The sequence below is a fragment of the Aspergillus tanneri genome (genome assembly GCF_003426965.1).
Source record: "Aspergillus tanneri strain NIH1004 chromosome Unknown AapTan_10_pilon_pilon_pilon, whole genome shotgun sequence".
Taxonomy (NCBI): Eukaryota; Fungi; Ascomycota; class Eurotiomycetes; order Eurotiales; family Aspergillaceae; genus Aspergillus; species Aspergillus tanneri.
In genome coordinates, this window is record NW_022984637.1 from 78,827 (window position 1) to 148,162 (window position 69,336).

Below are 69,336 nucleotides of genomic sequence, written 5' to 3' on the forward strand. Positions count from 1 at the left end.
ATGGTGTTAATGATAACTATGTTTTCAAGATTATCAATATATCAAGAAAACTCTGAAAATGATGATCAAAATGTAAAATTCAAGATAATTATTAATATACTGATATAAATCAGGCATCAGGTTCTAAATAATAGAACCCCATCACCTGATTCTCCATTAAAAAGGCATAATCATTTTTCAAAGCCTTTTCTGCAGCTTTATATAAAGAAGAAAGAAAATTATAAGAAGATTACCAAACCCACAAAAAATTGGTAGAACTATTAGACCATCCTTTTAAAGACGGGTTTATTCAAGCTGCAAATATTGAATTTCAACAATTAAATAATATGAATACCTGGACTACCATATCAAAGAATGATATAAAGGGTTATCAAATTTTACCTTTAAATGGGTCTTTACATATAAGTTTGATGACCAAGGATATCTAGCTAAATTCAAAGCTAGAATATGTGTCAGAGGTGATCTTCAGATTATAAATAATCTGGATACTAGGGCAATTACCCTAGCTTCAAGAACCCTAAGAACTTTATTTGCCTTAATGGCAGCTTTTGACTTAATCTATGCAATTTGAATAGATAACGCCTTTTTAAATAGTGCTTAGATAGACTGTTTATGTCCAATTTCCACCTGGCTTTGGTCAAAAGAATAAAGCTCTAAAATTGAATCAGGCACTATATGATTAAGAAGATCGCCACTATTATGCAAAAAGAAATAGGTAAAAACTAAAGGAATTGGGTCTAAAACCAGTCCCTGAAGACCATGCCTATTTCAAAATAAATACCTTATTTAATGATCTTTGTTGATGATATAATTATATTATATCATGCAAAGAATCGAACAACTGTTCAAGAATTTAAAACTAAGTTCTTGAAGACATATAAAATAAAGATCTTGGGAAATAACTAAATTTCTCAATATAAGAATTATTAGGGACAGACCTAATAAAAAATTATGGATATGTAAGATACCTATATTAGAAAATTGCATTTAAATTTCACCTTACAGATCAGAAATCGCCTAAAACCCCTCTACCGTCCGAAAACCTATTTAAAAACACTAATAATAATGATTACAAAGCTTAGATCGATATATTAATGAATATAGCAAAAGGTTGGGTCTGCCTTATATGCTACTATAATTTCTAGACCTGACACCGCAAAATCAATACAAATACTATCCGAATTTCTGCTAAATCCTGAATTAAAACACATGAATGCGATAAATCATGCGATTTCTTTTTTTATATGGCTCAAGGTATCTAGCCATAGAATATTCAGGATATCAAAAATCAATGATTTAGATTTATCTAAATAATATTTCTATTAGCCAGTGATGCTGCATATGCAGATAACCCAGATCGAAAAAGCTCTGAAGGCTATGTATTCTATTATTTAATGGACCTATTAATTAGGCAGCAAAAAAGCAGAAAACAGTTACCACTTCTACCACCGAAGCTGAATTATTAGCTATTTCGAATACAACCAAGCAATTATATTGGTGGAACGACTATTAAATCACTTGAATTCAAACTAAATCAAAAATTTCAAATTCTATGTGATAACCATCAAACAATTGATCTCTTGACCAAAGAAAATTTAATATTTAAAACGAAATTGAAGCATATTGACGTCCAAAATTATTGGCTTCGGCAGGAGATTCAAAATAAAAACCTAGATATCCAATGGATATCAAGTCAAAAAATGCCCGCAGACGGTCTGACTAAATTACTATCAAGTCAGAATCATGAAAAATTTTCTAAAGCCCTAACATGCAAGATATTTCATCAAAAATTATTAAAAATAAAGGAATATTAATATACCTACTTTATCAGCTTTAATATACCCATATATATTAAAAGCTGAGGGGGGTGTGTCAGAAATAGAAGCCTAATATATCAGGCACCAATTACTACTGCAAAATATCAGCAAAACCATGGAAAAATTATGAGTTGTTGGAAATCAGGATGCCTAAGGCACCTTCGTATATCCTAGTTCCGTAGGGATCTGATATATCGCACGCAAGGGGCTAAAGGACACATAGACATAAGGAAGCGTTTATCTACGCTTCCTCTCCTAGATAAAATAAGATACTCACCATGCGATGATAGATCGCACTAATAGTTTTAATTTACTATCCAGTCACCGCTATCCTAGCACCTCACGACATAGCTTCTTCCCCCCGAGATTCTTAACAGGTTATAAGCCCGGCTGCGCGCTGGGTACTGCTGAGGTTATAAAGCTAGCGAACGGTTGGGCCTAAGCGAGTCCGCAGTAAACAAACTACAAAGAGTTATCATTAGCGTTATTAAAGGGCCCTGACTTCGGCGATAAACTGCGGAGCTTGGAGTTTTGATTAAAGGAGGTTATATTCCCTTATTACTAGCCAGCTTTTATAAAAACATGATATTCCCTCGAAGCGTTCACCAGCCAGCAAAGCCTATTACAGTACATAATTGTGCTACTAGGATAATAGAAAGGTGTTCGCACCCAGATGCTCTGTATTATCTAGTTACTAATAAAGATTGCGAAGTCAGACGTACACAGCGTCTTGATAGAATAAGAAAGTGCATAAAAAATATTCTAGTAGTCCTGCAAGAAAAACTAAATACTATACTTTTGTTCTTATTTTACTTTGTTACTCCTAATGTCTGATACATATAACTTCGCCGAACTACAAGAAGTTGTATTATTAATTATAGAATCAGACTCACCTAACTTGCCCGCCGGAAACCATGGTCTACGACCCCCTACCACACTAGTTCCAGAAACAACAACAATACCTGCATCGAACGCGACCTCGCAGGTTTAATCCGACCAAAATAAGAATAATACTAAAAGGCCTTCCACGACCAATACTTTACCCCTTCGAACGATATCTAATAGCGTGAACCTAAATAATATCCAAAAAATAGTTCCAAAACTATCGAAAGATAATATAGATTAATAGTTTAATATCTTTAAAGAAGCAGTAAATAGTAAAAAGCTCTAGTAAATTATTATAGGTCCTAAATAACCAGACTAACATATAAATAAAGCTATTACTGTTTTTATTTATTAACTTGTTTCTAATAGTAAACACAACCTTTTTAACTAATATAATATAGCAAAGAAGCAGTTCAAGGCTTTAAAAAAAAAATAGTAATTATTATAACCTGGTGTTACACGAGAAAAACTAGCTAAATTCTACAGCTACTGCAAACCAGAGGATATCTTTATTTAGAACGCCCACGACCAGCTTTGCAAAATAGTATAAAAACTACAAGCGAGGCTACCATATATACAAGAAGCTTTAAATAAGAAAATAATATTTAATTAACTTCTTGCATTGCTCCCGGACGAATATAAAGCAGTACGAGATATGCTTAATACCCAAGGAGTTTTTAAAAAAAATATTAATAATACCCTTAAAACACTGGAAAAAAAGGAGGATAAGTTAAAAGGTGTAAAAGTTAAGGATGTATACTTAACTTAAAACTGCTAAAAAGGTTAAAAGGGATCTTAACACTAATAATATAATTATAATTATAGCTATTTAAAACACCAAGGCGCACGCGATTAAAAATATAATAAAAAATCTTATTAGTAATATAGCACCTTTAGCAAAAGCTTTAACTACAAGCTAAGAAAGCAATCGCATTAAGCTGCTGCTAAAAGAAATAAAGAACCTTATTATATTATATGTAATAACAAATATCTATAGGATAAGTACCTAGATTACTCTAAACTTAAAAAGCTATGTATAAAACTTTAAAAGTACTACTAGAAAAAATAGAAAAAGGCATGTGTATATAATACAGACTTATAATTTAGCTTTAAAAAAAAAAAATTAAATTTAGTATCTAAATTATTTTAATTAGACCCAGATTCTAATTTTAACTTTAATAATAAAAAGGTGTATTTAACATAGCTTATAAAAGCTCCCAAATTCGCCTATAAAGCTTTATCGGACTTAACTATATTAACTAACAAGGAATTCGTTCCCTGTGTTAACAAGTATAAATAGATTGTAGATACCAGTGCAATATTATATATAACTAGTAATTAAAAGCTATTTACTAAGCTTTATATAATTACAACCAAACACAAGGTGCAAATAGATGCTGGATAACTACTAATCCAAGGCTACAGCACTGTATAGTTAAGCAACACCTATTATAATAAGATTATATTATAAAATATTCTATATATTCCCGGCTTAAGCATAAATCTAGTTTCTATCCGTGTCCTGTGCAAATAAGGACTACAAGGTATTATTACTAAAAAGGGCATATTATTCTACCGCAACTAAATATTAGTGTTGTAAGTAATAATTAAGAATAACCTATATATTATTAAATAGTTTTTATTAAACATCGCAGAATGCGCCTATACAACACAAAAAATTAGTAATTTACTAGAACTAGGACCCCACGCGTATTATAATAAAAAGGAGAAAAAGATATATAACTTATAGTATTAATAAATAGGCTATTTTTATAAAAGCAAGCTGCAAAACCTTTATAAAATCACAAATCTTAAGAAACTAATTCCTTGCCAAGCAGAGCCTAAAGTATGCGATGTCTGTGCAAGGACAAAAATAATTAAATACAAGGGCTAAGAGTAAAGTAAAAAAAAGTTTAAACTATTAGAATAAATATACTTAGATATCTGCAGCCCTTTACCAATAACAATTAATAGCAATTGCTAGTTTATTAAGATTATAAATAGTTATACCTGCAAGCACTAGGTACTATTAATTTCTAACAGAGCAGCAGCACCCACAGTACTAGATAAATAGAGAAAGCAAGCCGAATTAGAATCTAATTATAAGCTAAAGGCTGCGCTTATTAATAATGCAGGAGAACTTAAAAAAAAAAATACAAAGTATAAAAAAAAAAAAGTAATAAACTAAAAATTTAATTAATAGTTTTGTACACCTCGCACTAAAATAGTCCAGCTAAATATATAATACAAGCAACTGAAAAAACATGCAAGCTATATTTAAGCAGGCTTTATTACTAATAAAGTTCTAGAATAAAGCTGTAAAAGCATATATATATATTTATAATTAGGTGGTAATACTATAATTTATAATAAACAAAGACAAAGATACTATAACACCTAAAAAGCTATAAATAGGATCTTGCCCTAAGATTATATATATAAAAGTCTGGGGAGTAAATATTATTCGCATGCTAATTTTTAATTAGTCTCTAGTAATAATAAACTTACTAATTACGGACAAGTTAGAATTTTTATTAAATATAATAAAAAAACTATTAAATAGTACTATATTTACATGCTAAACTTTTATCACATTATTTAAGTATTAACAGTTATCTTTAATAAAGATATACCCGGCGGTATAATTAATTTAAAGCTGTAAATTAAGTCCACCTCCACTGTGTTACTAGATAGGAATCCTGTAGGTCAACTAAGAAAGCAGGATAAAATATCACCAACTTCGCGCGGGATAGCTCGCTAGAACCAGCTAATAACAAATAATACAAGATAGTAGCTAAGAGTTTTAACTATAATTACTTAGATAATTACTATTAAAAGTATTAAGTCTTAGTAGGAGCTAGTAATAAAAGCTAATTCCTGCAAGTGTGCAAAAAATACTAGAAATCTATATATTAATTAAAAAAAAAAAAAACATACTAACAATAAATTAGTGTAAAGTATAAATCTCTGCTAATTAAAAAGGTTAAAACTAAAAAGCAGAAGTAGTAAAATAAGGTTAATAAAATAATCCACTTTGCACTATTAGTTAAAACTATCACAAAAACCATGCCTAAGATTAATAACCCAATTCCGATCCCTTGTACGTACGAAGAAGCCATTAACAACCTAGTTTATAAACCCGAGTGGAAAAAGGCTATCTAATTAGAATTTTAGTTACTTATTATTAATAGCACCTTTTCATGAGACCCACGCGCCTAACAGCGCTAATATTATTACTGTGAAATAGATTTTCACAGTTAAGTATGCACTAAATAGGGGAGTTAAATAATTTAAAATATAACTAATTATAAAAGGTTTTAGTCAAGTTTAAGGAGTTAACTACAAAAAAACCTTTGTGCTAATAATTTATATTAACTCCCTGTAAATTATGCTAGCTATTATCACACTTAAAGACCTTAAAGTATATTAGGTTAATATTAACAATACTTTTACCAAAGTAATACTGCAAGAGCAAATATATATATATCTACTAGCTAGTACTAAGCTATCTAATAAACACATACTTGAGTTAAAGCAGAGCTTGTATGGTTTAAAACAAGCTACACGAGATTAGTACAACCTATATTTAAAAATACTAAAAAAATAGGATTTAAAACTATCCCAAGTAAACCATGCGTATTCTGCAACTATACTATAGGTATTTTTATTAGACTATATATAAATAACCTGCTTATTACTACAAAGAACATGCACGAAATTAATAAGTTTAAAGTAAAATTTATATAAAATACTTTAATATTAAGGATCTGGGGAAGATTTCGAAAATCCTTGGTATTTGTATAACCCGCGACTATTTAAACTATATAATCTACCTGGACTAGTTAGCATATATTAAGCAAATACTGCGACAGTATAATATAGATTATAAAGCAGTTGCACCAACCCGCGCCCTGATACCAAGTAGTAAGATATTATTAAAAGTATAATAAGATAATAAACTCGCACCTAAATAAGATTATTAGCAAAGAGTTGGCAGTATAATATTTATAATAGTCTATTTACAACCTAATATTGCGTATGTAATAAATGCGCTTGCTTAGTTTATAAATAAACTAACTAAAAAGCATGCTTAAGATATAAAAGCCCTTTTACACTACCTGTAATTAACAATCGACCTAAAGATTTACTATGGACCAGGTTCTAGGCATGTGAATTAGGTTATTGGCTATTTAAATACTAATTACACAGAAGATTATTTTAATTAAAAGTTAAGATCTAGCATGCTTTTTATGCTGGGAGGAGGACTAATCTTATAGCAAAGCTGTAAACAACCTGCGGTATTAATATTAATAACCGAAGCAGAGTATATCGCATTAGCCTTATATGCAAAGCAAGCCAAGTGGATTATATAATTTATAATAAATATAGGCTATTTAAAGTATATTAGTAAAAACCAGCATACTGTCCTAATATACAGAGATAATACCTCTGTAATTATGCTTATTAATTAACTATTATTAAATAAACACTTAAAATATATTAATGTCGCATACTACTTCGCGCGTGATTTAAAGGAGCGCAATATTATTACCACTAAGTATATCCAAACTCGCAAGATACTTGCAGACAGCATAACAAAGCTGCTACCACAAGAGCTGCTAGAACAACATCGCAGTAAGATAGGATTAGTTAACAGTAGGAGATAATTAAGAAAAGGTGAAGAAAAAGTGCACTGGATAGAGATATATAAACTATATTCCAAAGAACTAGTCTAAGTAGGAGTGTTGGAAATCAGGATGCCTAAGGCACCTTTATATATCCTAGTTCCGTAGGGATCTGATATATCGCACGCAAGGGGCTAAAGGACACGTAGACATAAGGAAGTGTTTATCTACGCTTCCTCTCCTAGATAGAACAAGATACTCACCATGCGATGATAGATCGCACTGATAGTTTTAATATACTATCCAGTCACCGCTATCCTAGCACCTCACGACATAGCTTCTTCCCCTATCTTCCCCGAGATTCTCAACAATAAACTAGTTAAACCTTTTATATAAATGCAATATCGCTCATCACACGGCCGGTTAGGTAGGGGACTGGACGAGGTAGTAGAACACTATGAGCTGTAGGGACAGTCGAATAGGGGGGGGGGGGTCCCCAGGGGCCGCCCTGATGGCGGCCCTGGGGAGGACTGAGGGAATTCTATTGAGTCTTCTGAAGGAATGTATTGCGTAAGCTATCCTTGATGAGTCCTCTGTCTCTCTCTGGTCTGCTACCTTAGGTAGCAGACCGCTATTTAACCTAATGTCTACCGAGGTCTTCCAGTGCACTGCCGTGGGATCCCATATCATACGATCTGGGATCGTATGATGTGGGATCGTGTCTTCGGAGTGCCTAGGGTCGTGCGCTAGGCTGGCCGTTGGGAGGGATTCGGGATCCCGAGGGAGGTCTGGTCCCGTCCCATATTCCCATAAGGATCCTGGGGTTGGTCCCGAATCCCGTCTCAAGAAAATGGGAAGGGATTCCCATCCCTAAATTATAAAATACTCTTCCCATTTCCCGTCCCATTTCCTAATTAGGTTTAGTATATTTTTAAAGTAGCAGTTTTTAGTAGTAACTACGCAGTATATACAGTAATTATTAATCATGTGATTTAGTATGGGAAGTTCCCATCTAATCCCAAGGGAATTTCCCAAATTCCCATTCCCTTCCCATTAGTAAGTGTGATCCCATTTCTTACCCCAATTCCCATCCAGAAAGAAGGGGGAATCCCAGTGGGAATCTCTTGGCATTCCCTTCCCATTCCCATTCCCATAAAATCTTAGAAAATCGTCCCGTTTTTATGGGACGGGAATCCCATCCCGATTTCCCATGGGAATTTCCCTTCCCAACGGTCAGCCTACTACGTGTTGGAGCCATATTCGTCAGGCACTATACATCTTAGTCATCCGGGATGACATAAATAAAGAGCTACTTATTATTTGTTATGCGTGGGGGTTGGTAACGAGCTGAATGGGGCGCTACGGTGCGAAAGGGAGTGTCTATATGGGAGAGAAGATAGGACCACGTATATTGCAGAACTAATCGCTGCCCTTCAAGAGTTCAGGCCCGCGGGGGCTTGTAGCTCGGCGTGGTCTAAAAACCTCGGCGTGGGCTAAAATTCTGCCCCGAGACTTACCGCTCTTTTAGACCACGCTGAGCTTATGCCAAGAATAAACTCATCATGGCCTAAATGATTAGTCAGTATTCTTAGGCCATGATAAGATTTTTAAAAGATTTTTAGACCACGCTAAGTATATACACTAGGGCTTAATTACTATAATTAGTAAGGTGTAGCCCTAAGGATATTTTGTACTATATAATACAGAGTATCCACTCTGCATATACTCTGTATAGGTTAACCAAACCACAACAATAGCTGGTACCGAAGTTCGGGAAAGAGTGGTAGAATAGATTAACAATATCCCAATCCAGGTATATGTATATGTGTTTATTATATACTAGGTATATACAAACCCTATACTAATATACCCAATTATCAGAACGAGGTGCAGGAATCTTATAAAGATAATTCTAGTAGTATAATTAGTACTAGGTCTACTCCGTTAGATCCAGGAGATAATATACAGGAACAAGAATCTTTTACACTAATAGTAATAGGCCTACAGCGGGTTAGTGTATATCTAATATATGTATAATATATACTAAGTTTATATTAGGAAGCAGCTACTTTAAATAGTGTTGTTGTTATTGCGCGAAATACTAGTTATAAGATTAAGGTTAAAAAGATTTAAGAATATTTTTTAATACCTAAATATCCAGCAACAGTAGCAGAAGGTATTTTTTATTTTATTTATAACTATAATCCATTTCCATCCTCAAGGAATCCAAATAATTTTTTTAAGGAAGAAATAAATAATATTTTTACATAGCTTATATTAAAGGTATGTAAAAGTATATATCTGTTTTATATTATACTAATACTTTAAATAGATTTAGTTTGCAAAAAAAACTATACAGGGGCTGCAAAGCTTGTTAAAATAGATTTTCTAAACAAGCTTGATAATAATAGATAACACAAGGCTTGGCATAGATCTTATATATGTGGTTCGGTAAAGGCCTGTAAGCAGGTCTATAATTATATACTAAGTATATCACGGGCATATAACCGGGTTAATCTTGATTTACTTAATAAACAGCGCTTATATTACACCGAACCCTTTTATCCTTAAGTAATTAATCAACTAATTAAAAAGAAACTGAAGATATCTTCTATGCTTTTATAAAATGTTGGTGGCAGGATAGAGGTCCTTGTAAATATTAAGGTATTAAGACATGTAGTGAAACACCACCAGTAATATTTTATTAAAATCAGGTATGCTTTAGGTATATATACTGTATATATTAAGTATATACTAATTAACCCAGAATTATTTTTCTTGGTTGCCCCAAGAATTTAAATATTAAACCTTGGTATTATACTTATCCAGTTTGACGATTTGCTTAGATTAATAAGACTTATCTTCAAGTTCTTATAGAACATGGAACAGGCCCAAAAAATAGAAGAATATGATTTTATTGCTTAGCTAATATCCTGAAAAAAGATAGTGTAGTAAGTATATTTCTAGTTTTATATATATATATATATACTAAGTATAGGATTAATCTAGCTTAAGTATATACTTACTATACCGGCAGGCTTTATATTCCAAAGTATAAGGTTAAATTTGACTTGTATATTTTAATATCCTGGCAACGGTTTCCTTTCTTAATTTTAATTTATTAATTAAATTATATTTATTTTCCACCACCTCCAACACAATTACCTAAAAATATTGCAGATAAGGTGGTCTAAATAATCTCCCAGTATAATATCCTTAACCTAACTGCAAGTAAGTATATTTACTTTTATATATATAGTATATACTAAGTATTTACTTTATTTAGGATAGTTTATAATCTCTCCACAGTTTACTAATATATATAATTAATTTAGTCCCTTAACACTACGTGTATTATATTAAAGTCTTAATATTTAAGATAGAGTTTAAGCTTTAATCTAAAAACAAAGATTTTTAACTTATCCTGAAGGAACTAATATTACTAGTATAATAATAGCTACTGCTTTTAGGTATATGCTTAGCTAATACTAGGGGTATTATATAAATATACCTTTAACTAATTAAAAAAGAATAACCAGCAATAGATATATAATATTTATTTTTTTAATTATATATTTTCTTATTATATGCTGTACATATACTCAGGCTAAGATATTTATTAATAATATTAAGTATATTAAGATAAACCTCTTATTTAAAATAGTTAATAGCAAGACAAATATCTTCTTAATTTCTGGGTGGAATTTATATATACGAAGTATATATCTAGTATATTTTTTAATATTACTTACTAATTTACAAGCTACTAGAAATTATACCTTTATATATACTTTTTTAATCTTGAAACACGCGATGCATATACTGTAATATTTTTAAAGCTATTTAAAATACTTGGAAATATGGCTTGCTTACCTATACAGTTTCCCTATATTTAACATGGTAAGAATAAGATCTGGACTATAACTATTAATATGTGTAAAAAGCAAGTACTAGGTATATAATAAATAAAATATATACCTAGTATTTATACCCTATTAAGTATATTAGGTCTTGGAGATTATTTGCATATGCTAGACATATCCCGAGAGTAGTCTAAGTACCTTCCCTATATAATTATATTCTGCCAAACTTATTTAAAGTGTAATTTTTGCTTAAAGTATAAGAACCACCCTGCAGAGCACCTACTTAACAGCCTTTTAGAAGCACTGTCTAAACCTAATTTGCTTAAGTATATGGACTACATATGCAATATATATTCTAAGACTAAATCCTGGCTAAAGGGAAAAAAACAGCCGTGGATCTTAAGTGCACTAACTTTAAAATAATTAAAAATACAGATTAAACACTGGACATATACTCGGAAACATACCGGAATTAGTAAAAGTAGTTATTTTTAAGATAATCAAGGTATTGGCCGGAAGCAGTCACTCTTGGCAGCTGTTTTAAAATAAAGTATATCCAAGGTAGATACAGAGTATAGTTAATAATATACTAACTATATACTTAGATTGCGAAGGTTTACATTTAAGGCCTTTACTTAGAATAAAATACAGATTAAGGAGGGTATTCTATTTTTATAAAAATCCAAACAAACATTTAAAGGCGCACTAAGATTATTCGAAAGCAAAGTATGTTAAACTAAAGGGCTGGAGCCTGTTTAATTTCTTTAGCTAATACTATATTATCCCTATTGCCCTTATTATCCCTACTGTCCCTATTGTCCCTATTGTCCCTATTATCCCTATTGTCCCTATTGTCCCTATTGCCCCTATTGTCCCTATTGCCCCTATTGTCCCTATTGCCCCTATTGTCCCTATTGCCCCTATTATCCCTATTACCCCTATAGTTTAATATAAACAGTGTATATGCTGTTTACATACTAGGCTAATACTATGCATAGATTAACAGCAAAAAAAGGCAGCGAACTGCTGGCAGAAGAAGCTATACTTACCATAGAATCCAGGGAATCTATATAATACACCTTTTTAAAATATAAACGGAGTGGCCATGCAGGACACTAATTCCCTATTAGTATCTAGCCTTAACATATACTTATCTTATACCGGGCATGTACCTGCAAGTTAACAAATATACCTATTTAGCACTGTATAGAGTGTTGGTGAAAATAGTGTTATTAAAACCCCTGTTAAATTACCTGCTGTGTATATACTAAACATAGACCCTTTAGAAAAGTATTTAAAGGAGCTTAAGGGACTTAAGCAACGAAGAGATATGGTTAAGCGAATTAAGGAGCTTAAGGAAAAGGTAAAGGGGGAAAAAAAAAAGGGAAACCCCTTTAAGTGCAGAGTATACACCTAGTAGATATATAATATATTAAAAAAGCTATTTTAATTCCCTAAATAATAGTTAGACTAGTATTTGCTTTGCTTATTCCTAGACTTTATAATTTATTTCTAAAAACCAACTGTGTATATACCCTATACAGTCTCCAGCACTAACTTAGCAGCATCCTTCTTGGCGCGTGCTGGCTGCTTCCGGCTACTAGTAGCTACATATTCTTAGCAGATACTTAGTATAAGGGGAATATACTATACTTACCCTTGTAACCCTTTTTTAGTAGAGCACGCTTGCGCTTGGGGGCAGATAATAGGGTAGGTAGCTTAGAGGGTAATAGGGGAGATTTGCGCTGTATATACTTAGTATATTATAAAAAGCTTAGGTTCCAGGGGTACATGCCTTGTAACCAGAGACCTTACCCAGCTTCTAGGAAATATTAGCATACACAGGGAATATATAAAGTAAATACCCGGATTATATATAGGATAATAGAACTCAGTCCCAAACTGCTAAGCAAAGTTATTATCTTCCTGGCTAGTGGTTCTTAGTTATATACTATGTATATAATATAAATATACTCTACTTATACTAGCTGCTTAAGGAAGTTATAGTAATCCTAAATAATACTATACATAAAACCCTTACTAGTATATATTAGCCCTACACCTAATATATATATATATATATGCGGAGGGGAGAATATACCCAGGCTTTTTTATATAACAGGCAGTTCTTTATCCTCTGCTAAGGATTTATTACTTTAAAGCGCTGTTAATTATTAGCATATGCTTAAGAGAAGCTATGTATTTATTAATTTTTTACCTGCAATGCACTTAGCCTGGGGAATATTAGTGCAAAAGGGATTAAGAGCTATAAATCCTTAGTATCTGCTAGACCTATACAAGGAATAGACAACTTACTGGCACCAGGATGGGTGTTCTGGATATAGTAGTAAAGCTATGGAATAGGTAGCATATACTAATAATATACTAAAAGCGCGACCTATAGTAATCTAAAAACAAACAGGCTGGCTACACATTTAGTTGCTATTAACTGTAATATTATATTTGCAAGGTTGTTAGCCCATGCTTAGTATATACCAGGCATGTTAATTACTTACACCATGCTATTAATACCTAACAGTCTTAAACCAGGAGTTAGGGCATTTATAAATAATTAGCATATACTGCACATCTGCGGGGGCCCTATACTCTTGTTATCCGCGGTGGTCACAGGTGTGCGGGGGTCCGGGTGTGGGCGCCAAGTGGGGTTTGGGTTTAGAATAGGACCTGTATATGTTAAGTATATATTATAAATATATTAAATAAATACTTACTATAGAAGTAACTATAGTCAGGGTGGGGGTTCACCGCCCCAGTAACCTCTGGATTATTAAAGTCTTTATATAAAAGCTGAATTCTTTGTATATTAATAGTATATGCTAAGAACAAGGCCCCTAAATAAGAACTAAAATTATCAGTGTATTCTAACATGCAAAAAAAGAGAAATTAGGTTATAAATTAGTAGTATATACACTGGGTATGTAGAAAAAAAAGGGTTATATAAATAATTATAATTATATACTCTGGGCATACAGAAAGGAAAGGGGAGAAGAAAAGGTTTTAAGTCTTCCGGTTAAGGTATATACACGGTATATGCCAAGAAGGGACATGTAATACTTACTTAAAAAGGGGAGTTTAAAAAGAGAAGAAGAGAGAAAAAATAAAGAGAAAAAAAATTAGGTCTTCTAGTTCTAAAATAAATGCAAACGCGGCCAACATTTTTATTACCTAATTTAGGTGTAGGATTATTCACAGTGTGTTGTAAAATCTGCCTTTATTATTTAATATAGTAAATATGTTGATTATATATATTAATAATACAATAAATAATCTCACGCAGTTTAATGTTTTAAGCATATACTTAGTATATGCACCGACCGGGAACTAACACTAGGCTAAAAAGGTCAGCGTGGTCAAGCTACGCTGAAGGGATTTTACATGGTCTAAAAAGTACGGAAAATTTAATTTTAGACCACGATGAGCCTATGCCAAGAAAAGGCTCACCGTGGTCTAAAAAGGCGGTGGCAGAGGTGGCAGAATTTTAGCCCACGCCGAGGTTTTTTTAGACCACGGCGAGCTGGCACCCGGGCCCGCGGGTGCGAATATAAACACTTCGCACCTGACTAAGCATCTTAGCTAAGGATCTAGCTATCGCGCTTCCGAGCGCTCCTAACATTATTATTATAGCTAGTGTAGTGGAGGAATTCGGGGGATTAGCACGTGACATTTGTATAGATAGCTATTATCTTAAGTCCTCATACAAAGAGGTAATAGACAATCAACAACCTTCTCACAGACCACGGGACGCAGTTGCGTAAAGGGTATGTTGTCTCTTCTCCTGTTAGGAACTTGTAGGCTCGGGGCCCACAATTTCTAGACTGTCTAAGATTGTCTTCTTAACCTACTCCTTTGGAGTTCTACCATTTCCCTCTCATTCATATTGGCGTCCCAGGAGAGGACTCTAACTACAGGTAAGGGAGAGGCTTACCCTGAGAAAAGGTTGCAAGGAGCAAGAAAAGGCAGTTTAAAATATGGGAAGTTTATTTAACCCTAATAATTAGGAAGGGACAGCACCCCCTGAGGAACCTTCCTAAGAAAGAACACCGACTAAAGGGTCTGGTGGGGAAGTTCTGCGAGAAATTGGTTGCTAAGAAGAGAGCTATTAAGTCCGACAGCTCCGAGCACGGAGCTAAGGTGAAATACGAAGAAGGAATATATATAATATAACAGGTAGTGATACAGGTTATAAATAAAAAAATAGAAACACAGAAAGATAGAAACAGCACGATAAGAAAAAAACAACTAGAAAAAGGGCAGAAGAACAAAAACAAGGACATTAAAAAAAACAAGAAAAACAAAAAAAAGCAGAACAACAACAGACTTAAGAACTTAATTGCGGAAAATAACTAGTTACTAAAGGCAGTTTTATATTTTCTATTTATTATTAGTATAATTTGCAGTAAAAAGAAAACTTAGAAAATAATATACCAAGTAAAACCAACTAAGATAACTCCTTAACAGAAGGAAATATTATTCTCTACTAAAAATAGCTTAGAGGGGGCAGGAGCCAATACTCCTAAGGAAGATAATATTAATTTTATTACCAAACAATTTAAAAAAAGGGACAGGCTAGCACTAAAAGCCAGTATACTAGTACCTGGTACTCTAGGAGCGCCCTACTTTACAGGTCAAGAAGTCACAAATTTCCTGCAAGTAATAAAAAACCTCTTCAAATAACACCTTATTAATAGTAACCAGGCTTGGCAAGGATTAATCATTACGGCTCGGATGGATAATCCTTATCCATCGTAATTTACGATGGATTATCCGATAATTTCGGATAAATTACAATAAATGCTTGGCACTACTATGTACAAAGAAAAAAGCCTTAAAGTAGAATTGCGAATTGCTGGGCCGACGCCCTTTTCGGCTACCCCCTCCTTTGGGTTTGGCGCCCGCGTCCATCGCGCCCGATCCTGTATAGCGCAATCTGTTTTGGGTTTAGTGTATCCGTATCTGGTTTGGATCCCAGAGCTAGCACCGAACGGGATCTGCCGTCCTCCACCGCCTGCCCGTCTACCTCCACCATCTATATAAACCCGCGGTGCGTCGCTCAACGACAGTTTCTCTTGTTTCCAACATTCCCATCGATTTCATTCCCCCTGGGACAGAAACCATTCCTCGGTCTGCTGACGTTGCCCCCTGCCAGCTGAAAACTCTGAAAACTCTGCACCCGCAACACAGCCCACTTCCCCACCCGCGAAATTGAATTGAAAGGACCTGTGTTTCGACGGACACGTGTTGCCTTGATTAATTTCCCTGTACGATTCGGGGCGCTGTTGTTTTCCACTGCAGCCTGTAAACGGCTGTCATTTTTCTCTTTTTGTTGTTTTTTGGGGGTTTGGCTGGACATCCGGTGCCTGGACGAGGCTCGATAATGTTGTGCCCTCAGGTCTCCATTCCTGCGCTTTTCGCCTTTCGCCCTTCGCCTTACCACTTCGCCTTGCCTCACACGGCGGAAATACAGCGCCAGAACAGGGGGAAGGCAAAGTGGGACTGATAGGGATCATCCTTTCTTCTGCTCGTTTGCCAATGCAATGCAACACAATATTCCAAGCATGGCGTTACTCCTTGAATCGACTCTCGGCTGAACGTAACTGTTTGCGGAATTGGTCACTGGGTCCACTTTCAAATTCATAACGAACCGCAAAAATGCCTCATGCAACACTGCGGCTGAGCTGAGGCCTCTTGACTCGATGGTTTGAGGGGCCTGCAAGTAGTGTGTGTTCACTGGCCGAGAAGTGATTTCTCTGGCTTATCTTTCCCTCATTCTGAATCATCAGCTGGGGCGTCTTGAAGTCTGTAGCGCTGTGTAGTCAAGGAAAAGTGGCTCAGTGGATGTGGTCACCCCAAACCCCCTTTTTACCGAAACAGTCCGGCCGCTCACTCGACACTCCTAAACTCGACCGAGCATGAGTGAGGACTGGAATCGACAGGGAAATGGGGTTCACGGACCTCCGGTTGTACGATGTCTACCCGGCTGCTGCGAAGCCTTTATTTTTGACCCGAAGATAATTTGGTAGCGCCTTAGTCGTATAAAGGGCGGCTGACCTCCAATTTCCTCCCTTCTCCCTTTTCTTTGGGTATGTTACAGGATGACCAGGCACTTCTTGCCCACGACTGCTGTACCCATCGAAGCTCAATCCTACTGTGCCTTACGGCTTTTTGAGGACTATGTGGGTGAATCTTGACCAAATTGAGTTTTACCATGGCCCTAGCAACCAACCGCCGTCTGCCCGTGAGAAGCAGCCACCTACTTATGATACACAATTCCAGTGCTCTCTTCCCACTATGCCCGACTTTGTCCAAGAACCGACAAATATACCAGAGTATCCGACACCTCTAGCACAGGAGTCATCCTCCACTGGTATGACCCATGCTTGGAATTCTTTTGACATCGAGATGAGCGATTTCTGTAACATCGCTGCGCCTCAGTCACAAATGACGACAGAAATGGAGCCCGTGGTGACTGCAGATCTATCTTCTATTCTTGACACTCCTTTGGGACTTGCAAGTTACCCCTTATCTTTTTCGGAGCCCGCTGTATTTGTAGACTCCGCAACGACAACACCATCAACTACACAACAGTTGGACCATATTCCCGTTCATGTGCAGAAAATTAGCTCATCAAGTAAGTTGGCACGACCGTTGTAGGATAATTAGTTATTGACATCTTTTTGTCTGACACGGTCCAGATGCTCTTCCCGATGTCAAGGATGCGGGAACTCCCCTCCTCTTATCCGCGTCCTGTGAAACTGCATCCGAACAAGCTAGCAATGCCTCTCGCAGGATGTCCACTTGCGACGATTCCCAGCAAGAACCAGCACTACCCCATACAGGGACACGTCACTTGAGCTTTGCCGACCCTGGCCGCCGTGACGAGGATACGGCATGTGAACTACATCATGCGCTTCATCCGGGTGAAAACCCAAGCTCTAGGGCAACTGATGTTCCAGAGCGCACTGAGGATGGTAGGAGAGTTAACTGCATCTGGTCAATCCGGTCAGCTGACCACTAGCCCAGGTTGCTCTAGTGGCCGAAGTGCGTCGGTTGTTGATGGCCCGGAATACTACCCATCGATTGCTGTAGTTGTACCAGCGCCTTCATGGAAGCAAGGAAGAGTCACTAGGGCAAGCACAAGGGCTGCCGCGGCAGCGTGCAAAAAACGGCTTCGTTCGGGTAACATTAGCGGTGGCAACCACCGGGGTGCGGATGTAATTCCTGGCGCAGAACGACCAAGGCGGAAGAAGAAAACAAGAGCTGCAGTCAGGTCCCTTTCTAGTCCTCTGGGCGATCCGATCTGTGGTTCATGCCATTGTTCCCCTAATATTTATGAGATCCGCGGGAATGCCATCCTCACGGTCGAATCTAATTCGGGATCGAAACCAGCATATTATTTCACCTTCGTGCCCGATGCCCGTCCGACGCCATCTACCCCCCCTCAGGCGGATAGTTCAGGAAAGCAGCGGCTATACTCATCAGATGAAAACGCACTGTTGGTGCGACTAAAGGAAAGAGAGGGAATGCCATGGTCAGAGATTGCTGAACACTTTCCTGACCGAAATGTGTCGTCCCTCCAAGTCCACTATTCTACCAAATTACGCCATAAGGCCAGCTCTCGGTCTCGAAAACGGCGAAGGAGGTGATGAGATAAAGGCTTGTGAAGACGGAGATCTTGGTTAACTAGTCACTCGGCAAAACCGCATCGAACCTCGCAATCTTAGCATGATAGCCGCGAGGCCCAACAGAAGTCTAGAAAGGACTTGCTATGGTCTACGGAGGTGGATCTGCTAAAGTTAAGAAGGAGCAAGAAACAGTTTTATTCTACGACTGTAGCTCACAGCATAGTAAGCTAGCTGTTCCCGCGTAAGGAATTAATTGCTCCCTTGTATGTACGACACAGCAGGCATCGGATAATTCGGTCGCTTGCAGTGACCAATCAATACGTGTAGCGCAATATTAGATGCCCTGACTCTGTCGTTCACACCTCAAACGACTTGAATTGGCGAACTCTTCTTTCTTGCACTGCTTATCCTAAACAACCTCACGAACATTCGACGGGACAACCGCCAAGCATTTCTTCTCGCTCCTTTGAACCAGAGATGAAGTATGTCATTGGATTGGGAAGTAGGCTACAGGTTGTGTGGAGCACGGTTTCGGAAGAATCCATTAGTAGATTGACGTAGCTCGTTGGCCGACGAGCGACTGTGATGCTTGGGTGTCAAGAGCCGCAGAATCCGTCCGTATCCGACTCTTCCAGTACTTAACGGAGTTGGGAGGTATGCCAGACTGAATTCCAAAAGAGTTTCTTCGAGCCTTACTGGCCTTTAATCCAATGGCAACCAATTGATATTGGTTGCCGCACCAGGGATACTATCCTCCCATGACTTAGTGGCTAGTGAGAAATTGGTGGGCCTGACCTTGATGGGACGTTCCGAGCCTCGCTTGCTGCACGACAACAAATGACTGATGATACAGTAAGCAGGACTTGATTGGCGACAGGCTTATTTCCGAACCACAGTTGCTGCCTAAGCCCGACCAGGACGAATCCATCATAAATCACACTAATCTACATCATCCCCACATCATTCCAATATCACTCTTGCTTCACCTACACTTCACTCCCACTAACTTTCCACACACAACCTCCATTGGATAACTCCACATTTCCTGGTTTCCGAACAAAGACGAAAGCTCTCAATGGATAAGCCACGAAAACAACGCTCTTACGCACCACTCACTCTCGAGGGGGCTGTATCCAAGCTTTTGAACACAGTCGAAAACATCAAATCACGAAATTACATTAAACCTCACGAGAAAAAGCTTATCCAATATGCCTTTTCTTTGATCGGCCAGCCCCGGAAGGAACCGAAATCGAAAGCCGACAAAAGACGGGAGGATTACCGATACTTCCTGAAGCAGGTTGACACTGAGTGTGGACCCGTATCAGTATGTGTCTGTGCGCTTGGCCTCAGACAAACAGTATTCGGGTGCATGCTGGAAGATCGCAGACTTCGTCTTCCAATGATGGTTAAGAAACATAAGAGCGACCTTGAAATACCATTTCTCCGGGAGGTAGTTCCAGGTGAATTTCAACGAGGTAGAGTTTGCCATGTATTGAGGCGAATAAAGCTAACACGCGCCAGATTTACGAGACAGACCAACAGGAGCGGAGCATGAAGAGGGAACTGATAGCCAAGACAATACACAGGAGATCAGAGAACAGAGTTATTCGACATCAACATCAGTCAGCGATCGTACTCCTGCTGTTTCTCCAGGGCACCTAGCCCCTGAATCGAGGACACCTGAATTGCAGTCTGATCCAACAGAAAAGCCCCGTGCAATGCAACAAGGTAAGCGAGATCATTCGAAGAACGGTGTAGGCTCTGATTGAGACAGGCTCTCTTTCCGGACAAGTGTTTGCACTGAAGTACGAGTACGCTTGTGCCATCGTAATGTCGGAGCATATTGCATCAGGCGTATGGATGACAGAACCGTACGATACGGCATCTTTACCATTCATAGCCATTCCCATAACTCATGAAGCATGTGTTTACTTTGGTGCTGAGCGGAAATATCCAAAACTTGTCACAGGTAGAGAACATCCAAGTCCAGATAAACTTGACTGCTCTTTGCAAGAGTATGAAAGGAGGGCCATTTATCATCAAATAAGCTTAGCCCTTTCTAAATAGTCGATTTTGCGACATCCGAAAGGGACGATTTGAAAGTGTAACTTGACCAGTAGCAACCGTAAGGGCCTCAGTGCCCAGTAGTGATTACAGAACTAAGCGAGCGCACATATAAGCCTTATTGCGCCCCAGGTTACATATACGAAAGGCTACAGATCCCATCTACTACCAATGAAAATGATTTGGGCAAGCTTTGATAAAAAATATTTTGACGTATTTTCCCAGGAATATGAAGAGAAGAATGTGTTTGAATTCCCCTCACTATGTTGAATAGTGGACTTTGATCCAGATGTTGAACGCTCCACCACAAATGGTATTTATTTCGTCGATTTCTTTTTGGGAATGTTCGACATCAATAATTTGTCTTCGTGGTAGATTTGGTTGTTACGCACTGTCCATTCCCGTGCTGGGGTTGCACTCCACTTCTGATCTAATTTGTATGCATAATATACTTCCCCATTAGGTTGCGGCTGGCTTGATACTTCAACTTTCGTATACTTTTGCTGTGTAGACTGTGTAGATGCTGTGCCCCCAGATTTAGGGTCACTGCTTGTTTCCTTTGCTTTTCCTTTTTGCTCTGGCCGACCAGAAGCATCGGGTGTACGAGGCAGCCCGGGCTGTTTCGGTCCTGGTTCTGACGGTGTTAACGTTGGGGGTTTTGTGTAAGAGGCTATTTGAGTTGATGCCTTGTTCGAAGCTTCAGTGTCTGTTGAAGTAGACGATTTTCCTAGTGGTAGACCACGTTTTGCCTGAAGCTCTGGCAGGAAAGATGGAGTGTCTGCATCCTTCTTTTCTTTTGTCTTTTTAGCCTTTATTTCCACCCACTCCGTGAGTGGCTCTCGCTGAAGACCTTTCAATGACCAGCTTGTCCCCGAAGTAATTTTGAGGAGGTATAGCATGCATTCACGCACTGACACTTGCATATCAGACATGTTGCCGGGATTTAGTATTGATTTCGACTTGAAATCAATTGCATCTGAATAAAAAAGTGTCCACTTTTCATCAACAAACTCCCGACGAACAAATACAGTCCATTCGTAGTTGGTCATAAACGCAAACTTTAAATTTGCAGCCCACATGTCCCTGGCTATCTGCCCTAAAATTAAAAGTCAGCCAGGCTTCCTTTCTTGGTTTTTTTAAATACTTACCAAGAAATTTGCGTAGTAGTCTCTCATTTATAACGTTTCCTTTCTTGGTTTCTCTTATATACACTTCTGGTGTAGTTCCCCATGGATGTTTTGCTTCACCAATAGCGCGTGGTTTGTTGGTTTGGTCTACCAGTACGTAGTCTGGTATAGACGACCTATTTTTTTGCCCTAGTTCTTTTTCAAGTTCAGGGGCTTCGTTGGGTGCGGGATTAGGCCATTCTAGCTTGACACCTGTCACGTTCCAGTCCCCAAAGCAAAGGTCGTATCCCAGGGTTTTACCAATTCCAGCTATTGGGTTCAATACATAATTTCCATATCTACCACTGGTAGAGATCTCCGCACCACATCGGAAGTGCTCATTGTGGAAGATATCCCCAGATATGAGCCTAGCCGACATAGGCTGTGGATAATCCTTCCACGGAATCTCCTTAAACACATTGCGAACCTCTTTCTTAAAGTCGCTCCAGAAAGAAAGATTACCCACATAGCGGATGTCGTGTAGTCCAGTACCTGAGGAGTGATATCCAGCTGCCCCCGCAATTGTAGGAAATGAATCCATTATTACATCGCGTGCCGTCAGAATCTCACATACTTCGCGCCTAGCTTTCGAGTCTCTGGGTCTATCCATTCTAACTGGGGAAGCAAAATAAAAACAAGCAAAAATCCAAGGATCCAAATAGTGGGCAACTAAAGGTTTAGTAAAATATAAACACAACGGCGAAATGTTCTGGGTGGAGGGATATATTTATATAGAGGTCATGTAGTATACGTCTTATAATATAGCCCCCTTTTTTATTACCTTTTAGGACAATTCCTTTCTCTTCTTAAAACTGAAGTACACACCCAAAAACAGGGTCTTAGAAGATGGGTGACACTATCCAAAAATGGAGGGTTCTTGGGCACAAAGGGCAACGCGTATCGAATAATGCAATCAGGCTCTCAATGTTCGATGCTGTATATTGTATGTGATAGGCTGTTATTCATCAGGAATGTATTGATTCATGGATTCGTTCTTGACTTGCTAATATTGTAGTTGGATGGCTACAAGTGTATAGAAATAGGTAGAAATAAAGCTATAGGAATTAATAATACATAACTACCCCTGCACCGCGTCTTTATCTGCTCTAGCAGTCAAAAATTGCAATAATTCATCTTTATTGTAATACATCCAACCGTCATGACGCTTAATTGGTATCATTGGATCATTATCACCATCATCATCAAAAGGCCTCTTTTCTTTTCCGCGTAGATTCCACAGCGAGAATTCAGTCAGTGGGTCAAGACATATATCCTTTTCCGTCAGTTCCATATCTTCAGCGTCTTCTAGATCCACAATAAAGCTAGTACACAGTTAGCAGTAACATGTCAAAATTAGATACCTATAACGAACCATCGCTGAGATACGTTATCCCAAACAAGGTTCTCCCTGCGGGGGTCATGGTGATAAAATCCATTGCTGCGAAACTCCCTGTTAGATATTAGCAGGCCACTCTTTAAAAGAATCATTCCTCACGTACCACACTGCCTTTATAAATGCAATCCTCAGTAAATTCCGCTCCTCCAGTGAAAAATTATGAAAGTTACCTAGATTTTGCCCGGGAACCTTTTCCATCAAAATGAATACAATGTACCCATTGGGGAGACTTCCTGTGTCACCCTGCCTAAAGATTCCATGATCGATAATCCTAGGTGTGGATTTGCAGCCCTTTTTCGTCAACTGCTCCAGGTTTTCAATCTCACGTTCGGCCTCCCGGCTAGGGCCTACAAAATTTGGGTCATCCCACGGTGAAAGCCTATGTATATTTAGAAACCTCTCCTGTCCCTTCATCTGGGACAATCGAATTAGACTTACTGCAGTTTGATTTTTATGATAGCTTCTTCACCAAAGGAAGCTCCATCGACCTGAGTAGCAGTACAAACACCCGTAGCCTCTCGAATAGTTCCTTCCTCTTCATCATGCACCCTGGTCTTCTCCTTCTGGATGTTGCCAATCCTCCATAACGTTTTGGTTCGAAAAAATGGTATCTCACGGCCAAGAAACGCAGTCAGATAGCTTTCGGGGGCCCCAGAAGGTTCCATAGTGACTGGAATACAACTTGCAGGCAGCTTTATGAGGAGTTAAAGGAGTAAGGAAGGAAACCACTCCACTTAAATCCTAAGCAACAAGAGTAGTAGTGGTGTGTAAAATTTGCCGCAAATGCCCGCCTCTAGTGGAACCAATAATAAGTGTTGCCTCCCTCCTCATCCATTGGTTGGTATTCTTGGCGCTGAGAGTCGGACGTATCCAGGATTGCAGGTACATACCATTCCTGGTGACCAACCAGGACCGTGGAATCAATAAGGCATGTGACTACACAACTTGATTAAGAAGGATCCTGCAAAAGTTAGACGGCTGATTTCAGCCGGATCCTGGCCAGGACTAATAATGTGACTCCGTGCATACCTTCGGCCACGCTTGTGAGCTGCGGTGACAGCCTGTCTCAAATATTTATTTTTATCCAATCGGTTAGGTGAACCCCGACACTGGCTGCCAACTAGGGAGCAATCCTTGTAGGAGCGATTGACAGTCAATCGCTCCTACAGGGGTACATGGAGCTCGAGCCTACGCGAACAAATATATTCCAGCAGACTGCCCATAGTCTTCCATTTTCCCCACTGCTTTTGAACAGAATTGTCTTCATCATGCACTCCATCCAAGAGATACTACAAGCTGCTACAACTTTGTCTAGTATACAAGGGGCAGACAAAAGAGGCCTTCTTACTTATCGTAAGGAGCTGGAGACTGCCTTTTATAACCTTCAGTCATTGCTGCAACCCAACTCTTCAGGTCTTTTGCTAGATACACCCGCCCCATCAGACAAACTTCCAGCTCCAGATACATCTGCTTCGTCGGCTATCCATACTCAAGAAAGCAAAGTTTCCGATTCAGTAAAGTTGATTATGGAGCGCCTAGAGAAAAACAAAACAAAGATATTAAAGTACTCCTACCAGCCAGTGGAGACCGCTGTGTTGGAAGATACGGACGATCCCCGCGTTATCAGTTTTAAGCAATCTACCAACAAGAAGGATTCAAAGATGTGGTTCCGAGCCGGTCTAAGCGCCTTATCATTGGCAGGCGAGTATACAGAATGGGAGAAGTCTCTCGAATATCCCTCAAGACTGGACGCCTTGGGTGACAACAATCCGTTTAATACGCAAAACGCTTGCTTTAAAGAATATGTTGACAGCTGTGAGCACTTAGTGGATAAAAAGCAAGCAAAGAACACTATTGAATGTGGTATCAAGTTCCTATATTTTCAAAGGCTGTACTCGGTGCGTTCCAATGGCCCATCACTTGTACTTGACACCCACCTAGACAGCCACCTTGGTGTTCTTGGGCTGCTCTTTTTTGTCGCTCGCGAATTTAGGCGTCTCAAATACAGTGTTCTACCAATGCTCGCAAATACTCTTTTATTATCTGATTACTGGAGAAAGCTTGCCGATGAAAAGAATAATTGGATGGAGTTCTGCCTTCGGGATTTTGAGAGGTCCCTTCACCAAATCCGACAAAGAAAACGCCAAGTATCAGAATACCAAAACTTTGGCTATGAATCAGAAGCAAATCCACATGATCCTAAGCGAAGGCGATTTGATACACCCAGTACGGAAGGCGGAGCTCAATCCGCGTCACCACCAGCCACAGACAATAGTAACCCTTCGGCAATGGATACTCCTTTAACGGATGCAAGCCTTGTGCCTCTAGGCACATCATTTAACTGTGAGGAGCCTGTTAGTCAAGAAGCACTATTGGAATGTTCCCACAATGCGGGGCTCTGTCAATCAGAGAACCCAGGTTTTTTGGAACAAATTGCAACTGAACCATTAAATTCCCCTGCTTTCTCGATGGAACTATACGAAGCGTCTCAGATGCTACACCAGATAGCCACGCTAGAAACGGGGTCCTTTTTAGGACAACAATAAAGTGCTATCAATTTCCTAATTTATACACCCACGCTCCTAGCTTCCCATCGCTTCCACCGCTATTCTCAATCGAAAGAGGGCAATTTCCGTAGACATGGTAGTGTCGTTTCATTTGAAGTACTTCCCCGCTAATTGTAACCCTTCCAGAAATATAGAACGGGATAATCACTGTGTAAGGTTGCCCAACTATAGATTGTCCGGGGAAGTACACTTGAATAGCAGGCTTAATTCCTTTGTAATACAACTGGCGTTCCTTTCGACGGGGGTTATTCTGCCCAGAAACTTAGTAACAGGCACTTAAAAATAGAGTATCCTCCTTACTGCTGACAGTTCTTCTACTTTAGAAATCACTTCTCTACCACGGCCCTGCACCAGCATTGTTGCAGATCTCCGATTCGCTGGAACAGAGAGCGACTCAGCAACGATTCGATCATCATCACAGGCCCCATTATATAAGTCTTCATATAGCGTAGGTATCTCTTGAGACTCTACAAATCCAGATTCGGGGCTGACTGTAGCCATGGGAAAAGGGGGTGAATAAAGTATCTATAAGTTGGTCAAGAGTGCAGCCTAAGAATATGTTAGTTTATTTAGCTTAAAAATACCGTTGGGCCTTACATTATAAGCAATAGTTTATCCATCGAGCACAGTTTTGTAGTGTACAATATAAAGAAAAGAGAAACCTGCCCAACGCTCCAGTCCTGCGGGGCTGCTTGGAGGGGTTGCTGCTGTCAGATCATGTGATTGTTTACTAATCCAATTTAACTCCACCAACTTGGCACCAAATGATTGGCCAATATTCACATCTTCATGACCACAGATGTAAATATCCCAAAACAAAATAGAGACATTATGTTTCCAATATGTGGACCGTCGCTAGAGAGACGATCCATTGTTTTCTCTACATCAGTCTTGTTCCTCAGAGCGACGTCCATCTACTCTCGTGAAGTCATTCAATGAATACAATTCCTCTGCTTTGTCTGTAAGGGATCGGCACCGGTCCATAGAACTCGAAAATCGATTCCAACATCGGTAGTACTTCGACATAGGCCTATTCCTTCCGTGCAATAATATAGCCATGAATATATAAAAGACCGAGATGAGATTTAGTTGTTCACCGCATTTTTTTTTTTTAGTACTGGATAGGTTCAGTCCCACGACGGTGCCGTTTGACTCGTAATTTAGTCTGTGTTTTAATCTCGCCTGAGTAAAAGAGTACATTAGCCCGAGCAAGACAGGCTCTGTAGAGGCTCACGAGACACAAGACAGCCGGGCGAGAAAGCTGGGCCAGAGGTGTGGCGAGCGGACGTTTTCGCGAAGAAACAAACAAGCAAGGAGCGACTATAAGGGACCGTAGTTAGCAACACTAACCCGAAACGTTCTAAAAGCCTTAATCTGGAGTATCTTGGCATTACATTTAAAAACAGATCTCTATGTACGTGAGTGGAAACTACGGTACCTAATTGCTAACATATGACTGATATCCTCCTTGAAGGGCTTGATTGGACTGATTTTTCAGACACATGCCAAAATAGCAACAGTAATTGCTCTGGTCATGATATGAAATGAAAAAAAATACAAATAGACTGGGTACTGCCCGTATTAGAGTCATTCCAGAGCACCACATCAAATGAGAAGAGTATAACGCGATACGTAGAGGCTGTATGGTCTATCGATCCTTTATCCCCTCAAAATGTGAGACTAGAAGTGCCAGAAAGGATACCAACGGATAGCTGATGTATAGTCGCCAAGTGAGGCGAGAGTGGAAAATATAAAGACTACAATGAGACGACAAGGAAAGAGAAGTGAGATATAGTGGGGGGAAGGTATTAATATAGCCATCAGAGAATAATAACTCACCAATAAAGACGTAGATAGACAAACAGCTCTATAAAGTGTTTGGAGTTTGACGGCTAGATATTATTTTTTTGGTTCATGGGGTGCAGACACTTAAATCTATGCCTATTAGTTGTCTATTCGATGCACATTGGGTGGGATGAATCGCAGTTAGAGAAACATATCACTTACGCTACAGCATGAATAGGTATCCAAGAAGGATCTAATATTAGACTGACTGATACCAATGGCCAAACACCATTATCTTGGGCTTTACGGCAAGGACATCTGTTGCTTGAATCCGGGAGTGGAATCAAAGGATTCTTCATACAGTTGGACACTATTGTGCAGGGCTGCACTTACACTCTACTGCAACTAAACAACATTAAATACAGGGTAAAAAGCCTAAGTAGATCAGGAAGGACTGCTTCTACTGCCAAACTCAGTAATTTAAAGCTCACTATTAAGTCGTCACAAAGCACGTCTTGGGTTATAAAATGACAGGATGCCAGCCTTGCCTCGAGCGCTCACCGCAATTTGGCAGAGAGCGATCCATTTTTCCAGTATACCCTTTTTCAGATTAACTCCCACCCTGGCAACATGTTCTGCATCGCAAGACTTCTCGAATCCTGGAGAGACGACATTTCCACGTCAGACACCAAAACATCAAAAGCTTTCGAGGCTACCAATGCAATAGTTTCAAAATATAAAAATGTTACACCAATGCTGCAGTTGAATCAGCCAGTAAATCAACCAGTGCGAGACGTTATCGAAGCTGAGAAAAAGTTTGGGATATCTTACTTCAGAGACTACTACGGCGTCGACATTATAGAGGGCCAGTTTCGTATAGTGTTTTCAGCTCGGTTCCAGCGTCGCCCTAAATATATTTATTTAATATCCTGCCCACAAGTGATTCGTGCCCCTAATTTTACCACCAATGATCGGGAGTTACTTCGAGTCAAACTTGAGAGTGTGATGGACCGTATACCAGAATCAGAATGGGACAAACTTAAGAATCGTTACAATATTACTCGAACCGAGTGGCTTGTTATTTCTGACGAGCAGGAAGAATTTGGGCTTTAGTTTTATTTTGTTTTCTCTTTTTTTTTTTTTTCTTCCCTTTTTTAATATATGTATTTGAAAGGATAATAAATACAAGCCTATATTACCTACCCCCATGGTACGGAACCTAAGACCAATCGAACTATATAGGTCGAGCACTAATTGTTTGGAATTACTTGTCACAGCAACGCGATGGAATCCCTTCTCGACCTAGTGCTGGTTTTTTAGTTTCTTTTCGATGGCACTCCTTTCCTACTGTTGCAGAGAACAGTCGGGCGAAAGTTCAGCCGGCCTTCGTCTATCAGCGACAACGTTTGAATACTTAGTTCAAGTTGGTCCTATGCTTAACGTCTAATTATCCAAGAGTCAAATTCTAGAAGACAGTACGGTATAGCGATATCGCAGATTAAAGAGACAACGAAGGTAAGATAAACCATAAAAGTGGAATGTTAGAGGCTGACGGATATTAAGATGCCTCAAAAAAATCCACGCGGAGCCTACGACACCACTGGTGTTATGAAACCAGGAGCATAACCCCCACCGCCCACTACCAGTGATATTGATGTGCGATTGGGGATATAGAGCTCTCAAAAGCGTGGATGCAGCGACCAATATCTACCCTGCTAAGAAACTAGGAACCCATTATCCAATAAAAAGAGGGAGCATCCATATCCAGTGCCCAGATATTTAGACACACCAGGGGGCAAACGTCTAAAAAAGTAGCAACCTAATAAGTTCCTTAGAAGGACGAGGCTGAGCCTCTCAATTTTTTTTTTTTTTTTCTTTTTCTTTTATCTCGTGCAGCTGGGTAATAGGCGCCTTATTAAAGTCATTCCAGACCTGACCTCTAAAGCAGCAGATTTTTTAAGCTTGCAGGCTATACTTTCAGTACTCCCTTGTCCCAGCCTAAGTTAAAAGAAATTATTTTATTTTTTATGTCCGCAGTGCAGGTCCATTATTATGCAATCCGATGAAATAAATTTGTGCTCTCCTCAAACTCAGCAAAACCATTATCACTTGGGACATAATAATAAAGAGCTCGAGCAACACAGCGTCCTAAACTGTGGCGTATCATGTTTAGGAAGGTGGGAAGCCCAATTTTCCGGAGTAAATCTAATACTAATATATACCATCCAGCACTATTTATGATCCAGTACGGGACTGTACGACCCATCACTACATTCCACCAAGTAACTTCCTATCGCACGCACAATCTGAAGACCGAGAGCCGCCTTTAGGGAATAAAGAGAATAAGTACTTTTGGACGGATTCTGAGATCCGAGTCTTAGAGAAGTGGCGTGGAAAGCCCCAGATTAACTCTGAGGATCTCGAAATGATTAAAAGGGATCTTTTGACTGAGACCGGTTCGGATAGAACTGCCCGGGCAATACGGCTGCAAATATGGAAAAGAAAACGAAAATATTATGATAGAAGCCCTAAAAGGTGGACAAAATGGACACAGAACGAAATTTCAATTTTACAGCCTTATATTTTGAAAGAGAGGTTTACTTGGGAAGAACTATCACGTATACGCGAGGAATTACAATCCAAGGGCTATGAGAGAAGTAATTATGGAATAGTGGGAAGGTTATACCGCTTACGACATAATAAAAACAAAATTAAAAGCTCTTGAGCGTGAGGTTCGAGAGACTGGCCTGCAGCTGTCCCATGTTGCTCATTCTCTCCTACCCCAGAGCTGGAGGCGATTCAAGCGAGGCAAGTGGGAGGAATGCATTGGCTTTCCATAAATTATTAAGGTCTTTGAGGCAGACTTAGCGGTGAAATTGGTGGATGTGATAACACCGTACATAGTTTATGCGTTCTACCTCAAATGCTACCTCCCTGTTGCAACTTATGCGTGCGGATCTATTTTAAACTGAGATAATAGTAGATGCATTTGCCTCGTCAGGGCTTATCAGAAGAATACTTATATTAAAGCTTAACTAGACTTCCGCAATACACTGGATGTTCAATGCTTTTGTTTTCGCTGTTAGTGAAAGGTGCAAAGGACAGCAAAGTGGATCATGCACACGTGCAGAGCTTTCGGAGCGCGGCACTGGTCTGTACTACTGGGTCACAATCAGGAAAGAGGGACGGACGCTGATTGGTCTGTTTTGGTATCCGCAGATCAAAGTGGCAGCGGATTACTGGAGCAACGGATGGGGGGCCCAACGGGAGAACAAACAAAATTAATGGTTGTAACCCTCAAAAATCACTCCTATTAAGGTTAGGCGATTTCTGGCAAAAACAAATAGCCCATCACCACCCCATCTTCAGTTGTACCTTAGTCACCGACCCACGTATCAATATTTATCCGCCACCGAGGTCACGTAGGTGGGAATCGGGCATCGAGGTTTCATGTTCCACGCTCTGTTGCCCCTCCAAAACCCCACTAAGTGAGCACTATGAGTTTTGCAAACGACTACAGGCTTGAAGAGACAATAAGATTCTGGTGAGTGTGCTCTTGTCTCCGTGTGGTTAAAGAGCATATACGGAATGTCTACTTACTGGGTTTCACTTAGCTATGACCTAAAATATATCAGCTAAACCGTTTCGCAATGCCAGCAAACCCTTCAGTGCCTCCCGCTGTTCTACCTATAGAAAGATTGACTACAGCTGAGAAGAGTAAAGCACGGGATGAAGTTGCAAATGAAGTCGCCTTATTAGAAATCCCGAAGGGCACGCCAGCCTGCCCTTATAACCCACCCTTTACAGAAGGAACTGCTTGCTCTCAACTTGTCCATAGGCTTCTCGTTGATTATAGAAAGGTGAGAGCGGGACTCGTTAAGCTTCATAATGATCTAACATATCAGTTGTAGCAAGCTAAGAGGTTCCCCGACCGCCCCCAGCAAATATCCCAATGCAGACAAGGAGGGCTGGTGTTTTTCCCAGGCACCACACCTATCGGTACGAACTTCATGATAATCGACCCACTATTCGTGGAAGGCAAATCAAGTATTGGAGATATAGACGTCGATATGAACCACTATTATATAGTTTTAAGGGAGTGTGACGTGGTCGTCCAACCAGGAGGCAAACTGGTTACCTTAGCTATGTCGGATATTGGGTGATATAAGATGCTATAGTCCGGTAGACTCGGCTACACTGGGTCTGGTGAGGGATTAGTTGGTGCGATCCATGTTCACAGATAAGATTGTACACTACCGTTGCATAGGCATTTCAGCATTTTGCAGAATATTATTTGATGATTGAACAACGTCGAGATTTCCGGTTAATTTGTCAGTGTTTGTGAAGTCAAATGATTCCAAATCAAATGTTTGCATCAACTGCGACGCGCTTAGAAATGACGTCACACCAAAAGACTGCATGAGTTGTGCTGCGTTGACAGCATCTTGATTGAAGATTGAAGGAGTTTCGTTCCCTTTATTCGCTTCAGGTGTGGAGGGATGGAATTCCTTCTCTAGAGACACTGGATTGGCTTGATGGACGGAGCCTATAAGAGTATTGACCGCCATATTGTCATTCGAAAAACCAATAGCGTAATTTGTTGCATATCCAGGGCGCGCGTAACGTCCTAGAATCGGTCAGTAGTAGTTTAAACGTAAGGTATTTTGTCTAACCATTAGATGTATCAGAGGGATCCCGCGTAGATTGGCCTCTGTAAAACTTCCGTGTCTTCTTCCGCTGACTTCTGACATTAGCCCCCGCTCGTTTCTTAGTTACTTTGTGGGCTTTCACTGATGGACGGGGCATTATCCAAATTGGCGCGAACGTTGCCAGTTGTGCTCTAAAGCAGCTGACCGCATCATTTATAATATTGTTACCGGCAGTTTCTGGATCGGTGTCCACGTTGAAACCAATACCTTTAAGATGAGATATAACGGTGCCGGCATCATTAGCTGTGGTGAGATATTTTTCGTATCTTATATTTGTTAGCATGAAAGAAGTAGGTTAATAAAATGCAAGATACTGCTTACATGCTAGACGGGACGGCGAACATATAAAAGATAAAACCATAGCCCATCTTAGAGGTGTAGTGAGTATACCTCGATCCTCTAGTATAATCATCTCTCAAATTCTCTATGATGTCTTCCAATTCGCCATTGGCAGTATGACTTTTATCATTCAAGATCAATGCTGCACAATGCTCCGCAACTTGCTTGCTAAAGCACGTGTGTCCAGACTGTTCTATCAATATGCAGAGAATTCTGTATACTGCAATAGAGTGAAACGCTGAACGGATACTATTTGCAGTTCTGTTTCGTTGTTTCCCATAATAAAGGTCGCTTAGAATGCACTGGTGAGTTGGCTTGTTGTCCGTACGAATGCCATAGCGCCAGAAAAGAGAACCATTATCTTTGTAGAGGCTAATGGCTTCCAAGGCCAGGTCAGGGAGGGTAATCTGGTCTGCACCCAGATTCTGTATTCGTTCAAGCGCATCTTTTTTCGACCGTACTGCACGAACTTCTGTGGGCGAACCTCGAGGCTTTCGCCCAAACGCTACCTGCAAAGGTTCCCTTACATCCAGAGGCAGTATGTCTCTATTTGATGCAAGAAAATCTGCCATCTGAAGTCGTTAATATTTAATGTAGCGTACAACGTTAACCACGTACCTGCCTCAGGAACCCAGCGACATCGATATGTCCAGCATGGAGGGCCGCAGCACCTAGCCGGACCTTGTTATTGAGGTCATCCATCTTTTGATGAATATCATAGGAATCCAAGATGGTTTCCCACCGCTTACTGTCTCGCATCAACAGATAGCGGTGGTCGAGCGGTCACCTGGGCGATCATTAAAGCAGTTCACAGTACCAGTATCCATCCCCTATCTGAACCCCGCACACTAGCCGCATTTGTAAAAAATGCCTCCGTCTGGAGGCATTTTTTACAAATGCGGCACACTGCTAACTCACACCTTCTATTACATGACGCCCCAAACACTGTGGCACCCACTATAGAGTCGTCACAGTGTCGTGCATGAATATCGATGTCTACACTGAGGTTTGCCGTATTAGAAGCTGTGGTTGGTGTTCCTTATGCAAGCCAGGATAACTCATTCGATTCTACCCTGTTCCGCTCTTCACTTCTACTGCTAAACTCGGTAATTCGAAACTCACCATCCAGGCGTCACAAAGCACAGCTTGGTCTATAAGATGTCAGGATGCTAGCCTTGTCTCTAATGCTCACCGCAATTTGGCACAGACAAATCCTTTTTTCAGCTATTTTTTGTCCATAGCAGCTCTCGCCCCGGCCCAACCTCTTTTGCTGGCGAATCATGTCTTGCCTGAACATCCAATCCCTGCATGCTACGACTGCACGCTGGCTGGGGCAGCTTCTCCCTGGCCGCTTAGCGGGTATAACTGACCTGACCAGGACCCAAAAAATGGAGGTGAAGTTCAAAATCGGCCTCCTGCTCCTGGCCAGGCCCGCGTAGACCCACAGAGTGAGACCAGTGAATACTCGCGTTATGAGCTACCGTCGTATGGCGGAGAACGGCCACGTCAAAGTGAGCCAACCAATGGACAAATTTGTTCTTTGTTTCCTCAAGAATCGGATATAATACCCGCATGCGCAGATACACATCGGGGACCATCGGTTCCCGGACGAAGCGAAGAGACGTCATCAAAAAGTGACGGGACTATCTTACTCCCAAGTCTTTCCGAAATGGTAAGTGAGCTAGAGAGGACTGCGTCTTGAATGAAAATATCTGCAATCAGATCGAGTTTTGGCTTTATTATAGGGGCGTGCGCTATGGTCCTCTTTCGGAGCCATACATGATGTTTAGAGTGATATATTACGACAAAAATACCGGGAAAGTGTACTGTCCATTACCATTTTAATGAGGAGGAGCCTCACCTGCAAGTGCACTGAGTGAAAGTGGTACATGGGGCCCAAGGAATATCATGGAGAATGCGGGTGTTTCATTTACAGATAGCTTTAGGGAGAGTATATGGCCAACTTCTTATACTCTACACAGCTAAATATGGTATAGATACAATCTTTATACACCTTCAGAACAACGAGGGAGGGGATTATACTCTCGTACCAGTCCCATTTCCACTTCGTGAGCTCTGCGAAGAGATGTATTCACTGCAGAAAATTACCTACGCAAAAATGTACACCGCATTGATAAAGTACAATGCAGTAGAGACCTTGAACTACCCACTTGGCCAGACGATGGCAAAATTGCTCGTATTGCTATTTGTCTCAAGAAGTGCGTGTCTGGGGACACCAAGGGCAATTGGCTTTGAATAGAACTGATGCAATCCTGCAAATCGGAATTTTAGACGATTTTCAGCATCTACATGAAGATACGTCGGGGAATTGGATCATCGCAGTGTCTCTTCTGGGCTATGGGCCTAAACGTTCCGCGATGGGATCGCTTGACCGGCTTGCAAAATTATTATTTAGAGTGACCTATTAGATTGCTTAACTTTACATAAAAACCAATCAGACACAATATAATGTCTTTGTATTTTTGGCTCTATATTGACGTTTCCAGCTTGATAAGGCTGTAATTTAACCGATGTACAAATAAATATAAGCCTATACCTACCAACATGGTAGAAGAACTGCGTCCAACAGAACTATATATTCAAAGATAGGGATCATTTGTCACAGCAACGTCGATGGAATCGCTTCTAGAGCTATTGCTGGTTTTTTGGCTCCTTTTTGTTATCGTGGCCCTCCTCTCCTACTTCTGCAGAGAGCAATTGGATGGAAGCTCAGCTGGCTTTCCCCTACCCATAACAAGGTTTGAATACTTCTAATTTAAGTTGGTCCTATATTTGAGGCCTAATTATACAATAGTCAATATCCATCAAGAAATAGTGCAGTTTAGCGATGGCATAGAGTAAAGTGAGAAGCAAGGCAAGATAACTATAAAATCTAACGTTAAGATACAGATACTGACTGATTTTTAGGACGTCTCAGGCTAGAATAAAGATAGACGTGGGGCCTACGAACCACTGGTGTCATGAGCACCACTTCCGCCGGATACTACCAGATGAAGAATATCAGTATATGTTTTATGGACAGCTAGTTGTATTATAATGTTGTACATAAAAATGTAGGCCTCGTGTGTTCTTAAATTTTGGGTCAAACTTACCAAAATATCATTAGCACGTATAAAAAGAAAAAACAAGTTGGGGGCGGGCGAACGGAGGTATCGTGAGAGTGCAGCTATTTAATTCTTAACCATATAGCTCCTTTCCTGCTGGGACTCCAACTATATGTGCCAATTTTATCGCGGTTGATAAACTTTGTTAATATTCCACGAAATTGAGTTGCTCTGAAATAAGTAAGTTAATACACGATAGACTTCACACTTTACTGACAGCTGGAATTACTCGAGAGGAAGGAAAAGGATGCGGCGTGAAAGATGGCAATACTATACCGGATAACAGGAAGAGTTCTTGGGATGCTGTTTTTTGGGCTCCATACTGGAACCGGGTTTTCCCTCTTGTATTTTGTAGCATCAGCCAAGATATAGAGTCACGATAAAATATATCCAAGAAGCCATGCACTGGATTTCCCTTCAGCCGACTTTGAACCGGACTCTACCCTCTTTGTTCCAATTCTCTAGAGCTTTTTTTTCCTTTTCCTTTTCCTTTTCTTTTTTTTCTTTTTTTTTTTTGGTTCCATTTTCTAATTGCTGTGCACAATACCTGCTGATCTCCAACCATGTAAACACTTTCTATTTATATATGGCCAATAACAAGTAGAAATAATGCTCCCCTCCGTTTTTGCCTTCGACAAGATGCGAGGTTATAAACAAGCCTGTAGACCGCAATTTTGAGGTACTGAAATTCTCGTAGATAGTTCATACTCATTGCTTGGTATCCATTCGTTATTCTCACGTTGTTCTCTTATTAATTGTGCAGCAAGTATCAAAACTGCGCCGAAGGAACTGCATCCCCCTAACAAGTTGAAGAAAATTCAAAAGAAGAGGGCCCAAAACAAAACAAGGAAACAAAGCAAGCGGAAATACACCTAGTCAACGGCCACCAGATGTCCACTCCAATTATCTGGTCACCAGCTGAATCGTTGCAGATGCCTTTAATTGTCACCTTGGCGCCGGCGAAAATAGCCCTTATTGCTATCATATCGTCACTCATGCGGAGCCCTCAAGACCCGGAGACATGCCCATTTTTCAATGAAGAATATGATTTTCCAAAGGAACCAATCGATTGGATTACAAAGCTAGATGGCGGGTTAAAGGAAATACTAAACAAGTCTGGTGAAAATGGTGCAAGGCTTTTAGCTGCCTTTACATGGGATTTTGAGGAAGGAAGACTTCCGAATAATCATGATATCAGGTATAACTGTTTAACTTTTTAAGTACGTTTTCCTGCTAACTCTTTTCTTTTAAAGCCCAAATGCTTGTCTGATCCATGCTATGTCGAATTGGTGCCAATATCGAGACACTCTCTACCATGAGGTCGCACGCCATTACAAGAATACAATCATTGACCTTGTTCAGATGAGCGTAAATTCTCCCAATGCCGATTTTGAGCTCGATGAGCAAGACAGGGTCAAAGTTAAATTTGTCAGGGAAGCTATTGTGGAGATGGCCGGGCACATTACCTTCGATATCGAGAGTCATGCCGACGACAATAGCAAGGACATGGAAAAACTCATCAAAGCCATCACCAATGATCTCTCCGAAAATAAAGAGGTTGCTAAGAAAGATTTCGTCAAGGAATTTATTATCAAGTGCATTAAAACCAATACTTATGTCAAGGGCTAAACCTCTATAACCTAATAACTAGGGTGGATACAAAAGGAATCGTCGAAGAGGAAAGAGAAGAGGAAACAGCGATGAGACGATTGCGAAGTAAGGGGGGGGAAGTCACATGATAGAGTGTACTAATCAATATACTAATCATGTGGCAGGCGAGGAGAAAGGAAACACGAGGGCTGAGGGCCCGAGTAGGCTGAGGGGCTCTAGCCCCTTACAACTTACTCTGTATGTCAAAAAGATATATATAAATACTCGGGACTGATGTTGGCATCGCAGGAAGAGGTTGAACTCTACATTATTAAAAGGATGATTGCCACAGCTCTCGTAAGATTCCTTGTTTTATTTTAGTACATTTCTAATTTGCAAAAGGATGGCTTTAGAAAGCAGGTCAAGGACTTATTAAATTCCAACGGCCTCACAACCGTGCTCTAAAATCCCTTCTTTTTCCCACTGCCATTCTCTTTGCTTACAACAAAATCCATCAAAATATCCAAGAAGAATGTAAGCTTTATTTTTATTTATTTTTTTTTTAAACCATTACTAGTTGCAGCAACTTTGATAGAAACTTTCCCTTCTTTCCTACTGTCGCAGAAGCAGCTGGAAGGATTCCTATTCCAAGGATTGTATAATTTCATATCCAATTCTTCAGAAACAACCCGGCAAACATTCTGGTAGACTTATTTCACGAAGAGAGGAAGGAAAAGGCTGACATATCAGGAATGCAGCAGGATTTTTTTGGTAGTTAAACTGATAGGGAAAAGGAATTGTAGAATGGTTGATTAACTTACTTGCCTGTCCTCAAGCACGATGTATTTATAAGGTAGCAGCAGAGAATTAATTCAGCCTCAAGGCGTTAAGGTGGGAATGGGACTCATGCAGGAGAAAGCGGTCAGGTTCAGCTTCTCTTCGCCTACTCTACCGTATGTGACGGGTGCACATGGTCTGTTTGCATTGTTTGTATCTAATTAAATTATTTACTTCTCCGCACCGCCCCCTGGGCCCTCACCACCTTCTTCCTCCTCCCTGCGCATGAAATTTTCGTTGAGATAGCACCAATTTCATCAAATTGCTTGGCCGTCACACCATGACTCGGCCAATAATAAACAACTATAATTTGTAAATTTATACCAAGCTTGAAAACTTAGGACTGCAATACTTTGAAGTAGCTGTGAGAACTAATGGGCTATCAAAGATCTACGTTCGGTTTTTGGATTTTGGTTTTTTCTTTTTTTTTTTTTTTATAAAGTTCCAGAATACTTAGAGTGTGAGGGTAATTATTTGTCATTTCTGGACTGATTAAATGTTAGGTGAACAACTCGTACACTATTAACAATTCACTGGAATGCACTTTTTGTACTATAGTTGTTGTGTGTTCATCGACTGACACAACCTGTAGATGGAGGCTGTGCACTGGAGCCATGTGATGGAAGACAGGCTAGGATTAGGTTTGTGCAAGCCCCTGATAATGAACTAATGCTGGTAACACCTCGCCCTACACAGGGCATCGCAATTTTGTGTGGTAAGCTGCAGAATGTCCAACGGACAAGTATGTATCAGTTTTGGGCGCTTGCGATGCTAGCTAATAAAATTAACTGTCTACTGCAGTATTTTACTTCCACCCCTTGTGGTCATGGCAATCACATCCTAGACATATTGATTGTGACCTGTAATCTGAGTAGCGTCTTTAGTTCACCTAACTTATAAACGAGTTAGGGAGCACGTCCCGTAACATTAGGTCAAATCATAAACAGAGACCCTGCTGGATCAATTGTCGCAGGAATCGCGGCATGCAGGAGAAAGTGACCCGGCCTGCTTCACCTACTCCACTGTGACACGCCAATAATAAGTGAGTATAATTCGATTTATGTTCTATGTCAGTGGTTTTGCTTTTTCTGATCCACGAAGCTCCTCCACCTTCCTTGTGTTATTACGTAGTATGTAAGAAGTCATATACCTACTGGCAATTCGAAAAAAATGCCAGTAGGGCGCCTAAAAACCCCTGGACCCTAGTTGGAACACCTAACCATCATCAATTCACTGGGATACTCCTGTATTACAGCTGTTGAACTTGCCCCTCTGGATCCGACGCATTTATCTTACTCTTGGAGACTTGTAGGAGGCAAATTGAAACAACAATCTTCCTGAGGCTTACTATGGCGACTTGGACCTAACAGGTCGAATGAGTGACGAATGATATTAATATGTTGAAGGTACATACCGTTGTAAGCTGGGCCCACAGACACGGCTTCCTTCCAGCGAAAATTGTTGAGCCTAGTAAAAGTAGGAACACTCCTATTGACCCCAATGACGCCACCCATAAAACGTGTTTATGCTTGGGTGCTGTGTGACATGGATGGCGCCAAAATAATTTGAAATCCCCCGTCTCTATATGCGCTGGCTTTACGCATATAACCCAGAACCTGATAAATTGGGCATAAACAAATGTTAGGCCAGAGAGATTGAGTACCATGAATACTAAAAGTAAGATAGTGCGATGTGACTGAGCTAATTGTTAACAAAAATCCCGGCAAACCAGTGTTAGGCATGATAAAAGCGCACCAGTAAATATATACACAGCGATAGAAAGATCACTGAAAAGACGAGAAAAAATCCAGCAACCATATTACTTAATCGGGACTGCACAGCACAAATACCCAGATACTAAAGAGAGTCAGTTTCGTTCTTCATCTCAGTGCTTGACTAACTTCATTTAAAGTAAGCAAGAGCTGAACGCAGCCTATATCTAACCCTAAAATTGGCCGAGGAAAATCTGAGAGATGTCTAAGAGTTAATAGATATAATCGAATGAGCTGTTGTACGTACCGCTGTTGGAGTTCGCTTGTTGAATTGCGAGAAAGCAAGAAACGATCAACCCGATAATAATAACTCCACCTACAACAGCCTGACCAAGAATGAGCAGGTTTTTGCTGAACGCTGTCTGATTTGCAGCCTTAATCGACAGGAGCCAAAAAACAAGACTTGCCCCGGAACAGGTCGAAGCTGCTGCTGATGCACAAAGTTGAAATATCAATTGAGGATCCATCTTATTATCTCTGCTTCACCAACAACTGGGAAAATGTGATCCTCCAAGTACCTAAAACAAACCTACGTTCCATCGTCCTATTTTATGCTCAAGATAGTAGCTTATAGATAGGGGATTTAATGTTCTACAGGCCATTGATATAAAGCTAAGAATTAGAATATATAATCAATAATCATTATCTGACTTTGCATCTCCCCTTTACCCATTGCTAAACTTGTACAAACAGCTAAAACTTTAGGTTTCTTACATTAAGTGTGTCGTAGCTTGCTGTGGAACCCTAATCAGATCTCGGACCGGATTTTCAAGTCGCCGAGACAGATTGCCTGGCACGAAGCAAATGTGGTAAAATGTAGGCTTTCAGACACCAGACCACTTACTGAGTGCCAGGAGAGGTTGAAGCTACAATCTTGAATCTCAGACATCAATTAGGGTTCGCAAGAACCACCAGAACAGAATGGAATTTCTGCTTTCGAATCATGCTTGCATAAATTTGCAATCCGAACAGTTCGACGTGCACTTTCTACCCGATTAGGCCGCGAAAATTCCTGTCATGTGACAATTGCCCCTCTTATCCGAAAATTCACATCTTTGGATGAGCAATAAAAACAGAAGGTAACACAACTCCCATTTATAAGACTCGAAATTCGACACCAGATTTCCTTCGATTCCTAAAGGCGCTCTATTCGTTCTCCTGAAATGTCCAGCACTGTTGGGTCTATAGCAGAGGATGATGTCCAGTATGACATAAAGGGCTTTAAATTGTTTCGAGAGGCGGACTACGCTAGGAAAATCACGGGAAAAGGCGAATCAATAATGATTTATGATCCGAAAGTGGACTATGATTCTCCTCCAGTTTGGGAACACGCCTCGAAGGAAGTACCAGCAACAAAGGAAGTAACCTCAAGAGTACCTCCTGGATGCCGAGTTCGTGTGATAGGAGCAGCAGTGACTTTCACGCGCGAATAGCCTCTACCTCCGCTATTACCTCCAATCCGACTTCATGACCGACCGTTAAAGTGATGGAAATATCATGGTTTCGATCCTTGGGAACAAAGAAATTCAGACAATCTGTTCTGTCCAAAATATCCCCTTCTAAACCGCCAACATTGTTCAAGAAGACTCTGCGTTCCCATTTCCATTGCACGCTGCTCTTTATTGCCGTTGGGAGCCTGTCAATCAAAATCGGCAGGTTACTAATCGGCATTGACGAACCTTTATAATCGATTTCTACTATCTTAATTAGTATTGTGGGTGCATTGCATGGTGTTATCATTACTTACGCTTGCTTCGCTCGATCAACTGCATTTGTTGCTGGCTGTCGTCTTCCCTCAATGTTTTATAAGATCCTTCTTGATAGCTAGAAGTTTCTGTTGAATGTTTCCGCTTAAGTGAATCCGTACATGCCTTATGCTGAGCTACCTTTTTGGCGAAGTTCTCGAACGGCATACTATTCTTCAGAGGTTCTTCTTTTTTTAAGTACTCCAAAATTTCGACTATACGGGCTGGGACTTGACTCATTTCTTCCATCTTTAGCTCTTCAATGAGAAAGTAGAAGGTGTTATCGCTCATGCCCACTGAACTGCTCCAAGCGGATGGCTGAATTTTTATTGACCACAGGAGGATCAAGTGATGCGTTTGAGCGCGAAGTGTCTCGCATCTAGTTCGAGCTTGGTTTTTTCTGGCTTTTGTGGCGCTAGTGTCAAGTGCGGAATCAAGTCGTGGTCCTTGGAATAGGAGAATAAGATTCCTCTTAAGAGTTGCCCCAAGCGACGGCATCACCTGTCTAATATCTTTAGCGGAACGAACTTGTTCTGCAAGGTTTATATCTTTCTCTGTCGGGGCCCTTCTGCGCAATAGGATTTCCAAATTTTTTTTAATTCTCTCCGAAGCTGCTTCCAGTTGTACGCTCAAATTTTGAAACTCTTTTAGTTGGTCCCAGCTCGGGCGAATGTTGGAGCTCAGCTTGGAACTAACAGATTCCATGTGGGCCAGGACGACCGAAAGCTGTGCTAATACTGCTCCGGCAGACATATTGGCAATTGGAGCAAATCTGATGCATCTGAATGCCTTCTGGCTCACCCAGAATTGATGAGCTGTTCGTTTATTTAAGTACTTGCCAAAGCGCTAGGAAGTGCCATTTGAATACCCGATTGGATAATTATGGCTGAGCCACGGCGATGAAATTAATTTTTGACTAGCGCATGATTCTCTAGACTTATCAAAGTAGATGAGCAGCCGTGTGCTGTGTAGCCAATTACTGGCTACCATGCACTAAAATCCATGCAGCCGTAAACTAAAGTGGGAATGTGACAAGCTGTGCATATGCAAAGCAAGCGGTCGACACCCATGTCAAGGGTGGGAAGCTCCTCTCAAACCATCTGCAGCAAGTATACTGGCTTGAATACTATCCAAAGCATAACTTCTCAGTGATCTACATAATCCGACTATAGATATAGATAATCTTTTTGTGGCAAATGTGCCCCTTGAAAACTCAAGGTCAATCAAGACGGACATTATCCACCCAAGCAGCCCAAACATAAAAGGAAGAATCTTTCCCTCCGAGTGCTAGTTTGTAGCAGCCCAGAAGTAAAACTTTTCATTTCTCGATCCTCGAGAGCAATCGCAACTTACCACCTTGCTTCCGTCCATTATATCCATCTTCGACGCGTATTAGGTGCCCCCCAGGTCACTCAAAGTCAAGTCAATATCAACTTCATCACAAAAACCTTCTTCATATTCCACAAGTACCTTCAAATAGTCACCATGATCGCTACCCGCAAAGAAGTCAACGCTTCCACTTCAATCCCCCAAGTCGTTGACCACGCCCGTGGAAGTAAACCTTTCCCAAATACTGTCATCGCCAACCTGGAGCCAATCGTAACTGACTTGGTGAAAAGAGCACTGTCTAACCCAGCCACATGGCCTGGTGGGCAGCCGGCCACTCCTGTCTGCTCCCTCGCCCCCTGTACGCCGCCGCTTGATACGGATGAGCTAGAAAAGCAGTTAATATACGCTGCTGGTACCAGGGGTCAGTCAGATCCCGAGGATTCTGGCATTTTCGAGACCAGTGTTGTGGCTGAGAAGCGAAATGGTCCTAATCTTCAATCTGAAGCTGATATGCCGTACATCCCTCCGCCTGAGTTTGTCACGATGACCCAGTTGAAAGAGCTTTTCGAAGCTGTCCTTGAACATAAGCCTCAATCTACTTCCGACGGTGTGGAGATTGGCCCAGTAGCGAACGACCAGAACAGAGAAAGGGTTCGAGTATCCAGGCCAGACTTTAAAGTCATATTGGAGACGTACAGTTTCCCCGTCTAAGCCTCGGTGCTTCAAGTTTACTGACCAGCAATTAGGTGGAATATTGAAGCATCCAACTACAAAATTGTTGAGTCGACAGGGATCGAAAAAGAGTTGGATAGCCTGGATGAATATGTCTTTGTCGTCCGTAACCGTGTTGGTAGGTTTATACCTAATCACAATCCAGAACGAGGCGATTAACAACACACATAGATAAGATGTCCGGCGAGACTACAAATTTTATAGACGTCAAGTCAGAAGCCCTCAGGGATATCTTTCGGGTCGTACTGCAAAATGTCCGGGCAGCGAGTTTGATGGAGGACAAGCCATCGGTATGTCATGTCAATACTTCAAAATAAGCAGACACTAACAAATTCAGATTGAGCAAAACATCCTATTTCACTTCCTACCGGAACTCCTCGACTACATACAAAAGATCAAGGGCGCCGAAGATGACAACCGGGACCCCATACAGCTGGAGCATCTCACACTGTTTACTAATTATATGAAAGAAGCATGCGCTTCCACCTCACAGAGAGTTAGCTCTCTTTTGCAGCATCGAAAAATTACATACGATCTTCTCTGGGCGCTCTTCAAGCCCGGTGGCCTCGTATACTCCACCTGCTTTGGAACCGGTAAACCCAGGTGTGTCATATTTGACGCTGGGGAAGAGGCAGTTTATGGTGGAGTCACATATTACAAGCTGAATTGCAGGTACCTGGACTTTGACGGACGAGACTTCGGCGAGGCAGGCGTCACACTTGGAATTGAGACGTTCCGGGGAGCCAAAGTGATTGACTCGCTTGAGGCTTTCCCTCTAGATTACCACCCTGACTCCAAACAGGTCCGCCACCGTCTCGCCGAGTGTGGTCGAAAATTCTGCAAGTTAACTGGCACCCATATTCAGCATTGCGATGGCACTGCTTTTATCATGAGGGAGGGGAAACCGGTTCAACTAAACATCAGTAGTCGAGTGGCAGTGGATGCTGCCTTTTTCACACAGATGAAACCAAATTACTCCAGGCCTCGCATTCAAGACATACGGCAGAACAAGAGTTCAGGAATAAATGTACTTGATCTGGAAACCTTGTTTGGAGGTCAGGCGAGCGAAATCATGCAACAGAAGGGCGTGGAAGTACAACAGATGACAGATGATGATTTCGCTGTCTGCTCTCCCACTGTTCGATGCTTTAGCTTCAGGGAAAAAGTATTCCGTGAGTCACCTCCAATACTGAATCTAATGTGGGGCAAAACTGACTCCTGACCAGTGGAATGTGCAGTCTCTGATCTTCATGAGGTGGAATGGTCTCCAGAGTCATTCCAGTGCCTCAGAATCCCACAAAGTGCGAAGAAAATACTCCTGTCTCTGGTAACTACCCGCCTGGGTCTGATTCCGACAGTGCCATTCGATGATGTTATCGAAGGGAAAGGGCGTGGGATCAACATACTCTTACAGTAAGTCGCTGATCCTCGCTTGTCTACTCCATCTCACATTACCCTTCAGTGGTCCCACGGGTGTTGGAAAGACATTCACTGTTGAGGCAACAGCAGAGTGGTTCAAGCTCCCTCTTTATTCCGTAAGTGGATATCAATATCGTTAATTCTTTGCTGAACAATTCTAGATATCGGCCGGTGAATTGATTGTGGAACACGGCGACCCTCGTGCACTGGAGCGTCAGCTTGACGTCATATTTAAGATCGCAAAACATTTTAATGCGGTTCTTCTCTTGGACGAAGCAGATGCATTTATGGAACGACGTACCTCCTATATTGATGGGCATAATCGCCTCTTGACTGTTTTCCTTCGCAAATTAGAATACTATGAAGGCATTCTTTTCCTCACTTCGAACCGGGCCATTGACTTTGATGACGCCATATTGAGCCGAATCCATCTTAAAGTCAAATATGAAGATCTCACGAAAGAATCTCGACGAGAAATCTGGGAGCATTTCCTCTCCAAAGCCTACACCCCTAAAGGATCTAGCATCTTCGAAGTCGATGACCTCAAGCGCTTGGATTCCATTTCTTTAAACGGACGAGAGGTAATGTACCTTTTGCTATATATGATTGCCGCCTATTGACGTGAACCAGATCAAAAACCTGGTTTCCATCGCACATTCACTGGCTACAGTCGACGACGAATGCATGAGCTATAAGCACGTGGAAACAGCGGCAAAGTCGAATGAAAAATTTATGAACGACTTCAGTAAATCAGAGCATCTAGAGAGCATGTACACCTAATCACTCCGCTAGAACTAATGCTGTGTTCCGACGTGATTAATATTCTTCACTCACATCCCCATTCGGCGAACGTTTTATCAATGTAGTTAGTCGCCCTTATTGCGAGATCATATGTGATAATCAGTCCCATTCTAGTATTCGAGGACTATTCTTCCGTCAAGTGGCGTGAACGACTGATAGATTGCCCTTTTTCTCCTGATTCTGGGTTCATAATTGGAGCATACATAAGTCCAAATTTAGCTAGTGTTTAGGGACTTCTGTACCTAGTACCTGTCAGATATACGGCTAGTCCCGAAGAGGAAATAGAGTACGATTGGTAAAAAGGTCTTGATTATTTTGTTGTGTGTTCCGCGGGGGCCAAGCATGGGCGCCTGCCCGGGTTCGACCTCGCTTAGTCATCATTTATATAAGCTAGCTCTTAGTAACTAACTAGTTAGTAGCGGCCACCAGGCCACCCATTCAATAGAACAAGCAATCACTTCCAACATCCACCAACAGCCATACAGTACTACGTATTTGACACTATGTAGTTAGTGTTATGAATATGGGATCGGCCCGAAGGATTAACCGAAGCAACGGCGAAGTCCTCGCTTATATATGTCTTCCCACAGACGAAATTCCTGTGTACTAACTAAGTTCGCTCATCCAATTCAATGGCTTAGTTCACTCTATTCAATGCCAATTCCTCTGACCTACTGTAGATTCACAGCAGTTAGTCAGCTCACCCGAGCGCCCTTGAATTGAAGCGAATAGTGCCTCGCGAGCACCCGAATCTAGTCACATGATTCTGGTCCACCAACAGACATATTATTTGACAGTTATTACATACTATTTGTCCACAGTCTACGCGGAGATAGACCGGAAACCCGCCAAGAATCCAAGTCTAATATATTACGGTAATACACGTGAAATTTTGGAATTTAATATGAAATATTATGTAATAGTTGTATATGTTACAGTTATTTATTTTTCTTGGCGGGGTTTGGGTCGGGGATCGAAATCCTACCGACTAATTGCACATGATAGGTTGAGTCATAGCTGTATTGAACGTTTGTGTCAGGAACATCTACCCATAGGTTTTTCTCCGTGGTACCTGTGCATCACAGCTGTTGAGCGCACCCATGCAGAACCGGCACGTTTGGCCCGCCCTCTGCGGTTCGAAGGAGGTAAATTGAAACGACAACCTTCCTAAAGCTTATTATGGCGACTTTATACACTTGGGGATAGTTGAACCTAGTAAAAGTAGAAACAGTCCTACTGACCCTAAGGACACAATCCACAGAGTATATACGTTTATGCCTTTTGTACGAATCGGGGGGCCTCTTTAGTGCTATGATTAGTAGTTCTGGTCTCCTGTGACAAGCCTCTTACCGGGGTTTCGTTGACTGGCGCCAGCCAAATGGCAGCAAGGACTCAAAACTAAGCTGGCATACGACTCAGTATGTGGCAGGCCAAAAGCATGCATTAGCGCATGTCGGGACGCGATTTCTTTTACATCAATTTAACCATCAACTTCTCATCCCACCATTTTCCAGGACCCTGCCCTATTTAAGAGGCCAAACCAACAGACATTTTACTATATTAATCAAAATCACTACTAATCAATCCCCTCGACTCCAAACCGTTGCGACAACAAACTCATAACTTACCAACTCATAACTTACCACTCTAACGTCTACCCACGATGTCTGGCATCGATCCCAACGCTCGAAGGGAAGTCAACCACGCGCTCATTAGCTCTGGGAGCGCCGCCGTCGGACAGATGGTTGACACCGCCAACTCCTCTGTTGAGAAGCGTCGTAAGAGCAAAGAGGAGCGAGAGAAACGCGAGGCTGAAGAGAAGGCTGCCAAGGAGAAGGCAGACGCCGCTGTTCGTCCTCAAGTCCCAACCCCCCAACCCTCCAAGAAGTTGAAGCCCCAGGATCTGCTATGTGCTGACAGTTATCAATATCAGAAGGGCGGCGCCTCCGGCTAGACGGCTCTCTCTCCCGTTGCACCCACAACTTTCCCTCCCATCAGTCGTTACTGTCTTTACCATTTCGGATTTTACACTTCCAGATCGGGTAGGCCTGCTCCGGGGAGGGGGAATACTTTGGCAAACCCTGCGCTCCTTGGTCCCTTTGTCTTGACTGAGTTTGACCTTTGTTGGCATTTTCAGGAAGCTTATCGAGTGTTTCTCGCGCGGAAGCGCTTCGTATCTTCTCCATCTTGATTATAGTATACCTATTTAAAAATCGTTGTAGGTGTAGGTGAAAATCGATTATTTTATTAACTTTTTGCCGAGGTCCTCCAAAATTTGTGACCAAGTCAAATTCGAAGTCAAAAGCGAAGTTTTTCAAATTTGTCAATCAATCCCATGTAACTAGGTGCGCCCAGTATGGGAGCCGCGCCAAGACAGCTGCCGTGACACCTAAGGCAGTCAAAGCTCGTGCACGACCAACCATAAAATCGGGCCACAGCCCCCTCGCGCGTCTCTGGACCAGCTCACTCAATCATCAAAGCCGTATCCCCCAAGTGGTCGTCCTTAATCATTAAAGCCTTCTCTGATGTTATGGACACCAACGCACTTATCGATCTTGTCCATGAGATGGAGGGCCAGCTTTGGGTGGACAAGGTGAATGAGACCCACAGAACAAGCCGTCTCTGCCAGTGGGTGTCAACTTTCCATCCCGACAAGCTTGCCTGTCAACTTGACGGTACCTTTCACCATGGCGCATTTAATGCCGGCATGAAGATGGTCTTCAGTGACAGTACTACCTGGATGGTTCGTTTCCCTCGTGTTGGGATGGTCTGTGACAACTACACCGACGAGAAGGTTGCAATGGAGGTGACGGCCCTGAGTCTCATCCATAACAAGACTACCATTCCCGTCCCGAGAGTCCGGGCGTGGGGTCCCGCTGCCAACAACCCACTTGGTCTAGGTCCGTTCATCATGATGGACTTCGTTAACGGTGTGGGCCTTGGCGACCTTCTCCGGGACCCCAACGCCGAGCGCCCTAGTAGAGTCATGAGGGAGGACATCAGCGATAGTGATATTGAAGTTATCTACAGGCAGTTGGCGAATTTTTTGCTTCAGCTTTTCAAGCTCAATTTTGACCGGATCGGCAGCCTGCCGTCGCCACAGGCTGAAGCCGAAAGCCTTACACCGCCACGGCCGCTAACGTTTAAGGCTCATAGCATCCTACAAAATGGAGGAGTCAACACTTTTGGTATGTCTTGTTGCCTTTCCCCTTCTCTTCCCTAATGCTCTGATCGAGTGTGTTAACTAAGCAAATGATATCTAGGGGACCGAGCCCAGGGGTTTGCGACGACGACCGAGTATTTTCAATATGTTGTCGGGCAGGACTGGGAGCAGCTCGTTCACCAGCCGAACTCGACTGTTGGTTTGTATGATGCTAAAAACAAATATGTGGCGTTCCAGGTCCTAAAAAGCCTGGCACGTGACTTGGTCAACGTGAAGTATGACCGTTGCAAGTTTAAGCTAATTTGCGACGATCTCGGCTTGGCGAATCTGATTGTCCGTAGCAAGGACGACCTTACTGTTGTTGGAGTAGTGGACCTCGAGTGGTCATACATCGGGCCCGCCCAGCTGTTTGGCTCGGCACCGTGGTGGCTTCTCCAAGACAGGCCCGTCAACAGCACGTGGGACTGCAAGGGAGACGAGCCGCCCAAGATTGCCGCCCGGTACTTTAAGTACCTAGAGATTTTCATACGTGTCTTGGAGGAAGAAGAGGCAAAAATGCCAGGACACAACGAGAAAGAGCTCTCCAGCCTTGTCAAGTGGTCGCAAGCCTCTGGGGCCATGTGGCTGCACATGCTCCTTTTATCTGGCTTTAATGACCATCGCAGCTTTCCTTTTACGCAGCTACGCTTACATATTGGGGCTACTGAGTGGGCGAGGCGTGAAAAGGAATTTGACAAGGCGAAAGAGTGTGAGGCATTCGCGGCGCGGAAGGTGAGCGAGTTGGATAAGTATGATAATGCCTTGGAGAAGATGGAGGAGAACAAAGCGCTCGTAGACAGCGGGAATATGACAAAGAAGGAATTCATTGCCAACGCTCTAATAGAGCCAGGCTGTATCCCCTGTTCCTCGTCGCTTGTGAATAAGGATGAGATGCCAAAAGACGAGGGGTTGTTCTATAAGGTGGCTGCTTGGTTCAGCTTGCGAGCTGCAAAGTTGAGAGAGGCCGCAAGGATGGGATAAGGAGAGGTTGCATGATAACCGCTAACATGGCTGCCTTGGGAGTTGCGCAACTCGAAGCTTTGCTGCATATTGAGAGGTAACAGTTTTCACCAACCAATCCTATCTTTTGGACACAGAAAAGCGGGGCATAATCTATTTATGGACTAGCGCCCTGATCAAGAAAGAATCAAAGACAGTAAGTCTCTTACAGGGAAGTGCAATACCAGCTTCACCGCCTCACACTCTTTTCTTTATTCTGGACCCCACTGCCAAGACTCTAATTTTAGAAATGGGTGCATCTAAATGAACCTGGATACATTACATCATATGCCCTCTTCGGTGACAATTAAGCCTCAATTGATCGCCCTGCAAGGGAGGCAAAAGCTTAAACACTATACATGTCCCACATTCCTCTCCAAAAAGATGATAATGATTGGTATTCACCCCTTAAGCCTATGGTTAAGTACCGATCTCTCGGCCTCTCAGAAAACCTTGTAATGAAGACAATCACCGGAGCTAAACTTGATATGAAGCCATAAGCTTGAAGAATATACTCCATGGTATACCATGCGCCTATATTTATTTCTCTTCAATTTCAATGTTCGCATGTCGAAAATGACCTTTTGCACTTTCTCCTCTAGACCCTACAACGTCCAAGCTCCATTCAAGGAAATCTTTGAAATCTTCACTTGTATGTTTCTGCCAATCTCGTCTCACAAATGCTTTGAGCTCTGCAAAGAATTCTTCGATCGGGTTAAGATCGGGAGAATATGGTGGTAAGTACAACAACTTCACACCGGCATTTAAGCACAGCTCCGTTATTCGATCAGTATGGTGAAAAGATGCGTTGTCCATAATAAGAACAGACTTCGGCTCTGGCCATCTACCACAATGGTGAAGAAGCTGTTCAACAAAATCTTCAAACATGTTAGCATCAGTCGATCCTTGGAAGACTCGCGACATCAAAATTCCATCCTGGCAGTATGCCGGGAGAATCTGGTATCGCTGACCCCGCTGGAAACGGGAAACCTGGACAGGTGTCACACCGCGGGGAGACCAGCCTGTCCTCCTGAAGCCAGCCCGCTTGTCACAGCCTGATTCATCAATGTAGACTAGGTGATACGAGCAAAACTCTGACAGTTGGTGCAAATAGTGATCTCTCAGATCCGCATTCCTCTCTTGTGCTATCCGTCGAGCCACTTTTTTTGTCCAACCGTGCGATCGAAGGGCGCGACTGACAGTATATGTAGATACAAGCACATCAAATTCATCGTATAAAAATTCTGCCATCTCATCCAGGTATAGATCCGGCTTCTCTAGCAAGTGGTCGCATAACGCTTCAAGCATGATAGGCGTGATCATACGAGGGCGGCCGCCAGGGATTAGGGGTGCTCTAACGTCGCCAAATACCCGGAGGTTGGTACTGATGGTTATGATCGAACGTTTGCTACAGCCAGCTGCTTCCGCCATCTGAGAAGCAGAGAGCGATTTGCTGCTGATCATATCACGGATCATCATTAGCTGGGAGGGTGCAAGTCGTGGCGCCATAATGGTCGTGTCGCGCTGTTAATCAAGTTGAGGCGGCCAGGAACAGGCAACGATAGGTCTGGGTCGGCTCGGGCCGAGAGTCGAACCGACAAACAGCATCCTATCGACCAGTCATAGTTTCTGCCATAGACAAGCGTAATTAGTCATATCGGGCTCGATGAATGGACTTTCGGTCACAGCATCGCGCGTAGGCCATAACTTGCCCCGCTTCAGCTCTCCAGAAAAGCCCAACCGATATTTTCAACCCGATCTCTTACTGTAGTGAAATCCTCGACACGGTCCACTGTGCACAGGGGAAATGGGGAATCGGGCAGGAGAAGCTATACCAGCTACACGCACGTAGCCTACTAAGGAGCGTATATACTCAACTAGATATACATCAAACGTCTCATCTAGATGCCACACGTCTCTCAATGATTCAGGGGTTGAACGGCTTCATATTTCCGCACCGCCAAGTCGGGCGGATCATCTTATTTCCGTAACACTTACGCCTAGCTTGAAACATGGGCGCATTGTAATGAACTTTTGTTTTGGCCATAAGCACTCTGCTTCCCCAGACTATGGAGCCTGGGTCGGGTTGGACCAACAGTTGAGCCGACAACCAGCAATTCAAAAGCAGTGACCAGATATGGGAGGCGCTTGGCACGGCTATGAAAGATGATCGACTTGCTTTAAAGCACCAATGACAAAGCGCATCCTCACTCAGCCTCGCCTCCAGGCTGTGTTAGGGGCCTTCCCCTCTTTCCCCTTAAACTGGGCACTTCCTCTGTTCGATTCATCCTCGCGGCGTTCTCGTCTGTCTCACAAACAATACTTGACCCAGCGAGGAAACTTTCCAATTAAATATTGAACATAACCGAGATATAGTGGAAGCCCTCTACTGCTTCAATGAATCGACCTGAGCAACGAGACCCAGATTCCACAGTCTCCTACACGGTCGCATGGATCTGTGCCTTGGAAGAGGAGTACTTCTGTGCATGCCGTATGCTCGACGAAGAATTTGCTGGACCGGAAATAAGCGAAGACAACGACGATAACACATACGTCTACGGTCGTATCGCGAAGCATTATGTGGTGATTGGGTGTCTCCCAGCTGGTCGGTATGGCACCAACTCAGCCGCTCGCGTTGCCCGAGATATGGCCCGGACCTTTCCACGCATGCGGTTCGCATTAATGGTGGGCATCGGGGGCGGCGCACCAAGTCCCCGCAATGACATACGACTGGGTGATATTGTCGTCAGTCAACCAAGAGATGGATTCGGTGGGGTGATTCAATATGATTTGGGCAAGTTGAAAAATGGTCATTTTCAGAAGACAGGTCAACTGAATGCACCGCCTGAGAAACTCCTAGGGGTCCTTCCAGAGATACGCCGATTACACAGTGATAAAAAGAAGCCAGACAGACTTGCAGAACATCTTCGACTTCTCGATGACATGGAAGATTATCAAAAGCCAGCCGTTGATCGGCTTTACGCTGCAGACTATTCACATGTGGATGGACCAGGTTGCGATGAATGTGACTTGCGTGCAATAGTGGACCGCCCCGAGCGCCAGAACCACCGTACCGTCCATGTCCACTACGGAACTATTGCGTCGGGAAATTCCGTTCTGAAGGACGCCAAAGTGCGGGATACATACGCCCAAGACCCACAGCTGAACATTCTTTGCTTCGAGATGGAAGCAGCCGGTCTCATGAATAATATTCCATGTCTAATTATTCGCGGAATCTGCGATTATTGCGACTCTCACAAGAATGATGAGTGGCATAATTATGCTGCCCTCGTTTCTGCTGCTTATGCACGAGAGCTCCTGCTGGTTTTACGGCCGCAACGTGTGGATGCCATGCCGCCATGGGCCGAGCGAGTAGCTCAAGAACTTCAACAAGGTTAGAGCATCACACTCAATTTCAAGGCTCATATGGTATTTCCATAGCTTGATGTTGTAATAAAAGCACCTTATGAATAATCTTCGTGTCCTATATTTCATCGGGGTAGTGTACCTGACAGGCTACAGTAACTCAGGAGTTGACTATTATCAGCAACAACCAAAGGTTGTATACGTATCTATCGCATGGGATCAAATGCACTCTCGCTTACTCTGAATAGGACCGCCCTGACGAAAATCGAACGTATGGACCAGAAGATTGGGCTAGACAAGGTGTCGGCTGTTCACGAGGCCGAGTTTGACTCATTCTCTGATCGGGATGAGATCCAATGTCTTCAAGGCACAAGGACTGAGCTCCTCCAACAGATAAAGGAATGGGCTACTTCGCCATCTCAAAAAAGCATCTTTTGGTTAAAGGGAATGGCTGGGACAGGGAAATCCACAATATCTCGAACTGTGGCACGGTCGCTCAAGGACACCAACTGTCTTGGTGCCAGCTTCTTTTTTAAGAGGGGTGAAGGGGACCGAGGGAACGCAAAGAAATTTTTCCCTACATTAACCAGGCAATTGATGCTCTGGTGCTCAGAGTTGGTTCCTGGTGTGCAAAAGGCACTTGATGATGACCCTGGCATTGCGTCAAAATCTCTCAGGGAGCAGTTTGAACAACTGCTTCTTCAACCGTTGCTTAGTCTTGGCCAACTTAGCCAGCAACCTCAGACTGCTGTGATGGTCATCGATGCTTTGGATGAATGTGAACATGATCAAGATATCCGACACATCATTCAATTCCTGCCTCTTTTACAAAAGGCGAAATCATTTCGCCTTCGGATTTTCCTCACCAGCAGGCCTGAACTCCCAATTAACCTCGGGTTTTCAGAGATCGGAGATCGTGCATATCAGGACCTAGCTCTTCATGAGATACCCGGAGAAGTGACTGAACGTGACATACATTTATTCTTACAAGACCGATTTGCGAAAATCAAACATGATAGGAAAATCTCCCAGGACTGGCCTGGTGATGACGTCCTCCAAGATTTAGTCAGGATATCCATTCCACTGTTTATTTCGGCTGCCACTGTGTGCCGCTACATTGAAAACTCAAAATTGGAACCCAAATCACGGCTCGCAGAGCTTCTAAAGGACCAAGCAAAATACGTTTCGAGAATGGATAAGACATATCTGCCTGTTCTGACGCAACTACTCAACGACCCAGAGAGTAATGAGTCAGAACAGCAGCAACTTCTGCAAGAGTTCCAGGATATCGTGGGTGTCATCATTCTTCTCGCAATTCCGCTTTCTATATATGCACTATCGCAGTTTCTTGGGATAGAAGCGGACCAGATTAGCAATCAATTGGATTCACTTCGTTCGGTTTTAAGCATTCCTGATAACCGAGATCAGCCTGTTAGGATTCTGCATCTCTCATTTCGGGATTTTTTGGTCCAGTCTACGACCAAGTTTCACGTGAATGAGCCACAAAAACACAAAGACATTGTTCGGTCCTGTTTTAGAACTATGCGGAGTCATCTACGCGAAGATATCTGCAATCTCACAGATCCTGGAGCGCTCAGGGTAGACATCAACCCTCTCAAAATCCGCCAATGTCTACCACCTGAATTGCAATACTCCTGTCGCTACTGGATACACCATCTCAAAAATAGCGAGGCTTCACCTTCTGAAATAGAAGAGGCGCAACTATTCCTCCAGAAGCATTTTCTTCACTGGATAGAAGCAATGAGCCTGCTAGATCTTATATCAGAGGTGGTGGGTATGCTCGATCTTCTCCGCACGGCTATACCAGTAAGTATATACCACACATTCGTCCATGCGTTATACTAATAAACGTAGGATGTTGATGATAATTCCGTTTTGGCCGACTTTTTATATGATGCAAAGCGGTTTGTCCTGAAAAATCGTCAGATAGCGGATGAAGCGCCGCTTCAGATTTATTGCTCAGGGCTGGTATTTGCACCTCGATCGGCAATAATTCGTAGAGTGTTCCAGTCATATCTGCCTAGGTGGATCGGCCAGTTCCCACAGGTTCAAGAAACCTGGAGTGCAGAATTACAAACTCTGGAAGGCCATTCAGACTGGGTTGAATCAGTGGCCTTCTCACCCGACGGCCGGCTACTGGCGTCCGGCTCTAGGGATAACACGGTGCGGCTCTGGGACCCGACTACGGGCGCCCTACAACAGACCCTGGAGGGCCATTCAGCTGGTTATCAGTGGCCTTCTCACCCGACGGCCGGTTGGCGTCCGGCTCTAGATAGACGTGCGCTCTGGGACCCGCGACGGGCGCCCTACAACAGCCTGGAGGGCATTCAGCTCGGTTGAATCAGTGGCCTTCTCACCCGACGGCCGGCTCTGGCTCGCTCTAGGGATAAGACGGTGCGGCTCTGGGACCCGGCGACGGGCACATTGGAAGACATTTTAAGCACTGATGGAATTGTCACAGAACTCGAATTTTCCCAATATGTTTCACATCTCAGTACTAACCTAGGATCGTTCAAGATTCAATCCAGTTGTGGCAAACCTATCCTCAATTCACCCAATACGCACCCAGCGATATATCTACAGCGTGACTGGATAGTGTTGAACGGGAAACAAGTACTGTGGCTCCCCCCTGAGGCCAGGCCTTTGTGTTCAGCGACTAAATCGAATACGCTTGCCTTGGGACACGCGTCAGGTCGGGTTTCCTTTATAAGATATCGGAAATAATAGATGTCAATCAATTTTCTTTTTTACTGTAACTGTACCTTCTGTGTTTTCTAATCTCTCTACAAATGGAGGGTCTGGGAAAAAAGCATAATTTATTCGGATGTGCTTCTTTCCTCGAATATGCTACTTGATTCTCCTAGATTCCAATACTGTGGCGATCCATTGTCCAGTCGCCACCGTTCTGCCTGCTAAGTCAGACGCATCCCAACGCATCTCAAAACCCAGTAACCGTCTATTTGGTCATCACTAGCCATATCATACTCCTACAATCGGACAATTTCGGCAGAGAATTATAACTTCTGGACTAGTTGGTGTTGGGCCGCTCATCCAATAATGGTGTTCCCATTGACTAGAATGCGAAGCGTGGAGAGGAAATAGGATCCACGGCTCCGCCGTGGATCAACTTCTGTGGGGGACACCATCTGCCCACGTGACACACTTCCGAGCTGGAGGTTGGTGAGCTACTGCCAAGCCTTTCTGCTCACGTAGTTCACTAATTTGCACTCAATATTCTGACTAGCGCCTTGGCAGTGGGGCCCGGAATAAAGAAAAGTGTGTGAGGCGGTGAAGCTAGTTTTGCACTTGCCTGTACACCGTTTTTGCAACCGAGTGTATATATAATCCAAAATTACTGTTCGATTTTTGGGGGGGGATATTGATTAGGGGTCTGAAGTGATTGTATTCAGAAGGATGTTCTGCCCCCCTGCACATTCATCCCATCTCTTGCAACCTCTTGATGTTGGCTGTTTCACACCACTAAGCGCGCGTATGTGCGCCTACTGGAGAACCAACTTTATTCGCGGTATCTTAAATGAGGAATGAATCCAGGACCTACTACACCTCAGAGCTACCAAATTGCCTGCCCACTCACCACTATCATTGACAGAGACTATGGTTTCCACATACATAATAGGCCTCCATCCCTCGGTAACTGGATCAATCCAGGCTGACACTCCCCTCCCAGCCAGAAAGGGACTGATAAAGAGACGTGCCATCAAACATCCCACCAGCCAGTTCTCCATCGAATGGATTGTGGTTGACAGAATGCCACCTCTTAGGGTCATGTTCGTGGATATCAATCTTCGGTGGAGAAGCTAATAGAGCTGTTTCTGGCTTTCCAATATTTCCCATCACTTGTGAAAGTGCGCAGGACGACATTTCCGCCGGAAAAAACGGATCGTGGAGAAGTTCCCCAGCAACGAAAACAGAATTACCACTCGATATCGCCAGTACCGCGATGAGATCAGATACACCCGCATCTATGGTCCCGACTCAAATTGAAACAGAACCTTTGGTCACTCTCCCCTTCGGTGTATAACGCCTTGCCTGCACACATGTGATCACCGTACAAAGAGAACAGAAATTTAATGAATAATGCAGGAAGAAAGGCAAAAATGCTTAACGGGGGTGCATTTACTCTGGCTTTTGGTTTCAACTACCTCCAAGACTAGGTATTAGGTGTCGCAGGGCGGGATAAATCTGGCTTCTACATGATATACAGTACATAGTTTCTTAACTTCCACTCTATATACTGTAACTATAAACACATCTTTGTAAAGTAAACCAAATTCGCTGATAGTAAAGATCAAGCCACCGTACCAGCTATCCCACCATAATACGTATGGGGGAACTTAAGATCGGTTAAGAAATTAACAAATTTCAGGGCGTCTTCCTGAGATTGCTCACTGCCTCTGAACTCAACACTTGGTGCCCCTTCATCATCGCAGAGTCGTAAGGTGCTGAGCCCGTCAACGTGAAGAAATTTTATTGCCCAACAAGACCTACTGCCACCAGCCTCGAAGCTTGATCGTCCAATGTAGATGATAAGGCGGTAGAGAAGAAGCTGTGAAGATATATGCACGCACAAGCCATGTGAAGATAGATGGTCTTCTTCTTCTTCCTCAGACATAGGGGTAGCGGTGAGCCACTTTTCACAAAGCTCAAACCGGGACTTGACTAAATTCCAGTGAAGGGCGTTATCATCCCAAAGTTTTTTTTCTCTAGAAGGTGCTTGACCTTCTAGTAATGTCCATTGCTTTTGCAAATAGTCCAGTTGATACTCGGCCTCCTTCTGCTCGTCCTCAGTTAGAAGATTCCCTTCGAAAGGAAGTCGAAAAATCGCCCAGTCAAGTTCAGGAGATGCTATGGGGAAAGCCTTCAAAGTTTTCCGCATATTATTAAAGTATCTCTTTTGCCTTCCACTGTCGAGTGTGCTAAATTCATTATATGTAAGGATTTTAGGGGTGGTGTCTTTTTCGGAATCTGGAGACTTCTGTTGAGTATACTTAATCCGGTTTCGATTGCCCTGTGCGAGACGTCGGAACTTAGTCCGCTGGAAGACAAGAGGAGAGTCAGAAGAGTCAGAAGAGTCAGAAGAGTCAGAAGAGTCAAAAGAGTCAGAAGAGTTAGAAGAGCCATAGGGTCTCTTGGTGGCCATGTTGTTGTCATTTGCCTGTTATAATAATATTGGAAAAATGAATTTGTTTTCATTTTGGAACCGGTACATCCCTCGTTTATATACACCAGTCCCCTGTGGAGCCTTAGGCTCCAACTATTTGCACTTCCTGCCGGTGGTTACACTAAAAGTCAAAAGTAGTGTTACCCCTAAGAATTGTTTCTTGGTGTCGGTCAGCTGAATACGCGTATGAGCTAGTATCACCGATCAGGGAGGGCAACGATTAATCGAATCGCCGCCGATCGATAATCGATTATTGACAGCCGATCATCGATCATCGCCGATAATTTCTTGGCGCTGTCATACAAAAATACAGCAAGTATTTAACTGTTACGGCCTACGAAACGGAGATAGAAATAAAGCCAAATCAATGTAAAATATCTTTTAAACTTTTTCTAAAATACCACTTGTTTGCCAGTGTTTTAGGCATTCTATCCTCTTAATATTCTGAGCTGATAGCTGCGCCCTTTCCCATAAGATTGTACGACGTGCTCCTAAAAAGACATGCTTAGGTTTATTACTCATTGCTAGAATTAATAGGATATTAATTACTATATAAGAAAGCCTTGCCCAGCGCTTTTATTATTAATCCTAAGACCACCATGTAAGAGCACTCGTACGAATGTTATATAAAGACTTAGAATTATAATTTTTATATTTATCCTGGCTTGCAGGCCAAGCAAACTTGCGTAGGTCTTGAACAATTTGATTAAAGTTATCAAGATCTTGACTTTAAGACATGTTCTTTTCATATAATGGTACAACTATATAAAAAGGTACCCTTTCTCGATACTCTTCCCAAAGCTTTTTAATCTTTTGCAGTGCAGGCTTTTGCCAGCTCTTTCTCCAATTGGCCTGAATGTACTTTGTACGACGAGCTGGGTAAAGAATAAGTGCTGCAGTATAGAGAGGCGAGTTATCAGATTTGCTGTAATACTTGTTAAAGATATCCCAGCCATTTTAAATCCGAGTACAGAATTCCTTATCTAATACATGTTCAACCTGCCATATATATTAGAATAATCTTGTTATGTAGTAATTAATGTAGTAATCAATGTAGTAATAATGTAGTAATTAATGTAGTAATCTGTTATATTTTTTATAGGAAGTAGACTTACCAAAGCCTTTTCAAAATGCTTTATAATAACATCCATAATAAAAAGCACATTGTCAATTGTTGCTTGATTTCCTTGAGTTTGCAGCGTTGCTCGATCAAAAAGACTTAGGAATTTGCTTGTTGTGCGAAGCTTGTCCCAGTCTACTGGAGTTAGGTATTCTGTTTAAAGAGTATCAAAGTTCTTTTTTATATAGCTATCTACAGCACCTTTATACTGTAGAGCCACAGAAAGCATATAATACCAGCTATTCCATCTTGTACGGTTGTTAAGTGGAATTAATCTCCCAGCCAGATCTTTAAACTTCTTTGTACGACCAGCTGAACCACGAATATGTGTCACAATATTGTGAAGCTTTCCAAGTAGCCCTATTAAATAAAATATGGCCTGTTTTTGTATATTATTAATTTTATCACCCTTTACTTCTCCTATTGCTTCCTCCTTATTATACGAGCTGAGTTGCTCAAACTTAATCAGTCTTGAAACAGGAAGGCTTGTACAGCCAAGTTAATAACATAGCCAATACAAAATATTTGCCGATATATAGGATCCATTTAATCCCTTTTCGTCTCTTAGATATGTGGCTAATGTACGGCAAAGCTTATTATTTGCAGTGTGATTATCAAAATAATAGATCCAAGCTTTTTACAATCCCATAATCTTTTAGCACTGGAAGAAGAGTAACAAATTGCTCCTCTCCACTATAATTTGCCACTATACAAAGACCAAGGAGAGCTTTTAATAACTTCTCTTAACTTTGTTCAACAAAGTGAGCACAAATCCCAAGAAAAAAAAGCCGATTTGGAGAGGTCCAGATATTAAGTAAAAGGTAAATACTTATAAAGAGACTAAAGCTTTTTCTACAATATCATCTGTTCTGCATAATTGTTTGATTTTTCCAGGGACTAGTTATGTGCTGTAATAATACAACTCTCTGACTTAGGATTAAGCACTCGGCAAAAAGCATAAACTCAGGCCATTCCACAACATAAAATAAGATTCCGTACAACAATTAATAAGACTAATGCCTATTAATAACATCTTGATTTAATACCTTTTAAAGGACCTGAGAATCAACTTTTTCTGTTTTCCCTGAGGACTCTGCTTTATAATAAAGTTGCTGTAATCGATCCATTGTTATTTGTCGTAGTGTGCTCAGGATTGGGTTAATAATAATCTAATACTTTGACCGGAGATGATTTCGCATGTTGGTAGTAACTAAAGTTCTGTACAGCGATCCAGTACAATGTACACAATACTGGATTAAGGTGTTTTTATAAAATTAGGCCTCTTCATCTTGTGCTGGACGTGTATAAAACCATGTTAGCTGTGCTGTGGCTGTTTTTCCCCTTTTTAACTGCGTTTCACATGAATCTACCGTGGGCAAAGGTAAAAGATTAGATGAATCTGCATCAGAATCCATTTTCGTACGATAATATAAAAGAATATGAAAAAGATAAAGAAGAAGTCAAGAAAACTGTTTATAGCGGTGTAGATAGTATAGGCGGTGAGAATCTGCCAATTATCGATAAATAATCAATCGATTATTGCCAAGACCGATAATCGATGATTAATCGATTAATCGGTGCGGGAATTTATCGTTGCCCACCCTGTCACCGATTATATAAGAATATGGATATGCATTGAAGAAAATGAGGTCTCTAAGGTGTCTTCTATCTGAATCTATCTGGGAGAGCTGGGTGAAAAAGGTGAAAACAAAGGAATAAAGTCGGACCGAGCGGATGCTGAATAATGGGTAACATTGGCTCACTTTGGTCTACACTTGGTTTCTCAGACCCTATCACAAAAACCACTAGTATTTATTAGGAAAGGTCCCGGAAGAACAATATTCCGTAGATTACGCGGTATTGTACAATACTAAAAATAAAATGATGTTATATTAGGCCTTTGTACGGTTTTATACGCGGGCTCTGAGTGGCTGGAAGCTTCCATGCAAACTAGTGCAAACCGTCGAACCGTTGAATCTAAGGTTCCTTGGCTTGGCCAACTGTTAACATCCTTTTAGTTCCTATCTTGCCCCCGGTGTTAAGGCACATGCTGGACTTGTGCTGACCTAGCTAAGTGGTGTAATACTAATGGCCTTGCTTATAATTCTACTCTGCTTGTCAGGACAGCTAGATATAGCCTATTAGCTGCACTAGGAGTTAGCTATAGAATCTAAATAGATGTGGAAATGGCCGACGTAGGTTTATATCTATAGCCATTAAATTTTTCTGATAATAAAGAGTGCCTAATCTGCGAGATTAATACCATTGTAGGAATAGATAAGAATAATTTGCTTATAATAGGCCTCCCCCTGTTTTATACTTAATTTCCACTATTAAATTTGGGAAATGTAGAACTCATGACCATGTTGCTAAGTGCATAATACAAACTATAAGATGCCAGCCTTTTCTCAAGCGCTTACTGCAATTTGGTATAGAGTAATCTATTTTTCTAGTATACTTGTTTTTAGGTTAACTCCTACCCTGGCAACATGTTCTGCATCCCAAGTCCTTTTAAATCCTGGAGAGCTGGAATTTCCACGTTAGTTATTAAAATATTAAAAGCTCTCGAGGCTACTAATATAATAGTTTTAAAATATAACAATATCTTACCAATGGCCTATTTAAATCAGCCAACAAAAAAACCAGTGCGAGACGTTATCAAAGCTAAGAAAAGATTTGGGATATCTTACTTCAGAGACTACTGCGGTGTTAATATTATAAAAGGCCAGCTTTGTATAGTATTTTCAGCTCGCTTCCAGCGTTGCCCTAAATATATTTATTTAATATCCTGCCCACAAGTAATTCATGCTCCTAATTTTCCCCCTAATAATTGGGAGTTACTTCGAATCAAACTTAACAGTGTGGTGGGTTGTATACTATGGGGTAAACTTAAGGATCGCTATAACATTATTCGAGACGAGTGGTTGGTTTTTTCCGGGCAAATATGTAAAATAATCCTATTAGGACAAGAAAAGTTGGCACCCACCTCCAGTTAGGGGTCTAGATATGGCTGGCGGAATGGCAACTGCCAGACTCCAAAGTTAAATCTTTTAAGTCGAGAAAAGAGAGATTACTATCCTTAAGAAGCTCTTAAATTCTAGCTCACTCCCGGGAAGTGAGTGTGTTGGTTAGACGAAGGGCCCTTATTAAAGATTAAATATATAACAGGGTTTAATAGCAAAAGCAAAGCAATGTGCCAGTTCTGTATATATTATATTAAATACCAGGTATTTCATATATAATGGTATAATAAACAGATTGTAAAATCGGTGCTCTATCTTTTTTAGTTGTTTTGTATAGGAATGTGATGTTCTGACTATTATATATATATTTGTGGTTGCAGGAAATTACATACACTTTGTCCAAGCACTATATATAGTTTAGTTAGACCTAGTTCTCTACCATGCAGTATATAGGCTTGTGTTTATTTATATCTCCTAATATATATATTCCAAAAAAATAAAAAAATAAAAAATATAGTAAAGGAAATAAATAAAACTAAAGCTTAAGTTTTTTCTACCAGCATACTCAGTTCGTCTTTCCAAAGCTAAATACAGATCCTGTACTGTATATCTTAACTAATTTTCTTAGTATTATTAATAAACCATCGTCTTCTTGGGGGTAAGTGGAAGGAGTTGTAGGGCCTGTTTGTAGTTTACTGTGCCGACACTGTTGCATGGCTAGTACAGTTTTACCTACCTCTGGATCTCAATTCCAGGAAGCCGTATCTCCAGTCTGATGTTGTTGTTCCAGAGCCGCCAAGAGCTTTATATTTTAAAAGCCCCGCAGTACAGTAGCGTTACTTCACAACAGGGCTGTTCCTGGCAATCGATGATGTAGATATATATTGCTTTGTTAGGTAGGTGTTATAAAGAAACAGGAGTAGGGGTAAGGGTATAGCACCCGCAAAACAAAATAAAAGGAATACCAAGCCACAGCTATAGTGCTCCAAATAAAGTCTTCGGAGTACAGCTTTAATATTATATACACGATTCTAGAGGGAATATATCCTTATTTATACCTGCGGTGTGAATATAAATGTGACATCTCTTGTGTTAGTTTTGTAGCGGTTTTTTAACTCTACATTCAAGTATCCTTAGTGCTTGCCCAATCCTTCTTATTTTCAGGTACGTTGAGCGAGTCGGATTGTGATTGTTGCACTTAGCTAACATTGTGGCAAGGGCATCTCTTGTTGGCAGTATGCCTGCCCTAAAGGCCACAAGAACAGGGTCTGTTACAGTATGGATGGATGGATGATTTCATTTATCTTGACCCCTCGCCTCGGCGATATACAGGCTACCACAACTATAGCTATCCTTGTATGTGTACATACAGTGTACCAGTCTGTTATTCGCAGACACGAATGCCATATTGCCCCACATTTGGGTGGGTCCGTAACTTCTCGGTAATATGACTGGGTATCTTAGAGGTATAAAGATATGTAAACGTGCCTCCATTAGTACACTTATCCTTTTGCACTGGTAGGCCAAAAATATTGTAGCAATATATTTTATAAACATGTGTCCGGCCACAGCACGGCGGAACAAAAATTCCAGACATAAAGACATTCTAGCATACTAACTAGTGCAGTGCGCTTTCACATATCAAGCTCGCACTTCACACTTAGTTTTGCATCGCAGTAATGGTCGGTACTTGGAAGCTTGTTAGTCCATGTGGGTTTCAGTGCTATAAGAGGGTTGCTCGAACTTACTTCCAATCGCGCGATGGATGCATATCGGCGAAAGGGTCACGTTTATCGTAACTTGTCCCAGCAGTCAGCATGAAATTTCCACATTCACTAACCCCTATTCCCCCCATGCTCCAGTTATCCTTATTAGGGCAAGAAGGGTGTCCGGAAAGTATGGTATTATAGATCTCTCTGCAAGTCTTCGAATCCAAAGAGATATCACAGCCATCGCGTGCTGTTGCAGCGAGTATCAGATTTACACCTTTTTTAGTATCTCTCGATACAATCTTTTGATCGTAATAGTAATTTTGGGAGCGGCCGGTCTGACGTCCTAGGCGAAAAGGTTCCTTGAGGTCGCAGGCAGCATCTACAGCCGCGCTCGCGTCGGAAAGTTTAAATATGGAGCCCCAGAAATTCACACCCTTCGCTGATGGTGCTTTCGTAGCGCAAAGCAACTGAGTCAAGGATGAGGTTTCTGGACGGGGTTCGGTTGTTGTTGGAGCAATTGTAGACATCATGCTCAAAAGGGGCCCCTTCAAAACACATGCAATATATGTAGACTTCCCTTGTACTGCAGTGCTGATATCGTACTGAGTTGGACCGCAGGCACAAAAGGTTTTAACCCCAGAGACTTCGAGACTCGCACCTGCAGCTATTGTGGCTCTAACGGTCTGTTAGTCACATCTTTAGTAGAACGTAAGGGAGCCACCCACGAGGTGATACTGCAGGCTTGGGCTGATGAGGAACAAGTGGCAGCTGCGGCTGTGGCCGGTGTAGTAGAAAGGAGGGTCAGTACAGTACCAAGGAAATAGTAGTGTGGGATCTTCATAATGGGTGACCATTCAACAAAACGAAGTCAAGAAGAAGATGGACCATACGAAAAGATGATGCGGAGAGGGTATATATGCCTACAGAATCCCCCCTAGAGGGGCGCTTTTAATAATCATTAATGACGCTACGCTAGCTACCGAGTAGCAGAGCCCTGTGGATTGCGACTCGGCGAACTCTAAGTTTTGTTCTCACCGTTGACAGGAAGTTTGTCATTCGCGATATAGAAAAGGACAAACCGGATATTAATGCGGTCATTTTGCAAGTATCTTTAATATCCAGGGGATCAGACGATTTTTGTTTCTAAAAACCAAATCTTTCTGCAAAGACGGTATGTTTATATTTGTTTTATTGCCTGGGACTTTACAGAAGTGCAAAAATTGGGGCGCTATTAGCAATCCAACGGAGCCGTGGTACTTAATAGACTGGGATATTATTTTTCGGCCTCTGACAAACAGCTGACAGAGTTACAATGAATTAGTCAGTGACACAGGCAAAAGGTACAATGACCCAAGCATCAGAGTGAACGAAATACTAAGAAATCAACAATTATATAGCTGGTTCTGAAACCATGCTACCATTACAATTAGTCTCTATTGCTTCCCGGCAAAGCACCAACAAGCGCAAACAATTCCGGGAATGCCTCAATCTCCACTGGTGGTAGGTAATTTGGATTTCTGCTTCCTGGTGCTGTAGATGCGAGGTCCCTCAAGGTGTCTTGCTCAAAATTTGCTTCCTGATATAACCAGAATAGTGTCCTCTCATACCAAGTAAATGCCTCGGGTCTTGACAATGTCCACTCGGCAGCTTGCTCAACCATGCCCAAATAGCCGCAAAGACAGTGTAGATGGGCTAGCAACATTATATTGACCGAGGAATGAATGAGAAGTTCTTTTGCCTGTGCCTTAAGAATGCTTTTAATAACCGCAAATGATCTTAAGAGTCCAGGTGTAAAGAAGGGCTTGACTTTATGTAAGGTACCTAGTATAAATGTAATATCATAGTGGAAGATCCATGTGCTGATAGTTGATGGGAAAACGTAGCTTAAAGCCCAAACATGGCTGGAAACTTGCATCCTGAACGTAGCATATTCCCTTAGTTGCCTATTATCTCCCAAGTGCCATTGTCTCTTTATGAGACACATCTTTAGAAACTTCTGCATCAGCGCAATGTCTGGCTCCTTGGAGGGCAGTAATTGCATAGTTCCTTTTGCTAATAGTTTTATCACATAAAATGCTTTTTCTTCATCAATAACCCAACCTCTGTGGATCATGTGCAAGTTGTATGCAAGGTCGGCCTCATTAGGCGGCTCTGTCTCGGACAGTCCCGGGGGGGGCAGAGTGTCATCCACAATGCAAGGCCGAGAATAAACTCAAGAGGGTTTCCAGCATCTAGAAGAAAACAAGTGGACTGTTGGCGACTGTGCTTAATAAATTCATGTTGTGCTATATCATGCCCTGCATAAAAACAGCGACGTATATAATTGGCACTGTGAGCATGATTTGGAGGCAAATGAGTTCTGATAAGATTCCTTTATAAAGTATTAGCTATAGCTTTTTAGAGATACAGAACGTTCTTACTCAAATACAGAGATAATATCCTTTTCAGCCATAACAGAAGCCATAAAAGTCCATGTGAATAATAGAACAGGATGCTTGTGCTCGCTATAATATACCGATAGGAGGTAGAAGTGTATATATTTTAGGCAACTGTTTGTATTAAAGGAAGTATAACAGGAGGTGGATGATAAATTATATGTATACTGTTAAGGTCCACAGGTGCATTCAAGGGACCGCAAAACTAGATGTGATCTGGCAGACCAAGTGCTTGGCGAGCAGTGGACTCCATCCAAAGGAAGTTTCTGAAACCTGGGGATAGTAATTCCTGGGTCCAGTGTGCTGGTAAAGTATGGGCTAATTTCAGCCATATTTGGATGGGGGCCGAAATAAATACTGAGAACACCACTGAAGTCTCCGCTGTAATTACCAATAGAAAATGGAGTGGAGAAAACAAGTTTCCTTAAGAAATTTTTATCTCTTGTGCCTTCAAACTGGAAACATGACCATTGGAACCAGGAGACACCGCCGACGGCGTATGTCAAGATGATTATTGATATGCAGAAAATGCCTCTTTACAACAATATTCTAGCAGCCTTTTTTTCGTGGGCTCTACTGGCTGGATATCTTGTTTTCCCAGGCACTTTTACCTCACTCCGTCGCTCTGCAACTACAGTGGGATGCGACTTCTCCTTCCCATCCAGAGACAAAGAATGCTTTTCCTGAACCCTAACGCGCCAAGGTACGCTAAGCCTGTCTTGATTTAGAGCGTTCTGGAGTGTTTTGAGACGGAATCATACAAAACCAGACAGCTGCTTCGGCCACTTGTACCGTATTGTAGTATGGCTCAAGTTGACTACGTAATGGCAACTAGTATGATGTCATTGAATTCAGATCCGACAGGGGCCCCTGTCGGTCATTACGCAAGGTATGCGATTGACTATATTGTGCATGCTTATGGTAGGAAAAGTATTGAGATGTTGTCCTTGAGAATTCCAGGTACAATACAACTTACAACCGAGGTTGGCCATGCTGGTCAGAGTGTCAGGATGTTGAGATCCCAGTACTGTCTTACTTGTTTCTGGTACTTGCATCCCTAACTTCTCTGCTTCGTTTAATCGCCCATAGTTATGGTAGGTTACTGCTAGGTTTGCCATGCTTATCAGAGTATCACGATGCTCAGCTCCCCCTACTGTCTCTGAAGCCTCTAGCACTTGCACCTCCCCCAGGAACCCGCTAATAGTGGGCCTGGTAAGTTGGTTGACCCAATAATTGTTCACGACTCTGAAGTGGCCCTACTTCAGGCTCGACTACTCAGCAAGAGCCTGTCCAATGTCGTCGGCTAGCATAGTGGGGATTATCCACCGGATTGAGCGAGTCAGTCAGTCCCCTTACTGGTGTGATTAATATCAGTGGCCTTTGACTCCCTGTTCAACTAATATGAAGGATTGATAACCTCTATTCTCTTCTGCCCGGCCATGATCCACCCTGGAAACAACCCCGCAGTATATGTAGCAGAACTTTTCCTCACTTTCGCATTGTTCACATAAACATACTCGTAGTGGTACATCTTTGGCATTTTTAATCTTGATATTTGAGAGTATACTGTACCTGCGACCGTGTTTTCATTTCTCCAGACAGGCTCTTTAGAGCAAAGGTACTCATGTCGCTTGAATCCTTGCCCCATGAGATACTACATGAGGTTTTCAAACGGGTATTCGAAAACATCAAGTCTGTGCACTTGACTCCAGCTAACGTACACAAAATCTCAGTTAGGGTCCGGGGACCTATGGTGTCTTTTTGAATCATCGAAGGCATTTCGCTGCTGCGTTGCCCCGGTGCTGCTTCGGAAAGCAAGGATTGAATTTGATTCTGACAGGGTATCTCTGAATGGAAGGCTGTTGCATCCACGTATCGCATATGATATTTTGATGACATGGGCATCAAATGTACGGATTCTGAAGTATAAATCTTACTATTCCTACGCGCCTCTTCCAATGATAGAACTGCTGCCCCAATTAGTGAACATGAAGTACTTGAGGTACGCTAAGAGCTTCAACGTCCTTCTTTCAGTCAGGATGCATGTCGATCAGCCGGCTAACAGTGACTAGTATTGGAAGCCGTCCCGACAAGGAGAGCCTTCATCAAATTCTTCAAAAAGTTACA

At 41.8% G+C, this 69,336-nt stretch overlaps 14 protein-coding genes across 14 annotated transcripts in view; 9 read left to right on the forward strand and 5 right to left on the reverse strand.

Annotated features, from left to right (window-relative positions):
* Positions 1-17,382: 17,382 nt before the first annotated feature.
* On the forward strand, positions 17,383-18,854 carry ATNIH1004_001855 (SANT/Myb-like DNA-binding domain-containing protein; the record flags this gene model as incomplete). The annotated part of the gene is made up of 3 exons (XM_033566550.1): positions 17,383-17,839; positions 17,904-18,179; positions 18,232-18,854. The coding sequence occupies 3 exons, from the start codon at positions 17,383-17,385 to the stop codon at positions 18,852-18,854; spliced, it is 1,356 nt and encodes a 451-aa protein (XP_033420752.1).
* A 1,054-nt stretch (positions 18,855-19,908) lies between these two features.
* On the forward strand, positions 19,909-20,602 carry ATNIH1004_001856 (uncharacterized protein; the record flags this gene model as incomplete). The annotated part of the gene is made up of 2 exons (XM_033566551.1): positions 19,909-20,293; positions 20,355-20,602. 2 exons carry the CDS (start codon positions 19,909-19,911, stop codon positions 20,600-20,602), a joined length of 633 nt encoding a protein of 210 aa, XP_033420753.1.
* Positions 20,603-21,214: 612 nt separating this feature from the next.
* Positions 21,215-24,124, reverse strand: ATNIH1004_001857 (uncharacterized protein; the record flags this gene model as incomplete). The annotated part of the gene is made up of 6 exons (XM_033566552.1): positions 21,215-21,993; positions 22,046-22,555; positions 23,258-23,385; positions 23,436-23,513; positions 23,563-23,838; positions 23,898-24,124. 6 exons carry the CDS (start codon positions 24,122-24,124, stop codon positions 21,215-21,217), a joined length of 1,998 nt encoding a protein of 665 aa, XP_033420754.1.
* A 603-nt stretch (positions 24,125-24,727) lies between these two features.
* On the forward strand, positions 24,728-26,005 carry ATNIH1004_001858 (uncharacterized protein; the record flags this gene model as incomplete). The annotated part of the gene is made up of 1 exon (XM_033566553.1): positions 24,728-26,005. One exon carries the CDS (start codon positions 24,728-24,730, stop codon positions 26,003-26,005), a length of 1,278 nt encoding a protein of 425 aa, XP_033420755.1.
* Positions 26,006-28,441: 2,436 nt separating this feature from the next.
* On the forward strand, positions 28,442-28,924 carry ATNIH1004_001859 (uncharacterized protein; the record flags this gene model as incomplete). Its single annotated transcript, XM_033566554.1, has 1 exon — positions 28,442-28,924. One exon carries the CDS (start codon positions 28,442-28,444, stop codon positions 28,922-28,924), a length of 483 nt encoding a protein of 160 aa, XP_033420756.1.
* A 3,059-nt stretch (positions 28,925-31,983) lies between these two features.
* Positions 31,984-34,457, reverse strand: ATNIH1004_001860 (uncharacterized protein; the record flags this gene model as incomplete). The annotated part of the gene is made up of 7 exons (XM_033566555.1): positions 31,984-32,014; positions 32,069-32,438; positions 32,485-32,786; positions 32,842-33,431; positions 33,478-33,607; positions 33,982-34,010; positions 34,230-34,457. The coding sequence occupies 7 exons, from the start codon at positions 34,455-34,457 to the stop codon at positions 31,984-31,986; spliced, it is 1,680 nt and encodes a 559-aa protein (XP_033420757.1).
* A 2,417-nt stretch (positions 34,458-36,874) lies between these two features.
* Positions 36,875-37,613, forward strand: ATNIH1004_001861 (uncharacterized protein; the record flags this gene model as incomplete). The annotated part of the gene is made up of 2 exons (XM_033566556.1): positions 36,875-37,182; positions 37,238-37,613. 2 exons carry the CDS (start codon positions 36,875-36,877, stop codon positions 37,611-37,613), a joined length of 684 nt encoding a protein of 227 aa, XP_033420758.1.
* Positions 37,614-41,602: 3,989 nt separating this feature from the next.
* Positions 41,603-42,681, reverse strand: ATNIH1004_001862 (uncharacterized protein; the record flags this gene model as incomplete). The annotated part of the gene is made up of 2 exons (XM_033566557.1): positions 41,603-41,877; positions 41,931-42,681. The coding sequence occupies 2 exons, from the start codon at positions 42,679-42,681 to the stop codon at positions 41,603-41,605; spliced, it is 1,026 nt and encodes a 341-aa protein (XP_033420759.1).
* A 732-nt stretch (positions 42,682-43,413) lies between these two features.
* On the forward strand, positions 43,414-46,188 carry ATNIH1004_001863 (uncharacterized protein; the record flags this gene model as incomplete). Its single annotated transcript, XM_033566558.1, has 9 exons — positions 43,414-43,954; positions 44,018-44,107; positions 44,161-44,279; positions 44,327-44,592; positions 44,662-45,161; positions 45,228-45,402; positions 45,452-45,524; positions 45,570-45,989; positions 46,039-46,188. 9 exons carry the CDS (start codon positions 43,414-43,416, stop codon positions 46,186-46,188), a joined length of 2,334 nt encoding a protein of 777 aa, XP_033420760.1.
* Positions 46,189-47,872: 1,684 nt separating this feature from the next.
* Positions 47,873-50,392, forward strand: ATNIH1004_001864 (uncharacterized protein; the record flags this gene model as incomplete). The annotated part of the gene is made up of 3 exons (XM_033566559.1): positions 47,873-48,119; positions 48,690-49,397; positions 49,473-50,392. The coding sequence occupies 3 exons, from the start codon at positions 47,873-47,875 to the stop codon at positions 50,390-50,392; spliced, it is 1,875 nt and encodes a 624-aa protein (XP_033420761.1).
* A 2,415-nt stretch (positions 50,393-52,807) lies between these two features.
* Positions 52,808-56,137, forward strand: ATNIH1004_001865 (uncharacterized protein; the record flags this gene model as incomplete). The annotated part of the gene is made up of 4 exons (XM_033566560.1): positions 52,808-53,804; positions 53,933-53,972; positions 54,025-55,603; positions 55,652-56,137. 4 exons carry the CDS (start codon positions 52,808-52,810, stop codon positions 56,135-56,137), a joined length of 3,102 nt encoding a protein of 1,033 aa, XP_033420762.1.
* Positions 56,138-58,106: 1,969 nt separating this feature from the next.
* Positions 58,107-58,958, reverse strand: ATNIH1004_001866 (uncharacterized protein; the record flags this gene model as incomplete). Its single annotated transcript, XM_033566561.1, has 1 exon — positions 58,107-58,958. One exon carries the CDS (start codon positions 58,956-58,958, stop codon positions 58,107-58,109), a length of 852 nt encoding a protein of 283 aa, XP_033420763.1.
* Positions 58,959-64,696: 5,738 nt separating this feature from the next.
* ATNIH1004_001867 (uncharacterized protein) lies at positions 64,697-65,615 on the reverse strand (the record flags this gene model as incomplete). Its single annotated transcript, XM_033566562.1, has 3 exons — positions 64,697-64,751; positions 64,811-65,449; positions 65,500-65,615. The coding sequence occupies 3 exons, from the start codon at positions 65,613-65,615 to the stop codon at positions 64,697-64,699; spliced, it is 810 nt and encodes a 269-aa protein (XP_033420764.1).
* A 3,582-nt stretch (positions 65,616-69,197) lies between these two features.
* Positions 69,198-69,336, forward strand: part of ATNIH1004_001868 (uncharacterized protein) — a gene marked incomplete at both ends in the record, with an annotated part of 910 nt that continues 771 nt past the window's right edge. Inside the window, 2 exons of the mRNA XM_033566563.1 lie at positions 69,198-69,211; positions 69,282-69,336. The exon at positions 69,282-69,336 is cut by the window's right edge and continues 771 nt beyond it. Of these exons, the coding sequence (XP_033420765.1) occupies positions 69,198-69,211; positions 69,282-69,336 (69 nt within the window). The remainder of the gene's footprint in view (positions 69,212-69,281) is intronic.